The 61,851-nt window shown below is 42.5% G+C and overlaps 2 protein-coding genes and 4 non-coding genes across 12 annotated transcripts; 2 read left to right on the top strand and 4 right to left on the bottom strand.

Moving 5' to 3' along the window:
* Positions 1–31,069: 31,069 nt before the first annotated feature.
* On the bottom strand, positions 31,070–36,193 carry kncn (kinocilin). Its single transcript, XM_008294495.1, has 5 exons — positions 36,046–36,193; positions 34,018–34,086; positions 33,857–33,928; positions 32,835–32,928; positions 31,070–31,325 (listed from the first exon to the last, which is right to left on the bottom strand). The coding sequence occupies exons 1-5, from the start codon at positions 36,191–36,193 to the stop codon at positions 31,250–31,252; spliced, it is 459 nt and encodes a 152-aa protein (XP_008292717.1). The 3' UTR covers positions 31,070–31,249.
* A 1,756-nt stretch (positions 36,194–37,949) lies between these two features.
* trnag-ucc (transfer RNA glycine (anticodon UCC)) lies at positions 37,950–38,021 on the bottom strand. The gene has a single exon. It is a non-coding gene; the product is annotated as a tRNA-Gly (tRNA).
* A 431-nt stretch (positions 38,022–38,452) lies between these two features.
* trnai-aau (transfer RNA isoleucine (anticodon AAU)) lies at positions 38,453–38,526 on the bottom strand. The gene has a single exon. It is a non-coding gene; the product is annotated as a tRNA-Ile (tRNA).
* A 374-nt stretch (positions 38,527–38,900) lies between these two features.
* trnaw-cca (transfer RNA tryptophan (anticodon CCA)) lies at positions 38,901–38,972 on the top strand. The gene has a single exon. It is a non-coding gene; the product is annotated as a tRNA-Trp (tRNA).
* A 1,116-nt stretch (positions 38,973–40,088) lies between these two features.
* Positions 40,089–40,160, bottom strand: trnap-ugg (transfer RNA proline (anticodon UGG)). The gene has a single exon. It is a non-coding gene; the product is annotated as a tRNA-Pro (tRNA).
* A 2,043-nt stretch (positions 40,161–42,203) lies between these two features.
* On the top strand, positions 42,204–57,370 carry gigyf2 (GRB10 interacting GYF protein 2). Of its 7 annotated transcripts, none has more exons than XM_008294497.1 (29): positions 42,204–42,285; positions 44,336–44,387; positions 44,577–44,733; positions 44,917–45,012; positions 45,265–45,373; positions 47,020–47,125; positions 47,253–47,293; positions 47,389–47,424; positions 47,587–47,763; positions 48,304–48,515; positions 48,675–48,822; positions 49,738–49,989; positions 50,096–50,268; positions 50,581–50,737; positions 50,846–51,012; positions 51,655–51,749; positions 52,196–52,324; positions 52,480–52,610; positions 52,708–52,814; positions 53,020–53,160; positions 53,253–53,411; positions 53,491–53,739; positions 53,825–53,947; positions 54,103–54,417; positions 54,819–55,024; positions 55,162–55,313; positions 55,420–55,613; positions 56,807–56,948; positions 57,043–57,370. In XM_008294497.1, exons 2-29 carry the CDS (start codon positions 44,350–44,352, stop codon positions 57,108–57,110), a joined length of 4,080 nt encoding a protein of 1,359 aa, XP_008292719.1. In that variant the 5' UTR covers positions 42,204–42,285; positions 44,336–44,349; the 3' UTR covers positions 57,111–57,370. The 7 variants fall into 7 exon arrangements, with proteins under 7 accessions (XP_008292719.1, XP_008292720.1, XP_008292721.1 ...); XM_008294498.1 differs by having other exon boundaries at positions 54,822–55,024; XM_008294499.1 differs by having other exon boundaries at positions 52,711–52,814.
* Positions 57,371–61,851: the final 4,481 nt, after the last annotated feature.

Raw genomic sequence — 61,851 nt, forward strand, 5'->3', positions numbered from 1 at the left:
CAATTTAAGTCTTAAATTGGATAGAAGTTGGACTAAAGCACAGCTGCATTAAACATATCTTTATTGTAATCGTCAAATCCCTTGTTTGTACAAACTTGGCAAATAAAGTTGATTCTAAATATAATTTTTTAGAACAGCATTATTGCACGAGTCCTCCCGTCTGTGTATTTGCATATTCACATGTAAGTGTGGGTGACATGAATTTATGTGGAAACAGGCAAAGAAATAAGAGAAAAGCTTTTCTTGTTTGCGCTCACACTTTCGTCACTGATGTTTGATTGTTTATATCCCTTATTCATATTCTGACGGCGACAGAACTCGTGTTGGCATGAAAACAAACCGGGTTCAGTCTTCTAATCTTTGTTCCCATCAAATGCTGATTCAGATCACAGAAGCAGACCGGTTGCTGTTGCTGCACCATTACGAACAGCGTGTCAGGTGAAGTGAGCCGTCACAGACATAAAGTACTCACACACAGTCGTCGTTCCATCACTTCAGAGGGCGTTACATTGACGTACATTCCCAGCAGACTTACCTTAACTTTACCTGCCTAAACCTAACGCTCTAACCCTGAACTTAAACCAAGTCTTCACCCTAAAATTGAAGGATTGTCTCCAGAAGGGAGGTAACGCTCGACTGTGTGTCATGCAGATAATTTTACATCTGCAGTCCAACTTTACTTCAGCGCAAGAAATCAGTTGTCTGAAAATGTAAAGATGACGACACAAGCAGCAGATAAATTGCTCACTGAGCACTTGAGGCCTTACCCTATAACCCAGAGATTTAAAAATGATTACACGAAAGTCCTCCAGCCCCCCACACCCCCTTGAGCTCCTGTAAGATTAAAGGCTGATCATGTATCTGATGGTGCCACAGCAAGTTTCTTACAGCCATTAGTCTGTTGCAAGGGCCTAATCCCAGCAAATCCTTTATTTTCCTCAGTACATCCAACACACACACACACACACTGCTGCCGGCCTTAACACAACAACAAGCAGGGTGAATGATTGAAGTAGACGCAAAGAATAAAAACTGTTGTGTCGCTGCTTGAAGGATTGTCATCACGGCAAATCAGTTTTCTTCTAATCCACCACCAGTAATCAAATGCGGTGATGCACAGCAGACGGCAATGACGCATTTTCCCATAAGGCCCTGCTCTGCCCGTCTGAGACCTGTTCAGAGTAACAGGATCGCTGCGGTGCAGGACAGAGGTTTTTGGGAGGTCATGAAGCAGGAGGGAGGGTGCAGAGGGACACTGAGAGTTCAGTGATTAGACAGATGCATGTCTGTCTTCTTTTGAAGTCAAAAAACACACGTCAAGGAATGCGTGAAGAGAACGAGCGCTGCTGTGGGAAAGATCATTTGATGGACTAAGTTTAGACAACATAATCAATTAACAGAAGAAGTGATGGATAAAAATACTAATTTACCTTCACAATTTTAAGATGCTTTCACAATAAAATATTTTATCAACAACATCCATCTATACACTGTTTAATCCTCACTAGAGTCGCAGGGGGGCTGGAGCTTATCTCAACCGACTCAGGGCGAAGGCAAACAGACAACCAAGCACACTCACAGTCACACCTACAAACAATAACCAGTTAACCTCAACATGTTTTTGGACTGTGGGAGGAAACCAAAGAACCCAAAGAGAACCCACGCTGCACGGGGAGAACATGGAGACTCCATGCAGAAATCCCAACCGGGACGAGGTTGATGAGGTTTTAAAACCAGCTTTTATTGTCCCACAGAAACTTTGTTTTTATTGTAATTTGGTTTCTCTGTTACATTTCTGCAAAGTGGCGCAGTTGGTAGCACTGTTGCCTCACAGCAAGAAGGTCGCCGGTTCGCGTCTCGGTGGGGGCACCGGAATCTTTCTGCGTGGAGTTTGCATGTTCTCCCCGTCCAGCGTGGGTTCTCTCCGGGTTCTCCAGCTTCCTCCCACACAGTCCAAAAACATTTTGAGGTTAATTGGTGATTCTAAATTGTCGTAGGTGTGAATGTGAGTGTGCTTGGTTGTCTGTCTCTAAGTGTAGCCCTGTGATAGACTGGTGACCTGTCCAGGGTGTCTCCTGCCTTCACCCTAAGTCAGCTGGGATAGACTCCAGCCCCCCACGACCCTAGTGAGGATTAAGTGGTGTATAGATGATGGATGGATGGATGATGGTTGGATGGATGGATGCTACATTTCAGTTTTCAAATTGATCAGTGATTTACTTTGCACATTTTCAATGCATGCTCGTTTTGGGAAATTTGCTTTCTTGCTGAGCGTTGGAGGAGATTACTGATACTCCTCTCATGTCTGTGATGGGAGGTGTGTAGCTTAGCCGAGCTTAACATAAAAACTAGAAGCAGGTGGAAGCAGCTAACCTGGTTTAGCAACATTATACAGCACAGAGTTTTACAGGGAGTAAAACTGGCAAACAACTGGGTAAAACTGGGTTGCACTTTTACTTGACCTTCATAGAAAACGTTATGACATCAAGAAAAGATGCAAAGGAGAGCTCACAGGACACAAGAAAAGACAATCTGATGTCATTTACGCTAGGCTGCATAATCATGTGACATCAGATTTGGCTGATGTGGACGCCTCTGAATGCAGCGGCCGCAAGGAACTGTGGGACGACATTATCTTCTTTCTTTTCATAAAGCATGAACCAGTGTATCATGTGACAAAGGGAATAAAAAAGGAAGCACTAAAGCACCTTTCCTTACCATACAGCCATATACCATACTTACATCATTTTGGAACCGTCCCAAGCAAAAAAAAAAAGACCATCTGACCTCAACCCTGGAGTCTCTACTGGTTGTTTGAAGACGGATGTGTCACAGGTGCTGGTGTGGTATTTTTGAATTCCAATGAACAGAGTTTATGACTGATAGAGCTCTGATTATGTTCTTGCAGTGACTTGGCCAAGGCACATGAAAGATTACTAATTTATCACCAACCAGTCATAGGTTGTCATCTTTTATGACTGTGTGATAGCACTGGGAAAGGATCATCTATTGGAGACAAGAATATAAACAAACAATGGCTACTTTGTGGTCAGAAAAGCGCTTTAAAAAAAACAAAAAAAAAAACATCTTTGGACCTATCTGTGGTTTGCACCAAGAAGACGGTACTGGTTGCCTGTACTTTAGCCAGATGCTATATTCAGAAGAGCACTTCAGGTTCCCATTATTCAGAGTCTGGGACACATTGTCAGAGTGTCACACAATGGGTAACAAGGCTAAAAAAAAAATCTCACATATTTTTGGTTTTCCACATGCAGCATTAGCGGTTGTCAAATGATGCCCACGACTCGGGTTAAACCGATCACTTATTGTGCCCAACGGTAATGTGTGGTTTTACACACTTTGTCTTTCATCTCAGGTTATTTTCATGCCACTTTGTGGGCTCTGAACCTGATCAGACAGCTTCTGCTCTGTGCTGAAATCACAGGTCCTGATCCTGTCATGTAACTGTTAACGAGCACATTACCATACACATGTCCGCACTGAGCTGTCACTTTAAGTTGCAGTGCGCTGAATGCTTGCAGCCACACGAGTCGGGGAACAGTCTAGTGAACTATTGTTATAATTCTCTTCCTCATCAGCCATCATCATCATCATCATCATCACATGGGTTCAGTCCTTTAAAGGCACGGCCTGTCTTCACGCCACTCTCTCTGCCTGCAAGCAAAGCACTAACCTTCAGGGTTCCTGTGGGCGTGCTGGACATGTTCAGGGCTGGTCTTTGCAAAGTAAATAAAGAAAGTACATATCACAATGATAATCACTCTTGTGAAAAGCCAGGCAGAGCAGCTGTCTCTGCGAGACAACCTACGTCAGCAGCAAGGTGAAACAACTGAGATTACAGGGTGGGTAGATGGACCATAATCTCTCTCACAGATGTTTGACTTTTACCGGCTCAAACAGCGCGCTGAGGAGATGGAGACGCACAACGCTACCTTTTAGATAAAGAAATCTTATCAGTTGATCTGTTTCATAATGCACTCATTGGAATGTGTTCGTGGTTGATGCTATTTGTAGTTGTTACTAGTCGGCGGTTTCTTCACACATGGGAGCACAGCAGTCCGATGACGCCATCGCTCCCTCCTCGACCATATATGTTCATGTTCATTTCAATGCACCAAAAATGCTCTCACTGTGAGCTGTTGAGAGAAGGAGGTTGAAGGTTGAGTCCTTTATTTACACCCTGGAGGGGTTTTATGTTTTTGCACCTGTTAGTTTGTTGAGCTCTCATCAGGACATTTCAGAAAACTTTCTGCAGCATTTCCTGAGATCCCTTGTGCTGAGAAACAAAGCCTCATATTTTGGAAACTTCCACATTTGGCATGAAATAAGTTGCACATTCTGCAGCTGTGTGTGCCGTCTAAATAAATTAATATAACTTTAAATTTATTTGGTAGAAATTTTCAGATTTTTGTGTGTAGAAGACGTGCAAAAACAGGTAACTTCATTTTTGTTGATTTTCAGAAAGCTTGTTTTTTTTGTTTGCTTGAGATAATATCAATCAAACTGAAGTTGAGTGGATTTGACAAAAACAGAGATAAGTTAAGGTTGATTGATATTGTGTCAGGTAGACGATGGAAAAGTGGGTTTTCTGAAGGTTTGTGAAGACGGAGTTATCTGTTTTTGTAAATGAACTCTTCACATATAGAGAATTGTTCAGTGCTGCTAAAGAATTCTGCTTCCACAGGTGTTTATACTCTCAGCTCTAAATGAAGCTCATGTTTAAAGCTATGGCCTTACAAAAATCAATAATTTCTTGATGTTCCTCTTGATAGAACATTTGGACTGTAATGTTCTCTCATTCAACAAAAATCCTGCATAAAACACAACCCAGGAGGCCCCATTTGACTTTCAAGGCTTCTCAGATGCCAAAATAATCCACTGACACAGGATTTCCTAACTGTACAAAGTTAGCAAATACCTTACTCAGAAATCCACAGTTCTAAACTAAACAGCAGAAATATGCTGCTCACATTACAAAGCGATCCACCAGGAACACTTATTTGACTGGCCAGCGCAGCGTGCCGCCGGATGGCTTCACATGGCGTTGTGGCAAAAGATTAATCTGGTTCAACCTTTTTGTGTAATGGTCCAGAGTGTTTTCTTTTTCTTTCCCCAGAAACCCTCTGCATTGGCAACCGGCTGCACCGCCAGAATGGCCTCATTCAAATGAATGAGAGAGCTGCGCTTTTTCACGCAGAGCCAAAGCTGGTGTGAACGCTGCTTTAGTTACCAGCTCAGTATGGCTGCACATGATAACTGAAGGAGTGTATTTAGCCATGCAACATGTGTGGCTTACAATGCACCGAGCACGCAAAGGAAATGTGGAGATGTATGTTGGACTGCATAAGTTATTTAAAAAGTTTGTTTAGGGCAGGGGTGTTGAACTAGAGGGCCGCAATCCTGCAAGTTTTAGATGTTTCCCTCTTCCAACACACCTGATTCAAATGATCAGGATCGTTATCAGGCTTCTGCAGAGCTTGATGATGAGCTGATCATTTGAATCAGGTGTGTTGGAAGAAGGGAAACATCTAAAACATGCAGGATTGCGGCCCTCGAGGACCGGAGTTTGACACCCCTGGTTTAGGGGTATTGATGCTTTCTTACAAGTAATCATTTGTTACCATTGAGCCTCCATTCAGCCTCTGATGAGAATTAAAAAGTGTTTTTTTTTGTGACACACCACTGAGATTTTTATCTTTTAAGTAGATAAGCATGCACCAGTTGGTTTGAGTGCCTCATGACCTCCACCTGCAAAAGTCTCAAAGGTTTTTGGTGAGTGTGTGCATTGCAAGTGTGTGGCACATCTGTAAAAGTCTATATCTGTTTATCAGTGGAGAGAAGAATTAAACAGGTTCATTTTTATTTTAAATCAACAAACAAACAAAAATCCGATCAATTTCTCCAGAACGTTTGTGCTGAAAACTGGGTCGATTAATTATTACCGAAGGAACACGGTGCCAACAAAATCCATTGTGAGTGTTTAGGCTGATTACGATCATTTAAATGGAAAGAAAACATTTATTGATGAGACTCGTTAACCTTTGGTGACATTTATGTAACGGAACTAAATTCAAACTGCATCCAACTGCAAGTCTAAAGCACAGCAGAGCTTTTCCAAAATGTTCCAAGAAGTTGTTTAATAAAGAATGTCTGTTCTCACAGTTAAACCGCCTGTACTCTGAACTGCACGATTTGACGTGTCAAGAGTCGCAACCCAGTAAAACCAGTGTGAACTCTGAAGCTAGGGATTGCCCTCCAGTGGCCAGAGGAGAAGGGATAATGCAGAAAGAAGGGAAAGGAATATCCTGCATGCAGCACTGCATAATGACCCACAAAGTATGACAAACTGCATGGAAAACTATCTCATTAAATTAGAATCCCATTACAAAGATCTTTATTTGATCTTTTGTTTTAGTTTGTTTCATTAACCATTTTTCTTGTTCCTCAACTGTAAGATAAAACTTGAAAACTTGGTAAATATGTGTTTTGTAACTGAAAACAAAAGCTGCACGGTGAAAGTTTCTGCACACATCTGGATCTTTTTTGAGGAAATTTTGAACAAAACAAATAAATCCCCTAAACTTTCATGTAACTTAGATTTGACCTGAACATTTAATCAGATTTCAACCTAATCGATTCCCTCGTTTTTTGTTGTTTTTTCTTATCTGTACAAACAGGAATTTATTGGAGCTTGGTCAAAAATAAATGAAGCAGACTAAAATGAGAGATTGCCTGAGTCAGCACGAAAGGGTTTTCAAATCCTCCCAAGATAAAGTTGCCTAAAGGGAAATTCTTCATATTCAAAATCCACAGCTTGGCAGCACATGTCTGGAAAAACACACACCTTGACCTGGATCTCTCTTTTTTCCTTGTCTGGGCCAACTTCCTCTGCAGCATTTTCACATCTTCTTTGTCATTCTGGTTCCCCAAAGACAGTTTTCACAACAGCACGCCAACAGGAGACGTTCATTTCTACGTGTCAAAGCTTCACGACTCCTTTGACCTCAAACTGTGCCACATTTTAAAAAGACGTCATTGTCTGCTTTTTTTTTCTTTTTATATTAAAGTGTCCTCATCTCTGTTCTCTGAGCGTCACTTAATCAGTCGCTTCGCATGCCAGACACTCAGGTAAGCGCACACTGGTGCTCTCTTACACAGCGAAACCACACAGTGTGTCCCAGGTTGCCCACCGTACCGTGGGAACTGTATCCGCGGAGAGCCGAGCATTGTGGCACAGGAGCCCTCAAGGGGGGACGGTGGGATAAAACAGGAATTGTCCTTCGGCATGGACCCAATTCATTTAGCTGGCACACAGCGGCCTGTTCGTGTAACATCACCCGCCCCGACCCGAACCGAGTCAGTCGCTAGAGGCATCCGATTGTTCCTCTCTGGGGTGCAACACAGATTACACACTGAAGGCACTATTATCCAACCTTCCCTGCCACACCGACATTTAGCTGAGCCATCTCAATTAAACCTGGGACACAAAGACAACAAATGGTCTCTTTATGTTTCCAGAGCTGTGAATGAAAATGTCTTTAATGGTTTACGGTGACACCTGTCTTCTATAAAGGAGCCGGGACTTCCGAGAGGATTTTCACAGTTTTCTGGAGGAGAGATTCTACCCGGTGAAACATTGCTATTATACAACAATGCCGAAATTACAAGTCTAAGCCCAGCATGGTGTTCAGTTTCCCTTTTGCTGACAGTTTATGACACTCCCCAGGTAATGATCCTAGTTAACTTTACGGGAAACAACTTTAACCTTTTTAACTGGGTCGAGGTGTTTCCTTTATGTTACAGTGACGTACGATGATGACAGCTGCTGTTACGTAACCAATCAAGTTTTTAGCCTCGTTAGCATGTCCATGTGGTGTTTATAGGACACTAGAGGACACGTCATGAATGAAATAAGCACATTCCTCCTTGAAACATGGATTCCAGGGTTTTGTACGTAACAAACCCGGGTAGCGTTTTCTGTCATTATTCTTCCTCAAAATCATTTTGACATGTTTGGCTTAATTGCTCCAATATTGCAACCTGCTATCCTGCAGCGTAGAATAGTTTGAAAAGTGTTTCTGCAGAGTTGTAGGTGAGCTGGTGTACTCGAGCTGCAGCAAGCTCTAAATATAAAACTTTTTCACACAAGTTTTTAGGAGTTTAGCTAATGGTTGGAGAGCCTGAGAACTACAACTGAAACTGTTCAAATCAACAGTTTTGTTTTATTAATTTATGTAACTGAAGAGTTTATTTGCAAAAACAGATGAATCCATTTTTGTAGATTTTCAGAAAACTTTGTTTTTTTGTTGTTTGCTTGAGATAATATCCATTAAACTGAAGTTGAGTGGATCTGACTTAATAGAAAAGACATGAAAAAAATAGAGACAACTTAAGTTTGATTGATATTGTCTCAGGTAGACGATGGAAAAGTGGGTTTTCTGGAAAATTTGTGAAGACGGAGTTACCTGTTTTTGCAAATGAACTCTTTAATTTGAACCCTGTTTGGGTTTAGATTGTTGGTCAAACTAAAGAAAACATAAGACGACTTGTTGCTTTTTTCATGGACTAAAACTGTAACTTGATGGAAAAAATAGTCAACATATTGATCAACATTGAAAATACTTGCAGCACCACTCAGTATACAAATCATCTGACAACTGCTACGTCAGTCACAACGTGCAATAGATGTGTTTAAAAATTTTCTTGCTAATGAGTTGTTTGGTCAATAAAATGTCAGGAAATGTTAAGAAAGACCCGTGACAATTTACTAAAACCTCAAGATGATTTCTTTAAAATGCAGATTTCATCCGCAAAAGAAAACCCAAAATATTCAATTTGCAACATTTGAGATGCCAAAACCAGAGAACATTTTTGTTTTGTGGGTTTAATTCAGTTATTGCTAACTGATCAACTCCAACTGCATATACAAGATTAAAATATCATGATAACTTTGTTTTTTGCGTACAACAGGATAACTGTTTTCCATGATGTGACTCTCAGGTTACTTTTGGCATCAACTGTTTGAGTGCACCCTGGTTGACGTGTCACAGGGTCAAGGAAAGGGTGACCAAACCAGCATGACAAAGTGCCGATAACCACATAGGAAACCTAATCAATGACTTTGCTCTTGGACTGTTGGACTCAGCATGAGAAATGAGGAGCAGGATTAGTAGCAGTGAGCCGGTGGTACGGCGGTGCAGGGAGGTACACGTATGCGCCTTTAAATCCCCTCAAGTCGGAAATGCTTTGAAATCACATCAATACCTTATAATCCTATTATTGCTTTTTAACAATAGATAAAAAAGGCACACTACCTACCTCACACACTCGCATCCTTGATTTCACGATTGTGTCAAACTGCAGCGAATGGCCGGACGTTGTCAATAAATGCCTAAAGCCATCATAAAGCAAAAACCAAACCAATTCTGACACCATGAAATTCAACTCGGAAGCCCATTGTTCGTGGCTGTATGATAATTGGAGTTGGCCTTGCTTGCTGTTTATGTAAGAGGGGCTTGTTTATTCATAGCGAGGTTCAGTTTGTCCGAAAGCTCCATCGGATCTCAATGGCTCCATTATTTAGGCGAGTGGTTAAAGCCTCTTTTCAAACTTCAAACATAAGAAGCCTCCTTACTCGGGCAAACTGGTCCGGTGAGCTGCGAAAATCTGAAATGTAATCATTCTGCATAGGCAGCAATGTGCAGAGAAGTGAGGAACACATGAGGCCTGCCGTGGAAACGTTACGCAAGTTCTGCCGTCCTTTACCTTTGATGAGCAGTCTGGGAAGCACATGAGCACCGTGTGTTGCTGATGCAGTGGGCGCAAGAGGCTAATAAACATGCAACCGTGTTTCATCTGCGGCTGAAGCAGTAAATGTACACGAAGCAGCTGCGGGCTCGCTTCACTTGCAGTGACCTGTTAGCAGAGCTTTGCGACACCAGAGAGAAAAGGGCCGCACACAGCTGGGTCATTGTTCCTGACGGGGGGCCCAGAGCGAGCAAAGCCTCATTAGCAGCGGACGGCCGTAAGCCTCTTTGACTGTACTCTCTGCTCTGGTAGACACTAAACCAGGTAGAGCGCAGGCAGCACGCTAACACCATGAACTGCATGCTTAAATCCCGTAGTAAGAGTTCACTACACATTCCAACACGCAATCAATGAATCCTGGAAGCTTTATTGTTGCGCAGGGACGTCAATACTCGCCCCCTCATTCATCGTAGTGAAAGCTGCCTGAGAACTTGTTCACTAAGGAAGTTGGACAAGTGCTCCTCTCCTGCTCCAGATCCCTGTTCACACAAGGCTGTTCTGCAGAGCCAGAAAAGAACATAATCCTCATACGCTGCTCTACAAAGCTGCTTGTTCAAAGTGTTTCTTTGCACAGAAGAAGGTGATGAAGGTCCAGTACTGGTTCTAACAAATCGAACCTTATCATTTGTCTCCATGGGTATTAGTTATGAGAGGAGCCACAGATCTGAGGATGAAATGACAGGCGCCATTCATCCGGCTGCTTGTATGAAAGCCGTCTCTTTATGGCTTCTTGATTACGCTGATCTCACTGTCATGCTGGCAGCGTCACATGGCCTGCCATATGCCAATCACCGGGTAAGAGACACTGACACCGGGCACAGTTATCCTGGCAGCACACAAAGCGAACAAAATCAGCTGAGAGAAGAAGTGCTCGACCCAATTGCAGTAATTATACAGAAGATACGTACAAAAGTGGCACCAACTGAGGTGTGTTTATGTAATTGTTCTGTATCAGCTGGTCAATAAAAAAAATCTAACTTATTTGCAGTGTTGGACATCAGATGGACAAGTGTTAGAGTATATAACACATGTTTTCTGTCTAAATTAATAGATTTCAAAGCAGTTTCATAGTAGGATCCATTTCCACACAGCATAAAACAACTCATTACCCTCAAATCTCTCAATTTTCTTTAAAGTTTGTAGTTTTCATTTCATCCATGCTTTGACTTTTTACATTGTATTTGACTTTAATGACTTAAAAGGGGGTTGTGCTTTTATTTGTTTCGCCTTAAACCCCCAGAGAGGCCAGGATATGATTTTGGCGTAGTGGTAAAACGGTGTTACTACAACGTTCTTCATATGATGAACAACACTCCAAAAAGCATTTTTCCTCCCACAGAAACATTTAAAAAGCAGCAGCTGTAAAACACTTTTTTTTCCCTGAGCAATGCAAACCCTGCAAAATGATTCTTTACATCATTTCTGTTTGATTCAAGACTGTATCGTTGATTAATTTTATCCCACTGATGTGCAGGTCAGTCAGCAACACAGCAGGAGTCCCACATTGTCTTTACCAGCTCTACTGAGGGGGGCCTACTGAGCACGCTCTATGAGCCCAAAGCATGTGGAACATCCAGACAGAGTAATGCTTGGAAAATGCATACACCACTGAGCAGCTTTCAGTCAAATAAATGACATTACATCTTGTAACCTGTTACACAGTTCTTCTTAACCCCTGGGCTATATTTTTACAAAACAATCTGAAAAAAACAATCTCTCTATATTCAGTTGGCAACAGCTGCAAAACTGTAAAGCCAAAATGAACAGGTTTTCTTTGAAGGTTTAAGTGAATAGTAGCTACATGAAAGAGAGACATCTCTGCAAATGAAAAGAAAGTTAATTCAAGCCAAGCAGAAACCTCACAGGCTGACACTAAAGTGCCAAAAACTGCAGTTCCTTGAATGTCCACTCGAGGCTGCCTCCAAAAGTGAGTCAATCCTCATAGACCTCCATGTTAAAGGGTCCAGCTTTACAGTAGAAATAAACATGTGTAGATCCTGTAAATAAAAATGGTTTTGGTCTCTATAGCTAATTTCCCTGTTTATGGCAACCATAAGGGGGATAACAGTTTATGTAGCTCATTAATTTAATTTGTATTAAGGTTTAAAGTTATGCATAATTAAGGGTGTGGCTGCTTCTAGTTACAGGTGAGTGACATCACAGGACAGTTCATGTTTGTCAATGGCCTCAGCTCCACTCAGTCTCCACCTCTTTGCTAATTTTTTGGGTTAGTCAGGACTTAAGGCCATTCATGGTCCATGTGCAGACTGATGCAGTCTTAGAAAGCATACAGCGGATGTTCACACTACGGTTCTGGTTGGTCTGTTGCGCTGACAGTCGCCAAGGACAACAGACATACATAGTGTTCTGCGGGATTTCTGGAAAATCTGGAACGTCCAACTATGTTTGGGCATGGTTCTTTCCTGATACATTTGCAGTCAGTGCACGTAGTCACAGATTGTGGGCTGCAGACATGTGTGCAAAGGAAACCATGCAATCCCCAATGGTCTTGAGCAGATAACGAAATTTACATCATGTATGTCCTTGCGAACCGTTGTGGATAAAGTAGATCCTGAAAGCATGAACTGACCCTTGGATGGAGTCAGGCACTGCCAAGATGCCCCCACGCTAAGCTTCGAAACTGTATTTTACCAAGTGTTCATCCATCTTTGCATGCATAAATGATTAAAACCCACATTTACGGAATTATTATTCAGCATATTTAATGACATAAAAAGTGGGTTTTTAAAATTGTGTTATTTCATTATTTAATACTAACTTGATTAATCCTTGTAGTCACACTCCAATTCCTTATGTGATGTTTCAGACATTAGATGTTTAAGCACTCGCAAAGTCTATAGAACTTGTACTAATCTCACCCCATCTCATGTTTACTGGACCATGAGATCGATGTAGTTTTAAATTAAACACATTGTGATAATTCAATATTTCAAAAGTTGCACCTTTCATCCCGTTTACTTCAATAAAATGAATAATGTGAATTTGTCAGAGGAAAAATTCCCATGTCAAGTGTCAAACCTCTAAGTAAGCACTATGTGGACACGATGACAGTGAAGTGACTTCGCTCTTCATGAGTCAGCGGTGACGATTCCATGAGTCAGGGAAAGTGGAGGAAACAGCTGCTTCCTTGCGTCGCCGGAGTTTTTTTTTCATGTCTGCTCTGAACTAGTTATCCTGACAACCGTTTACTGGGGTTGTGAAGCTGTAAGGTCTGCCATGTAATCGTTTACATACTGAAGACTACAAATCAGGTTAGTTACAGGCAGTAACAGCTCAGTTTGAACTCTGACTGACCAGGTGTTATAACAATAGTCTATTTAGGCTGTCTATATAGACTTTGACTCTTTTTCTATCAGCTTCTCAGTTACACATCCTAATGCCCGGTTTCCAGTTTCATGCGATTCTTTCTGTCCTTCTTTCTCTCACTTTGTACAGCAACAAATGAACACAGGTAATCAGATCAGGAGGAGAGGCGGAGGTTTTGTTCAGCTTCAGGTGGGTAACTGCCCACCACTGTCATGTAATCAAAACTCATTTAAACGGGGGCACAGCAATAATTGGTCAGGCCACGGCCTCGATTTTACAGCCTGCTGCTCGGGTTTGAACTTATCAGCTCTCGAGGTCATTTTTTCCTTTCGCTCACCATGGCTAGTCTTCCGAGCTACTGAGAGCAAGTTAAGTGTGACTGTCATAGGAATCCATCCAAGAATTACTGAAATGCAAATGTGTGTGTGCTCTTGAGATGCGTTTCTTGGCACTAAAAACAAAACTGTCTCCATTATTTTAATGCTTCTGTGTGTCCCCCTCATTTGTCAGTTGTGAGAGCGAACAGCCATCCCAGGTCTGAACTATGACCTAAATGTTAACATGCTAAAATGCTCACAACAACAATACTAACGTGCTGATGTTGAACTTGTATATTAGTTTTTGCTTTGACTTGACAACAACAAGCATCTTTACCAGATTTCACAGCATCCAAGCTTTAAAGGTTCCACACGGTGAAAATCCATTTTTATTGTGTTTCGTGGTTGTTCTAAACTTGGAGGTAAAATAAAAGCTCTTAAGATATTAAGACGTTTACTTCTGCCATTCCCAAAGCCCCCCTACAACTAGTTAAACCTTACAGCTTTACAAGAATTCAGCTCAGGTGCCATGTAACACCTAACATCCTGCTAGTCATCCAGCTTAAACTGCAAACCACAGATGCAGACAGCGTGTTCTTCCTGAAAAAGGCTGGGAACAGCAGCAGTCAAACAGCCCATTTAGACCGGCCTTAAAACCAGGTGTAACACCATTTTGTGGTGAAATGGGACATCTTTGCAGTGTTTAGAGCTGAAAACCTGAAACACACACTGTGGGGACATGATAGACTTGGATTAGTTTGCTAAAAAAAAAAAAAAAAAGAGGCATATTTTGCTGCAGATACTTTGATTTGTTCAAGCAGGAAGTTATCTAATGTAATAATTAACTGTATTCTATTTGGTGTGGCAGCTACGGGTTGTGCATTGTGGCTCACTGACATACCTAAACCAGATGGGGTCATTGTTATTGTGCTTGTCCTGATAAAACACGTCAAAATGTTTGAATAAGCTTCATTCCACTCATTGTTATTCACCACCTGTCCACCAGGTACCCACTGACTTTCCCACCAATCCTGGTCATCTGACCCCTACAGTCACCTCATCATGGTTTTCGTATCATCCCCACCCCCCTCTCATTACCTTGTCAGTGCTTCAGCTTTTCTATACTCGCTCATATCTGCTCACATCCCCGTGTCTTCTGCCAGCCGACGTCAGTGTTTGAACTTGAACCTGGTTTCCAACCCTGGTCACCTGCCCCGGTAGTGGAGTTATTGTTATACCCAGGGCACCTTTATCTACCATTTCATTGTCTTTTTCCAGCTTTAAAATCACTAAACTCTTCCTGCCTTCCTGGTCTGTCTGCATTTGGATCCTCCATCCTGCACTTTGTACACGACAAGCTCAATCTGGGCCGACCAGCACTGGCATCAAAAATTGCAAATGTTCTTTCCCACAATGGAAAGAATGCAAGGCTAAGCATATAAAAGAAAATGAAGTTAAGGAGACAAAAATGGTGAAATCACACGTGCCACTGAGTCTTATTCCTATCTGTTCTTATTCGAGGTCAGCGCAGGACCTTTTCCCAGCGCGACTCGGACAGATAACAGGAGAACACTGTGGACGGGTCAGCCGTCAATCACAGGTTTTTAGATAACACATTCAAAAGTACGTTACAAATGACCCAGTTAGTGCGGCAGCTGACATTAGGCAACACTTTATTTATAAGTCATCGGTATTGTACGGTGCCCTGCATATTGCACGGCCACATTGTGGTAAAGGACAGGATTACACAGATCACATCATGATTGAACATAATATACACAGACGCACGCAGCAGGCTCACTGAGGATTTACACTTCAGCTGGATTAGGTTTTATTACACATGCCTTTACTGACTGTAATCCATTTTAAAAGGACCTTGTTTGCCGACATGCTGCAGACAGGACAAATAAGTGAAAGAGAGAATTATACACCTAAAGTCACGGCTAAAATTAGCTTTGTTAACTTGTGAAACCTTGAGAAATAACTGCGTCGATTTGGATTCTAGATCATCATTAGTGCAACAAGGTGAACAAATATATCTCAAACCAGAACTTAACTTAAAAGCCTCTATTCCCCCACTGATCTCTCAACCTCAATTTTGAAGAAGTTCCTCGTCTCCGTTTACTGTAAATGTGTTGCCTTGTAGCTCTGCAGAATTAACTGATCTCACTAAAAAACATGGAAGTGTTTCTGGGTCTTAGGCGGGTTTTGCATAATTTAGACGAAGTGTAGAACATTTTAATAAAGATCAGCAGGAGTACTGTCAACAGACTCATGTTTTAATGGTTTAAAAATACCTATTTATGGCAGCAAAATGATCATCTATTTTCATAAAGTCCCTGGAGAAAAGAACCAAGACTGCAAGTGGTTGCGTAATTGGCTTTGAAATCTACATTTATCTTGTGGAGCTGACATGTGGATAGTGTGTAGGTTTGAAACAGCTTCTGTTGACATTACTTTCCTGTTTGCATGTGGAATAAACGTGGATATTAGTCTGTTTGCACGACTACACTAGCGGTGTCACACTTACAGTGATCGCATTTGTTGTTCTTCTGTCAATAGCCAAGTCCAAAAGGGCAGAACTGATCAAAGATTTTTTTGGGAGAAAAACAGTGACCATGTGATTGTAGTACAGCACATGAGTGATAGATAGCTCTAAGTATTTACTTTTATAAATGTACTGACGGGATATCTAAACAAAAACAAGTACCTGGAAAAAGGCTGTAGTGAAAGTACATTTGAGAGAACACATTGCCTCATGTGTTTGTTTTAGCTCCGCTGGCCAGTTGGTCGGAGTCTGTCGGGGTAAGTAGATGCACAAACCCTAGTTTGGGTTGTGGGGGTGTCTCAACGTGACCATGTGTTGGATCCAGAGGAACAATCAAACCGGGATAAGGGGGAGGGCTGCGGGGACAATACTGAGGCTGTCCCCTGCAGGCCCCATGCCACATAAAGATCTGATTATTCCCCCCCTTGTTGGCTGGCCTTGCAGAGTGGACAGACAGTGGACTCAGTATTTCCCTTCCTCTGTTGAGCAGTGGGGACTCTCCTCCAGTCTCAGCCAGTGCACAGCAATTTAAGGGGAGCTGTTGTTTTGGAGAGCCACTGTGGGAAAGTCATTAAAGTGTAAAGCATCTCTCTTTTATTTCTTTCTAAAGGAGTCCTGGAAGAGGCTTCAGCTAAGGCGGTGGATGGTAATGAGTGCTGACACAGACCGGCCACCCCCACAGTGCCGTGTGCGCCGATAGCCGCTGCCATGGCAAGCCGATTCTCCGCTCGAGAAACCAGCCTGTCGAACACACAGTGAGAAGGGCTTCCTGTCTTCCACAGGTGGCCAATGTCTACAAATACCAGCAAACTACTAAATCAGGCCTTTTCTTCCTGCAGGAAAAGGACTTTCTCTCACTTTGGTGGCAGATGGTAGTGTGTCATGTGGTGGGTATTCTACCATTTGCTCCCAAGATCAGCCTGTCATTATTTATTTAAAGAAGAATACCTGATACCACACACATGGCACATAGGGAGATGAGGCCTCTAATTTACACAAGGGTCACTGGCCAACTGTCTCCTCCTACTGATCATATCATTATCATTTCATGCAATATATATTTAAGTGGTGAACTAGGCGGCGCTCAGGTAAGCAGAAAACGGCCTCTCATCCTTGCTCTAGTGGAATAACCCACATGACAGACTATGATCATAGCATTACAAAACCACAAAAGCAGACGCAACGTTGCACTGAGATAAAGGTATAAGTAGCTATTTGCACTGCCATAAGATTGCTTTTACTGCGTGCCACTGGTGTTCTCTTTATGCAAGTTCAACTGCTGCACATAAAACAATTAGAGGCCATTCACTTTTCCACCTCATAAAGGATCAGCAGGTGAACTGTGCCGCTGATTGAAGTGCAGTCAGAGAAGTGTCAGGCGCAGAAAGAGCTGACATCGGTCTCATGTTGATTTGCAGAGTATGACAGCTTCCCCTTAAATGTGGAGCACAGAAACCGGTCTGAGGCAGTCTGCTGTGGAGAAATGTTTGTCATTCATTGTTCCTGGATTTCTTTGAAAAACAGGGGCCTCTGCTGGAATCAAGTGGAACCACATGTTGTTTACCAACCCACTGGCACCCCAGGACATCCCAGTACAGTATTCACTTGGCTTATTTGGTTCTATAACCAGAGCACGCAGCTGTCTCATCAAATGTGATGCATAAACAATCACTAGACTCAGTGTCAGTGTCCTGACAAGACACCACTGGTGTAGCATTCACTATGCTCTGCATATCGTGTGCATGTTGTAGGTCTACTGCACAGCCCACTCATTCACCAGAAAATATTTTGGCTGACTGGACTCACGAGTTGAATATTTAACAAGCAGTCACACTTAAATATTGGCACACCGCTGTTCTATTTTCAGTTTATTGATCAGTTTGGTTAAACAGTCTAAATTAGAACATTCAGAGAACAGGTCAAAGACCCTGAGCTGAGGTAAAGAAAACCGTACACGCTGCGTGCACGAGTTCGACTGAAGCAGCTGAAAGCAGCATTGATTGACTCTGTTAATGGCTTGAATATAGCAAAAGAGTGATTGATTTCACTGCATGTGCATTGATGCTTTTCACATGAAGCTGAAGCCCGGTGGTCCCCCCTCCAGCATTTGTTTTTTGTCCCTTTTTATTTTCCCGGAACTGCACTGGAGTCCTCTTGCTGTGCACGGCTACGTATGTTCCCTTCTCACAGGGCCCACATATAGATCAGTGTAAAGCCAGGTTATGCAACAGGCCGACCACTTCAATATGCTGCCATTTACTGAGTGTGAATGGAGGAGTTAAGAACGGCAAAGGGAACTATTGTTGGCAGTCATTGGTATGCAGAGCACTGCATCATTACTATTAGGACCCTCGCTGGGTTTGATCAAAATCCACTGTATCTTTACCCCCTGATCTGTGAGGGGCTTTTTTTTTTTTCTTTTCTCCGTGTCGCCCTCAGACTGTTCCCGTCATTGAGACCAACCGAAACAGCCCGGCAGTCACGAGGCCCCTACATAACACACGGAGGACCAAAACAGCCCTATCAGCACTCGTGTGATATGTTTTCTGATCAAATCATGTGTTCAAAGGTACTCAGAGCCCAATCTTAAATAAACACTTGGCTTGCAGGCTTGTGGAATGCAATGATGGAACAACCAAAGGTGAACACACAGTCAATAACAGCCAAATCATCAGCGCTGTTCTCCTGCAGTAAACGCGTCAATGCTGCATTCTCTGACACAGAGCTCCCTGCTGACCTGGACAAAGAATGTTTGAATAAGAATCTGATACCTATTGTCACTTGAATTGACAGTGCATCCAGATAACCAATGGCCTGGTTCATTTTAGCCTAAACATAAGGAATCACCCCAATTCTGTAAATCCTCCTCCCTCCCTGCCTGTCTTTGGAAGCGGAGTGAACTGGGTTAGAGTTATATAACCAGTGTCTGTTCTCATAGATCCTCAGCAGCTCGTCTTCCCCTAATCTTTTCAGCTTGATTACACCCTCCATCCCCCTCCTCTGCCGACTCATTCAACTGAGAGCGTTCTCACACACAAGCGCGTCCACACAGGACCACATGAACAGAGCGTCGGGATCCGCCACGCTCCGGTTCAGAGCGGATGGGATGCTTGTGATTGCAGGTGTGAGTGTGTGTGTGTGTGTGCGAGGCTGCTGTTTTGTCAGCATGCAGCATCATGTCATGACAAAGAAGAAGTCATCCTGGTGGCTGCATCTGAGGTCAGCTGTGTTTGCTCGCCTCCTCCAGTTTCCAGACCTTTCAACATGTTAGTACGTTTTCTTACTGCAGCTCGATTTCTGTGTGAACAAGAGTGATGTTACAATCTGTCAACTGTATACATATCTGACCATCCAGCAGGGTTGTCGGGGGAATTGTAACACACAATGGTGCTGAAAGAAGGCTGCTGACATTGGAAGTGTTGTTGCAATTCATCAATATGGATGCAACATGCAAATGAAGTGAAAAAGACAAAGTGGTCGTGTCATAAAACTGTGTTTGCAGCAGCATGACCGTGCACCTTTGAATGTCAATTTTCTGACAGATATTAAACATATTGCTCTTTTCTTATTGCTTGTTTGGTTTTTGTCGTGTATACACATGCACAGATATTTGATGAATAAAAATACATCTTGAATCTTGCTGTCTGAACAATAAAAAGTCAACTTTTTTGCAGTCACAGGTTGCACTGGATAGCTGCTGTGATATAAAAGAGATCCAGGTCAAAAGCCTAGACAGTGCGTCTACTCAAAGAGCTTATCATTACCCGTCATTTGGCTCGAAGCAGTCATGCCAAGTGAGTTATCCAAGAATCTGAACTTAATTCTAGCAATAAGGAAGTCTGTAGTCCTGTGCTGTGAAACTGTAAAACAGCCGTCACTGACATGAACGGAAAGGTCAAGAAAAAGTGCACAAAGGAGGCGTTGTGAGTTGAGCACACCACAGCTTTTTCCATTTAAGTGCTTATAAAATGGATTTTAAAAGCAATGTGAGCACAGAGGGAGACATTGAGGTTCAAGGGGCAAAGGGTGATCTCCATTTGTTCCTCTTTTTTTTTTTTTGCGACAAGTAAGCGAAACTGCAGCGGTTAACCGTGACCCCTCTCCTTGAACTTTGCTCACCAAGACCATAAACATGTAAATATTCTGCTCAGACCGCAGCTTAGGCACAAACCTGTTCGCATCCAAAAGGTAGTAAATCGTCCAGCCCCGAGGCAGCTAAACATTTAATATGTTTTACAAGCCTCCTCATTCAAGGCCAAGAGGCAGAAGATGCAGGAAGTGGCAGCGTGTTCGACAGCGGCCTCACGGGAAACGTTTTCTGTAAAGCAACATAAACCTGGCAGCAGATGTGAGGAGGAAGAGCTTTGGAGACGGGTCGATGGCAACGGTGGCCCTGCGGTTCTCATGTTTTTCCAAAATATGAACTGTTCTGGTGCAGGTTTAATCGCAGAAAATCCCATTATATGCAGTGGATACATGACAGCATCAGTGTCTTGGCTGAGTTCCCCCGCCTGGCTCATCCAGCACCAGTGACCAGCCTCAACCCGCCATCTGCTGCTTCAAACTCCTACAAACCCGTCTCTACCTCGTTGCTACTGTAAACGTATGCGAAAATGCATTTTGAGCGCTGCAGAAAACTAGGCCAGATCCAATCTTGTTGTTTTTTTATGTATTAGAAAAACCAAAGCAAACTGGATTTTTTTTTTTTTTTTTTTTTTTAAATCTGTGCCTCTAAATCCCTGCAGGCTTTCATCAACAGCACTGCCAACCAAGACGAGATGTAAAAGTCACTTCAAATGTAATCCTCAATCAAAAATTCAGTAGTTTTTAACAGCCTGAGAAAAAGATCCCCCAGTCCATTTTGTCATCTGTGGGCTGCCTCAATAAGTAGGGCACCCCAGATCTGTGCCTTTATCATTGCACACAAGGGAGCTTCAGCATGGTGGATATCCCAAATGACATTACTGTAATTAGTCCGATCAGACAACAGGCGCTTTAATCTTTGCACATTTATACAAGCGTAGCTGTTTTGTGAGAACAGCAATTTTGCACGCCAGTAATCTAAACGCAGTTTGCAAAGTCACCAAATTCCCCTCAAATATAATCTGCCGGTTCTCCGACAGCCTCGACAATGGCCAACGTTCTCGTTTGGTTCTACCGACATCTCTTGGCTTGTTGTGAAACGACAGCCGCGCTTTATGTAACTTTGCCGAAACTCTACGATGCAACTCTGGCTCCCTCCAGTGGCAACAACGCCGCCATCGACACTTGGTGGAGGAGCCAGATGGAGCTCATATTGAGTTCTTTACTCAAGGCCATCTTGATGTAATGTGTTAAGGGGTGAGGTTACATTTCTTGTCCTTCACGGCAGATTTTTTAGCCGGCCAGCCTTGGATTTTTTACAGTCGAGGTGAGCAGAGATAAAGCACTCAGCTGATTAATGCATTAGTCGATTGACGGAGGAATAATTCATATTTAAGTCAAGAAAATGTGCTAAGACAAAAATTCCAGCTTCTGTTTTATATCACAGTAAACCTGTTATCTTCAGGTTGCTGGAACAAGCAAACTCAAGACATCCTTTTTGGCCTTTGAGAAACTCTGATTCTTCTGTTTTCTCATTTTTAATAATCCACCTTTCAGGGATATGATCAGCAACTCTTTGAGCGTTTAGGAAACCATTCATACTTCATGTCTCGTTGTTTTCCTACTAACTGCTCTTTATAGACTCCCTCTTGGAATAAATGAGGGTTATAAAGATCACCATGACTCAGTAATGTTTTTCCTACAAGATTCCTTACTAGAATTTTTTTTTTTTTACTAGAAATGTTTTTATTCATTTTTTTCTCCACGATGACACTAAATGCAGAGTACATGCAAAGTATACATAATCAGCAACCTCACGTTCTTCTGAAAGAGCCTTTTTATTTATATCTTTTGCAGGGTTCACATTTGGAATCGGTTGGTTTTAATTAGAATCGTCACAAAAATATTCTATCCGTTACACGTCTCTTTTTTCTTTTTTTTTTCTTCTTCTCAGATTTTGTGGAAGTGCTACAACAAATGAAAACACACAGACGACACCAACAGTTCACGACAGGGTTTTTTGCATTTCCATACTTAGTTTTCTGAACATGCAAAATAAAGCTCTCGAATTTGGCATGAGAGAGAGCTTAGACAGAGAGGAATTGTCTTTTCAGAGGAACTGTGTCACAAATAATTTGAATTAATAGTGTACAAGGGAATGCTCTGGTAGGTGGTTGTTTGGATGTTTGCAGGTTTGAACTCTCCTGCCACTACATGCTGTATATGTTACTGAGGTGGAACATTTAAGCCATTAGCATGCACAAAAATCTTTTTGAGGCTTTCCCAACAATATGGAATAGAAATCCAGAGCCAAATAAAAGGCTTTCTAAGGAAAAACTGCAATTGTGCACTTTTATATAGCCCTCATTAGTTAGATCCTGATATCTCAGTCTAAGGCAACTTTCCATCAAAGGAAATCAGTGTTTGAATGTCTCTTTAACCAGTCAGGTTTATAACTGAAAAGCAGACATCACAGTGATGGGGAACTTCTTCTTTTTTTTGTAATATTAACACTTAAACTATGGTAAACTTCTTGGCTTTCCAATGTTTTAAATATTGGGTCCGTTGGAGGTAAACGTTTGCTGTGAAATTGTTCACATTAGTATCGGGTCCTGCTGTAAATTCAAATTCAGAAAAAGAATCACTAAAACTGCATTATATTGTATCACTGAATAGAACAGAAATGAATATGGCCTTAAGGTTTAAGTTGCAAGTACCTTCAATAAAAATGTACACATGAAACCAGAAATCGTCAAGACTGTGAAGAGAAACGTAATATTCACAGTGTTGGTGTGATGACAAAAGCTACATCGATCTAGAAGGAAAAAAATGCTCCACGATCCAACACTGTGTACTCTTAAATGTAAATGTGCCGCAAATGTATTGGCTGTAGTGTTTGTGATCACTTGCTTGTGCCAAGATTTTAATCTCAGGTGAGAGATTATTGCTTTGGGACGACCGCAACCTCTAATATGTTATGTCCACAAAACAAGTTCGGCACTGAGCACGGCACACAAAATGCCAGATGTCCTGTACAGCTCACCTCTGTGTTTCACTACTGACCTCTCACATGTAATCTTTAAAGTTTTCAGAACAAATAAATGATCAAAGTTTTCTGTTGAGCCCTCTGAAATCACTGTTGACGGCTGAGGTTTCCACTAAACCAGAGTAACAGTGAAAGATAAATGTTTATGGTCTCAGACACTTTGATTTCTACATGAAAACTGTTCATAATGCCCCACGGTAAAAACAGAGACCTGTAAGAAAACAGCACAAGAGAGGTAGGAATTTGAATTCCAAAACCTATGATCCACAAATACTTGGATGTCTCATTAACTTGGCATGCTAATTACCAGTTGGCACAGCAAGAGAAATCAAAAGCATACTCTTGACAACTTGTCACAACCAGAGATATGGCACAACGTAAACTAGAGGACACAATCACACCCAGCGTGGCCTCGACCCAGGAGGATATTTACACTGCCAGCGCTCCGGCCTTGGAGGAGTTTCTGCCCTGCTAGGTGACCACTTCTTCACGTGGCAGGTTGAGCCTCACCTCCCCTCCTGCTGCTGCAGAGGCTGAATAGACTGCGGTGGCGGAAACACAAGAAGGGCCGTTGGTCTCCATGGTGAAGAGCTTGCAAGGTCCTGGCAGGGCCGCATCGGGAGCATCCTTTTCTGGGCTGGAGGCTCGAGACGATCCAGGGGAGGACGTGGGGCTTAGCTGCACAGCTGTAGTGTCCTGCAACGTGTGCTCGCTGGTCTCTATTTCAAACGCTGCCCCGCCAGCCAGCCCGCCGTGTCCCATCAGTCCAGTGCCCCGGCCGCCCACCTTGGACCTTCGTGAGCTGTGGGGAGGGGGCAGGCGGCTGCACACGCAACAGGCCCCGAAGAAGGAGAAGGCCACCAGCAGCAGGATGGGTCCGATGATGATCGGGGGGTTGGCAGAAGGCAACACTGTGCTGAAGGCGAACGCTCCCACCAGGGTGATGTTGAGTCCAGCCAGCATGATGCACAGGCCGCAGGCACAGCAGAGCGCCGGAGAGGGCAGGCCATGGGGGCGAGACTTCCTCTTCTTCTTCTTCTGGGGCTCCTTTATGGGCACAGGGGTGCCGTTGTTTCTGTCACTGATGACCATGTCCTCGCCTCCAGACTCTCTCTTCTATCTAGCTTTTAATGGACACACAAAACAAAAGAAAATTAACCTGTGCACTCATTACACTGCTCGTGCTCTGTGCACTGGGACTGCTGTCCAATAATCTCTGTGGGAGTAGTGAGGTGTCCTCCCTGAGAGAGTATGTAGTGATCAATGAGCTGATCATCCATCATGCTGCCCTGCTCCTCCTCTAAATCACACATGGAAGGCTGCAAACTGACATATACCAGCAAATATCTGGCTACTGTGTACTGTAGTGGCACTAACAGTATGGTGGTCGTCTATCGGTGGCTCCTGCAGCTTAAACCACATGATCTGGAGTGACTGCCGGGAACACTGTTCAATACTGTGCACCAAAATCTTTAAAAATAACTAAACTCCAGCATGTTTTTAATAATCATTTCACTATTTCTCATTAAAGAAACAAACTCTTCTTTACAAGACAACCCATAAGAGAAGAGAAGTGCTGAGCACGTCATTTAATTCGCCCACACATACAAAGACAACAAATTGAATTAAACGCTGATTTAAACAACAGTAGAACAACAGCTGAGAGATACTGGAAGGAGCGTTCAGGAGGTATTTGATTAATTAAATGATAAGTATAAATGAGATGCATACACCCTGGGAATCTTGCCTCACCATAAAAAAAATAAAAAATCCTCCGTGCCGCTTAATAATTTAACATTTGTGATCAGTATCACTGTTTTCTTTCTCTTGATCTGTGAAGTTGAATGTGTTCAGTGCTAGTGCAGCTGCTTCATTCGTGCCAGCTAGGCCAAGAATTTCAAGGATTACTTGCAATCAAATGATTTAAGCATTCACACATTCAAGAGCATATAAATGATGAGGGGGCAAGTGAGAAGATGATATGTCTTTTGCAAATATGTGTGTCAATAAAGCTCAGATCCTGGACATACATTACAGCCAGTCAGTATGAGCTGGGCTTTGCTGGGAACGCATTGAAATGCACGTTTGCTGCACTGATATGTTGAAATTAACACGTTAAAAAAAATAATCATCTTACCCTTTATGTCGATACACTGATGGTCTTTCCATTGTTTGATCAGGAGATTTTCCAGCGCGATCCCCGCTCTAATTACGGGCTGCAATTAGTGAGAGGTTGTGAGGACGCATAAACAAACGAAGGCTTCTCATCCTGTTGTACAGTCCTGAGGGCACAAGTCATTAAAGCCATTCAGTCAAACACAAGGCGAGGCGACCCGACCTGCTGATGAGTGTAAAAATCCGACAGGAGACGGAGGATCACTTATGTGAGATCGCATTTCTTCGGAGTTGACACGCAGACGCAACACGGCGCGCCGCTCCTGATGTTGCACCGAGACGCAAGGCGCACCTGAGAGGTCACCGTGCGATGGAGACGGAGGCAGACGGAGGGAGGCAGCCGACGTGTGCCAGCCATCTGTCCGGCAGTCGGTCCGAAGTCGGCATATTTCATCAGTTCATGTCTGATGGGGCGCGCAGAGCATCTTGCCTCCTCTGTGGACCGCTGGATGCGACTGTCTGTCATCCTCCTCCTCCTCCTCCTCCTCCTCCCACCGTGTGTCTGTGAAGGAGGTGATGAAGGTGAAAGCTGTTGCTCTCTGCCTGCAGCCTCTGTTTACTTGTTGCAGATTTTTTCCAGAGAAACACGAAAAATGATTCAGGGTTCATTTAGAAATGTAATATAATATAGATATAGTATGATTGTATGGTATTGTAGGGTCTTAGCTTTAATATTTATGTATTTATTTAAATAAATATTTCATATAATATCATAGGCTCTTAACCGTCAGGACAGCTTAAATTTTATACAATATTGCATGGTATTAACTTCTAAGATGAAATTTGTCAGCTAAATTAGAATTTTAGATATCGTGGGGTCTTAAACTTGATATTTAATTTATTTGCTTAAATTTGAATTTTAACATTGCAGCGTCTAAACTATAATATTCAATGCATTCAGCTTAATTAAAATTTTATATATTATTGTAGGGTCTTACCCATAATATTTAATTTATTCTGGTTAATTGAAATTGTAAATGTTATTTTAGAGTCTGAACTCTAATATCATATTTAGCCAGGTAAGCTTGAAAATATTGCATGGTATTAACGTCAATAATTAAACTAGTCAAGTAAATCTGAATTTAGATGATTTGTAGGGTCTTAACATTAATATTTAATTTTAATTTTATATAAAATTGTAGGGTCTTAACTGTCAGATTTAATTTATTTAGATAAATACAAAATGTATATATCACATCATATTTAGCCAGGTAAGCTTAAACTTTATACAATATTGTTTGGCATTAACCTCAAATGGAGCTAAACTCTTTGGCTGAGGTTCAGAAGCAGGAACACACCTCAGTCCCTCCACTTCCTGTCCTACGTCCATTCACATCGCTCTGCCCTCCCCACGTGTTCATTCTGGCTTCTCGTGCAAAGAAATAACACATGCCATCACTCAGCCACAAGTTTAGAAAACTCTGACTCACCATGGACCGTGATCCTGATCATCCATCAGCCCTCCATCCTGGCCCCAGACCTCCTCCACGCCGGTCAACCGAATCCATACCGAGACCCCGGAAACGAGGAGACCAGGCCGAGGGGGCGGGGGGCGTGGCGTCATCATGCTACTCGTAGCTCCGCCCACACACACACACACAAAAAAAAACTGACGCAGAAGAGCCTCCGGAGAAGCCCACTTATTCCCTCAAAGCACCCAGAAACACTCATCCTACGCCCACATTCCCGACAGTTCTCTTGATCATGCTCCTCTACATGAAATCTCCAACCAGTTCGCTGTTGGTCTTTAGAGACCTTAAGAGAAAGTCTTCACCTGACACTTTTCAAATGACAAAGTTAAACTATTTCATCATCTGACAAACTCTTTTAACATGTGATAAACCAAAACAGTTCTCTCCCGATTAGATGCCATGCTTTGCACCCGACCATGACATCACCATCTCCATAACTCCTCCCAGGTAGCCAGATGTAGTTCATCACACCCCCCCAGCAACCTACCCTAATGCAACCTGTTCCCAGCTCCACCACCTGCAGTCATTTCTTACCAACTCACCTATCCTCCCTTGAAACTCCCCAACAACCTTTTCCCTTCATATTGACAGATCCTCCCTCACTTAAGTGCAGACACCTGCAGGTTTGCTCCTTCTGCAGTGGGGCTTCCTCTCGAGCTGTTTACCCCGACAGCCTCGCAAAACACGACCAAGTCACTGATCCTACATCCACATTTTAGCACCAAAACACACACTCAGAACTCATCCAGCCCCAGACTTGTTCATCTCCAGATCAAGTGCCTTCGGACAGTTTCCACCCACGAGTCACCAAGATGCTGGTTTCACTGGCCTCCTTATACCTCGTCAACAGTCTACTTACACTGCTGGCACTGGTACCCCAGACTGACCCATCTCTATCCTCTCATTCAACAAATTCAGCTCCTATTCTGGCACCAAGATGCCAGTTTCACCAGCCTCATTATACCTCGTCAACAGCTAAAGATGCCAGTGGCACATACCTCCATTGTCCACACCAAGCCGCCCAGGAGGCATCTGAATTGGGAATCCAGACCACCTCAACTGGCTCCCTTTGATGCAAAGGAGCAACAGCTCTCTCAGAATGGCAAGCTCCTCAACCTATCTGAAATGCTATGCCCAGCCAACCTACGGAGAAGGCTCATTTTGGCCACTCGTACCCGCAATCACTCTTTCGCTTCAAGCAAGTCCCAACAACATCCAGAATTCTAGCACATTCCCATGCCACACTTTTCGTGTTGACACAGCTTCCAGCCGACAGGTTCTGGACCACATAATCAAAGCCATTGGCCTCGAGTGTATCTGCTTCTCATTTGACCAACCCTCAAGACCTGTGGTACGTTCACTTTGCTCGTTCAAGTCTTCACCAACACAACGCTCATCCAACAAACAATCAAGCTTCAGTTTATTGGTGTGGTCTCAGCTAGTGAATAATAAAATTAGTCCGGTGCAACATTATAGGGTTTTAGCCGTTATGCTAAATTTAGTCAGTTAAGCGATCATTTTATATATAATTGTAGGGCCTTAATCATAATATTTAAACTATTCAGGTAAATTTTAATAATAACTAGTGCTGTACTTTCTTGACCATCCACCCATTTTATTCTGTGGTTTGATCACTGACAACAGGCTAAGCAGGTCATTCCAGACGTCACGCACCCTAGCAGTACTTTCCAGTTTATCTTGGGCAATCCTAAGGCGTTTCCAGGCCAGATAAGATATTTAATTCCTCCTCAAGTTCTAGGTCTACCCGAGGGTCTCCGCTCAGTTAGAAGTGCCGGAAAAACTCCAAGGGAAGATACCTAGGAGAAAACCTAATCAGATGTCAAAATCAACACAGAGGAGCAGTGACTCTACTCGGAGTTGCCTCGGACGTCCAAGTTTCTCGCAGTATCTCTAAAGCTGAACTCAGTCACCTTGCAGAGGAAACTAATTTTGGACGCTTGTATATGGTATGTCATCCTTCCAGTCATTACTCAGAGCTCATAACCATAGGTTAGGGTTGGAATGTAGACCGACCGGTAAATCAAGATTGGGACTTCCTTTTCACCATGACAGTCTATTACAGTGCCGACTTTCTAACACAAAGACCTCAATGAACTGGAATCAAGGAGCAGGATAAACTCACTGGGGCCTCTATTCTAATATTTATGTTTGTTAGGTTAATTTGTAATGCCAATTCTTTCTCTACCAGAAAGCACTTTGGCTCTATGGCTGTTGTTTTAAATGTGCTATCTAGATAATGTTGACCATGAACACATGGTAAACAACGGTTGATGCCTCAGAGAGTGAATGGGGAAGAAGATGTAAGTGAACAAACTAGTTACCCACTGAGTTGTTTTCTCATTCTCTTGTTTGTAAAACTCACTCATGATGGATCCCAATAATTTCAGTATGATTATTCTGACCACAGATAACAGCTTTGGGCAACCCCACAACTGAAGTCTCCACAACATCATCTTCTCAAGTATTCTCTAATATTCTACTCTCTCGATTAGCTGTGATGGTAGCACTCTACTCATCTAAAGGTAAATCAGCAGTTTACATCACGTTAACTAACAATGCGGCTTTTTTATTGTTTTGATTGAGAGACCCCTAGTGGCAGAAATTACATTCTGCGCCTTTAATAATTAATTTAGGTAGTATAGGAACAATCACTGATAACTGTCTCCTAGATACTTTGATGATAGTTTGGAACAAGATGCTTCTAGTCAATACCTGTATTGTCCTGTTTTCAGTCACAGTCTTACGTAAGGATTAAACAACGAGGAACTGTTCAATATGAAAGTGGAACTAATGGTTTAATTAATGGGCATTAAAGTCAAGAACAGGTCTAAAATTGTCTTTGCCTGTTTAGTTAATAGTTTTCAGGTCATTAATGGGGCTGTCATGATCATGAAATTTTAGTTGATGGCAAGTTGTCATACAAATAATTGCACTTAACTATTTAATTGTCTTTTTCTGTTCATGTTATGCTTCTTAGTTTTAGATTAGTGGTATTAGCACCTTTGACTGCCTTTTTGCTGCAAATCCCACAAATTGCCTCTTCTAAGTTATAGGGCTGTCATTGTTTCATTTGGTTTAAACCCAAAATGTGCCCACAGCACACTGGTGTTTGGTTTTGCAACTAAATTCACGATGTTAACATCAACAGATGCTCATCAAAATGCAATTGGTCGAATATTAGAAATTAAGCGCCTTGAGACAACCAGCTGGTGCCATTAAACCACAGCACGAGAAAGAGATGCAAACAGTAGGAAACAAAGAGGAAGTAGTGACTAAACTGTGACGTGTCTGTTGGCTTCATCCAGCTGTTTCGTACAGGTGAATGGAAAGGATTGTCACGATTTTGCAAAATGATTACGGCAGCTGAAATAAAAGGGGATTTAATAATAACTGTGACAAGCCTTGTCATTATTTAGTCGGTAATAAAAGAGTCACGACTTCACAGCAGCAAGTTTGCACAGAAAATGGTACAAAAAATGACTCACTTTGGAAATATTTTAACCAAGAAATCTTAACTCAAGGGTCTTAACTTCAAGTGGTTTATGCCTTCTGGCTTTCTTTCAGGCTATTTTTTTTTTGTAAATATATACATTTACGTATTTTGGTTTTCAGCTACCTTAACACATGGTGGATGTACAGTAAGTGGTTATTGTGCGTCTGTCCATTGTTTAACCTCATACAGACACGTAGGGATTGTGGCGAGCCATTGTGATTTGTGGCCTGACAATCAAGCCGCTGGTTGTCATCAAGGCACCGCAGACTCCTCGGACTCCCGTTGCTGAGACTCATCAACACAGCCTGGCATTATTCAACCTCACAGCACGTGATGCTTTTTGCCAGGCCACAGCGTTCTTCCCCATGCCGCTTTCCCATGCAGCAGCCATTCTCCCTGTGCTGTCCTGAATTTCAATGTATTATGTTTCGCGGTGGGGGTGCAGGTTCCTGTGTGCATGCAATAGATGGAGGCATTGATGTAGATGTGGCCCCTGTGTGTACGTGTGTGTGTGTGTGTGTGTGTGTGTGTGTGCGTACACATGCATGTGCTTCCCATTTGTTTCACTCATGACAAACAGAAGCAGAGGAACCTGTGCTGAATAATATACGAGTCCCATCATCACATAATGGCCATAATAACTTCTTAATTGGCGTGTAGAACATTGTGTTATGATGAGATGAGCTGCACACAAGTTGGACTACTGGGTTTAATTTGCTTCACTCAGTGTCAGGAAGAGAGGAACTACTCCACTAATAATCACAATTTAATGTTCAGATGTTTATTGGAACACATAAGTTCAATATGATGAGACAGTCTCAACGAACAGGACACGTTCAGATGATATAACAACTGTGCAGGAAAAAAAAAAGTGATCAGAAACATTTAAATCAGCATCATACGTGTTTACAACACGGAAGGTCATGTCGTGTGATGACATCATGGCAGGTCTGGTTCAGTAGGCGACTGCTTTAGTTTCCGCCTCGATAAGACATCTGGCATGTCTGAAGAAGTCCTGCAAAAGATCAGCGCGTGAGTCATGCTGTATACAACGTATGCTGTATTGTGTGTCTGTGAAGCCATCTTTAGAAAAACAGAAAAAGTTCAGAGCATGATTTGTTTAAGGGCCTCTATTCATAATGTCTTCCTTCTATTTGCATCAACCAACATCACTTTATTTCCCCAACCATCCAAAAGATGATGTAAAGTTCATTAAACTCCAGAGAGCACTAAAATGACTGAACGGCAAAAACAGTGTTTTGCTGTATTGTCTGGCTTGTTTCACAAGTTTTTTATTTTAAGATATTTTTTGGGCTTTTCTGCCTTTAATGGATAGAACAGTAGAAGAGAGACATGGGGAAAGGACATGCAGCAAATGAGCCACTGGCTGGAATCGAACCACAGCTGCTGCATCGGGGACTATAGCTCCCGTACATGGGTCACCCGCTCAACCTGTTGAGCTGTCTGGGCACCCTAGTTTCACTAGTTTAAATCATGTTTGACTGTCTACATATATATATATATATTAACACTGGTTTGCAAAATATGAAGCACTAAATATTTCACTAAAGGTATGGAAACCCTGAGTGGCAAAAAGGTCGACGTACACTATGTTTAGTCTGAAACAGGTCAACACATGGAATGTAGGTTGATGAATGATTTAATCTGACAAGATTGAAATCCATCCAGTATCTGGGTTACTATAGCAACCACATCCAAAGTGACTGTTTGACTATGAAAAGGAGGTGATACCTTGTAATGTTCACTTTCAAAAGTCCCCTTTTCTCCTCTAAATTACTTGGAGACCGTCAAAAAAAAAAAAAAACGTTCTTATGTAAGGTGTTTTGTTGGCTCTTTAAAAGGACAGTTTGACTGATTTAAAAAAAAAAAAAAGTCTTTAACTTGAAGATGACTTCAAAAAAAGTGCATGTCTTGTTATAGTGAGAGCATTTTGTCCATGAATCGGTGCAACAGATTAATTTTGTCAAAGCATATACAGTTTTTGGCATTTTTTCACCTTCACTTATAGATTACAGCATGAAATACGATGACTGGATATACCACAAAAACTCTTAAAATCTTAAAAAGAGCAGCACAGGATGAGATTCATATTAGCTCAATGCGCATTAAGTGAATCTCTGTCACTGTAGCAAGCAAGTATGTCTTCATTATCTGTGTTGACAGATTACATAACAGGCAGAAAGCAGGGTGTGAAAATAGAGCAATATCTAAATATTGTTCCTTTGAGAATCACATGCAATATTTGTATGAGCTTGACATTTTTGGAGGAATTAAGATTACACTTTTATCAACCTACTGACATGTTGTTTTTCCAACAATGTCCGTCAGGCAAAAGCTGATTTACACAGTAAGTTTTAGGAAATTAAAAGCACTTTAATTTTGGGGAAATATTATAATCATGGAAACTGTACTGCAGAAAAAGGTGTCTTTAAGGTTAGGAAATGAGTGCGGTTCCAAACATCTGGTATTTAAGTCAAACAGATGGACAGTGTTGGGTTCATACCCCTCTTCTGGGTTGATCTCAGTCACTGGTCCGCCCTCCACAAAGGTTCCCATACGGCTCTTAGAACGTTCCAGATTCATTTGACTCTGAGTTCCTGACAAGAACACAAAACAACACATGAAACACCGAATATAACTTTAAATGTTTCAGTGGCTCATGTAAATCAGAGAGCTGCATCGTACGATGAAGGTCGAGAGGAAGCAAAGTCACAAAAGTGCACACAAATACTCGGACTGTCTATTACGTAGTCGCCTGTCTTAACCAGTTAAAACAGCTGCTTACAGCAACATATATGAGTGTCAACAAAGGAAACTGATTTATTGTAGCCATGATGGGAATTCTCTGAATGCAAAGGAAACAAAAGGAGATAATACCATTTAGCTTTACATGTAAATGTGGCACTCTTTAAATTTGCAATACTTTTGATGCATAACGCCAGGGTGTTAAAATCACACGTCTCTGCTTAAATGATCACTGTTAGTGGGATTTACAGACAAATGACGGCGGCGTTACATAAGCAAACAAAGCTTCACTGACTTTAATGGTTTGATCTGAATAGTTTATGCATGTTTTCTTATCTTAGTCTACTTTGTTGTTTATAGTGGAGCACAATAATACAGATTTATTTCAAATTTTATTAATATTTAATACCAAAACAATATTAATTGCATTGCATTGCTACATGATGTGACTGTATGATATATTTAGTTAAAGGATTTTATGCATCAACTGATTGTTATCACCTTGAAGTGTGAATAAGGTGGCTATTATCTCCTCCACATCATTCCTTGATCTCATAATGGGGTCAAAAATGGTTATAAAAGGAGAAAAAAAATGCAGTTCCTTTTGCTGCACCCAGTAAAGAGAAGGCTGGTGTTCTCTAGTTACTGCCTATTAGCTCTCCATTGTACCTACAGAGGCTTTTTTATCAACACAAGAAGGACACAGGGATGGATCAGTATCAAGTGAATGTTATCTTTATTAATTAGCTGCCTCTCTGTGAGGACACTGATTTCACTCACCTTCTCGTCTGAGCGTCTCAGCTGGTTGATCCGGAGCGGGATTGGCAGACGTTGGGTGCACTCTAAAGTTTCCTGAGAAATTTTGAGAGCCAAAATGTTTCTTGGATAGAAAAACAAAAAATCTTTTACTAATGCAGTGAGCAAACGATCAGATGACTTACCAAAGGACGGAAGAATGTGGTTGATGTTCAGCCAGGCTTTTATAAAGGGGTAGATTGATATGAGCAGGCCTGGGAAAGCATAAAATGCAATTAATTTGATGGATGATACTGTAGAAAAACACTGGTTTCACTATGTTTGCCTTATGGTTGACGAAAAATAAGTAATAGCACAAATAATTGTGGTCTTAATGTGAATATTTGTCACAATCTTGGTTTAAGAAGAAATGATTCATATTGTATGCTCTGCTTGGAATTATAGTGGCATAAAAAGAAACCAGGAGTGGAGGCAAATGTTTTGTGCAGCAGAGTGAAATCTCATTACAAAGGGATATTACATTTCACTACATAAATCTAATCACCTGCAAATTCCAAATCTGCTAATTTAATTTGTCCAACTGTTTCAGGTCTGCGTTTGATAACTGTGAGTCACACCGGGAGGCTAGAAAATAAAGAAGTTCCCACACTCGGAGGCATCGCGACCAACAAATGAGACTGTTTGATGAAATATCTATTCTCCAACTGAAATCCTCTTGACGTAACCTGCGGATTATTTTCAGCGTGCCAGATACAGCGTGCGTTGTTTCCTCCTGTTCAACTCAAAGTATAAAGTAATATCTGAACTGCAGGGCTTGTGTGCCTCTCAGTGGCACTGCGCTCCAATTCAACACAGTTATTGATTTCCCTTATAAGCCAGAAGAGCTGGCATTAAATCCTGGCAGGTCCTGAGGGTGGCTGTGATGCATGTCTGTGCTTAAAATGTCATGAAACTGCAGAAGGAGTGAAAACAATCTGCCGAGAACACTCTGTTCATACTCATTAGTCAGCCTATGTGTTGGAGGAGGCATAACGGCACACAAGCCCCAAAACGCATAATTAGACGCCACTCAGCTGCACAGACGCTGCCGGAGTGAACGTCTCTTGTCGAGGTGCACGCTTCTGATTTCCCCCCAAAAATTCCTCGTGCCCATCAGAATGATCAAATTAATTATTGAAAGCCGATCAAGTCATCAGCGTGAATGTGTTTCACATTAACTATGCATGCATGCCGATGTTGTCGTCGGCAGATCAAAAGCCCTGCCCTTTGCTCTTTCTCTCCAGGAAACCGGTTAAGACACTCCTTTATCTTGGCAGCGCAGGTCCTCCGGCTATCAGCTGGTTCCAGTTACACTCTTGTATCAGATGAACGCTGGATGGAAAATGTCACAGGCCGCAGATCTTTCGCCTGAGTTTTTGACATTTCTTTTAAACAAACGTTGTGTGTCCTGCTCCGACCAGACAGCACTTTCCTTCACTTTTTAACTGTACATTAGAATTGCTTCCTGATTCTACTGTAAATGTAAAAATGACAACGCTAACAATATTTGCAAATACAGCCATTCTTCTTGTTCTACAATTCTATTATTTCATTTATCCAAAGCGACGTATTTCTGAGAGCGAATACAACACAAGCAAGGATCTAGTCAGGAGAAAACAAGGAGAAAACCTTTTCACATTTGCTTCTATCACAAATAAATCCTTAATGTATTAATACAATACATTAACAAATATGAATTCCTTTGTTTTTCAATAACTCATTCACACAGAAATGTACTATATGATTTGCTATGTAGTGATGTAACTAACTGTGTAGGCTAAGTTACTTGCTAAAGATGTCTCACTCCCAGTTTGACCTCAAAATGTTCTAAAACTGTTGTAAAGACTCATTTAGGAGGGGTAGCGCTGCTTAAAAAGTTCTGTCATCACCAACCACAGATTAGCAGATTCAGTGTGTCATGATTTAGAGCTGTGGTCTCTGACAACACAAATGTAAACTATCTGTAGTGGCCTGATGACTTGTCATTACCTAAAAATGACCCTGTTTTGAGTAGTCCAGGATCCCAAAGTGACATGTTTTCAATCACACTAACAAATCTTTCAACTGTGAGAGAGAAAAAATAACTGCTCAGACAAGAAAAGCAATCAGGATTATCAATAACAACTTCATAGTTTTCCCATAAGTTGTTCCTAAAAAGCTCCACACACACTCACCGAGGCCTCCCGCTCCCAGGAAGATGCCCCCTACAGCATCAGCGTCACACTCTCTGGACACACCGATGATGATGCAGCCCGCCACAATGCTGAGCAGGGCCGAGCCCACCCGCAGCCCATGGTACTCCCCGACGCTGACAGGGTTCATTCAGCAGGTGGAGGCCCCCCACCTGCCCCACACACACATGCACACACACACACAGAGTGAACTGTCCCGACACTTTGCTCCGCTTAAACTTGGGCCCTCACTGCTCGGGGCAACTTTACTGTCATCTGCATGAGCCTCGCCCCTCCCCGTCTTTCACTCTCCCTGACACAGAAACACTTTCGCTGGCAGAGCCTCCATCTCCACGCCGTGTTTCTCAAGACGTCTCATGCATCTTTAAAGATGGAGCTCTGGTTTCCATTGCCAGTGAAAATGAGAAAGCTTGGGGCGCCGACTCTTATGACAGCGATACGCAGGCTACAAATCTGATCACAGGCCTTTTCGTACCAGCGCTGGCATCCAGTGTCATGTACGTCGAGTGTAATTTACACAAAATTACCAGTTAAATGACAAACAGCCAGCGTGTTAAGGACTTAAAGGTAAGAGATAGCAGTGTGACTACAAGGGCAGAGCAGCACAGAGACACAAAGAGAGAGAAGGGGCGACAGTCAGAGTTCGACTATGTGCTACTTGTGTGATTTGTCTGCGAGCTTGAAGGGAATGTGTAATGAAAGGTTCAGAGAGTCCTCTACGGTGGGGGCCCGAGGCCATCCACAAAGGCATGCAGTTGCCATAGGAATAGCATATCCATGGCAACAGAGGCAAAAAGAGGGTAAGCAGGATTAGCACCGGTGAATAGGATAACAAATGAACTTACTGGGTGGAGGAGAAACAGTGACACGTTTCCTGTTCAACAAGTGAACTCCGTCTTTCCCCACCGCCACATGTCGGCATTCATGTCTGCATCTAATTATTATGTTGGTAATGTAGTGTGTGTTAGATACACGACCAATATGGACTGAGTCGTGAGAGTCTTGTAACTCGCAATCCCTTGTCAAACTATATATATTTCTAGTTGCATTATGTTTTATAGACCTGAACAGCTAAAACTTTTGCCAGAGTAACCGTCATATATTCTTTCAATAAATTCAAAAGCTGCATTGTCTATAAAATTGCCAGGTTCCCATCAACACATTAGAGAAAGTTGTAATATAGAGAACAGAACATGTGAAGTATTTGTAAAGCTCAGCCCACCCGCCCTATACAGACCTGATCATTGACTGTGGACGGCAGGAACAACTGTCCTGTTTTCACAAAGTCACATCAACATCAGGTGATGCACCTGTTTAAAGCAACAGCGCGTCTTTTACGCAGCTGCTGAAGAAACTAAATCTGGACTGCATATCTAAAGTGGTCCTGTTTTCTGATTACACTACACTTAAATGATTTGGGAAGTGTTATCACTTGGATGCAAAAATGGTGTTGGGAAGAGGTGCTGGGAAGCTCAATATAAAGTTGTGACTTCGTCCTCTGAAAGGGAATACTGCGATTTGTTGTGTTTTGGATCACAGAAAAGTCCCTCACTTTTCTAGATCTACAAGGTAACTTGGGATGACAGATTAAAAAACAGATCTGGCAATATTGTAGCTGGTGCAGGAATTCTGTACACTTTAATTAGCAAGTATAGCTTGTCTCACCATCAGGAAAGTAATCTGACCTGGGCACAAGAGTGGGCACTATTTACTTTTTTGTGTTTGCCATTACTTATAAACACTGATCATAATGTCTGCACTAAGATCTGGTTATAAACACACACAGCCGTGTTTCTCGTAGGTTAAACATGACATCTTCACTGTTGCACATGCAGCAGTACCATGGGCCAATGCTGGATGGAAAAAGAGGAAGCAAACAAAACGTATGCGTTGGCCGGGAATCGAACCCGGGTCAACTGCTTGGAAGGCAGCTATGCTAACCACTATACCACCAACGCCTTGGAAGTTCCCGCTAGGAGACCCCTAATTCAGTGGACTTCGAATAGAGATGCGTACAAGAACCTTTTTTCTTTTTCTTTTTTTTTTTTATTTCGTCGTGCATCCATTTTTCTCCTTATTCCGGCAGCGATGCAAAAGGAAGCAGCAGAGGAGAGCTGCAGAAGGAGGGAAATGAGGAGCAAGTATACACAGATAATTACATGGAAGTGTGAAAATCATAACGCTGCGTTGGTGCTGAAAGTGCAAAAAAAAAAAACATGTCAGCCTTTCATGCAGCTGTCAGTCGCATTTGTGGGCGAGTTTAAGCATTGAGCCCTAAAACTTCAGTCACGTGTAAAGCTAGCAATAATGGTTAAGGAAAGTCACTCCTTATGCACTTCCAAAGATTCATCTGCAGAAACTATTTAGTCAGCAACGTCAAAAGGAGTGATGGCCCGTACGGGGATCGAACCCGCGACCTTGGCGTTATTAGCACCACGCTCTAACCAACTGAGCTAACCGGCCACAGACGTCATAGGCAGAGTCGTGTTCCATATTGGCTGGATACGTTATCCGCATACAACATGTCCTTATTTTTGTGTGACAACAAAATATCAACAAAGAAGCACCTCTTCTTGCCATCAAATGTAAATTATTGATTTAAAAAAAAAAAAAACATTTCGGTGGCACACTTTTTTTTGTTTTACTTATTCCCAGATTCATAGGGATATATCCAGTTCACCAAATACGATAATCGTGCAGTTTTCTTTTTTTCTGAGATGAACTGATTCTTTTTCTTTTACATCAAATAGGGAATACGCAGACGGACCGATGCAAAAGCGGTTACAGCGTGCACATATTTCTGTTTATTTTCTCTGTCCAGTCTGTACACTGTATCAGACCTCGTGGCGCAACGGTAGCGCGTCTGACTCCAGATCAGAAGGTTGCGTGTTCAAATCACGTCGGGGTCATTTCTTTATGCTGACAACTGGTCTATGATGTCAACAAGACGTTTTTCCACATTGTACCACCTTTTACACTATTTCTACAATAACTGAGAAAATCACAACAGCTGTGCCAAGTAAATTCTCCAAGATGTGCCTTAAAACTTCTTACTGAATCACTCTGTTTGTGTTCCTCTACTGAGAATAACAACACCTGTTGACTATAGGGATACCTGGAAGTGTTGTGCTGTTCTGTCAACATCAACCACAGACTAAGTACATAAGAAGAGTCACCGTATTACATCATGATTTACAGCTGTGGTCTCTGCAACCACAAATGCAACATGCACATCTGTAGCGGCCTGATGACACATGGCTTTATTTAGAATTTACACTTGTATGCAAACATCTCTGCAGAAACAAAAAGATAAAGCCAAAAACAAAAAGCAATTAGGATAATTAAAAACCAAACAACAGCTTCCCCGTCACAGCTCTTAAGACCGTTTCACACACACTTACCGAGGTCATCAGCTCCCAGTTATTTACCTCCAACAGGATCACTCTCAGGAGACTCCAGTGATGTGTAAATCTATAGAGAACAGCAGCTGCCGACAGTTGGGATAGCCTAAATCCTGTTTCTTTTGATCCATGTTGTTATTTCTGCAAGTGCAGTCGCTATTCTTATGTCTGGAAATGACAGAAAACAAACAAAAATAACATGAAAGTCAGCTTCTGATTCTAAAATTTTAGCGTCTGAATTTCAGTTGAAATACACTTTGGACTGTCAGAAAAAAAATAATCCAACATCAAAACATGTTATATTATATTATATTATATTATATTATATACATTGTGAATACGTATTATGTATTCAGCACAGGCACAAGCAAGCGTATTACCTGTCCTGCTTTAATTATTTTTTTCCAGGATGATGCATTTCTTCAGAGTGCCTCATCATGTACCATAGTTTGCTGCTTTACCTTTTCTCTAAACAGATCCTGTCTCCTGCTTGTTGTACTGCAGGACAAACTGGTGTGAATAACCTTTGTGCCAAACCACTCTATAAAAGAAAATGGAGCTACTTTGTCGATGACAAATAAAATACTGTCAATAATTCAGACCAAAGAAAGAAGAAAAAAAACAGGGCTCGTCCGGGATTTGAACCCGGGACCTCTCGCACCCAAAGCGAGAATCATACCCCTAGACCAACGAGCCAGCCTGACAGTACCGCGTACTGGATGGGTTGAGAAAATTCCCAACTGTTACAGAGTCAGTTGTCTTTAGGTCTGTTCAGGTCCAAGTACGCGGATGCGGAACCGGACAGAGGCAGAAATGTATTTAAATTGTCGATAAACTTTTTGACATTGCAATATTAATTGAACAGGGATGACGTAATAACTAGCAAAATGTCTAAATGTAGCAATTCCACGTGCTAGCGTTGTCTCTTTGTTTAACTGAATTTTAATTTTAAATTTAAAACGCTTGCTAAATACCGATATCAGTTAGGGGCAGTCTATGCTCAGCGGTTGGGTAAAGATAAGACGTTGTATTGTTTATCTATATTCCAGCCAGATTAACTGATGGAGATAAAGTTTAAAGCCAGTCCCACAGCAACATTAATCTCAAAAACACTTTGCAACATGACACAACAAATCACTTAATAGCTAACAGTTAGCATGTTACATTAGCTTGCTAATAGCTAACTTTTTTTTTCAGCTAACCTCTTTAATCTCTGTTAGTAAAATCACATACCTAAATCCATGAAGTTAGTGTGGAATATGGACACTTGCTGTGACCGCAGCACCAAATGGGCGGATCACTGGCCTCACCTGTTGGCATGTTGACATCTGTTAACCTGCTGGTTGGGTTGGGTCGGATGGCCTGCACCTACAGCTACACCCAGTCTGTTGAGCGTTATGCAAGAGTGCAGCAGTCCTCAATGTAGGCAAATCATTGTGTGTAAAGACACTGAAGGGACTACACTGTATTCAACATCAGCTTTAAAAGGTGAAGCGACCAACTTTAGACTGAGCCTCATTCTTCCTCAAAGACTTGGACTGACTTTATTCATCTCAGAGGGAAATTCAGTTGTTAAAGCAGCATGAATAGACAACAAAGGGGGTAAACAAAGCAAGAAGACAACACAGAATAGAAGAAAATAGAAATAAAAAAAATAACTGTGGTGAGAAAAAAAACACTGTAAAAGTGAAAATACTACTCTAGAAGTTTTTTTTTTTTTTTTTTTTCAGAAACAGTCTCAGTGCACAGTTCTCATGGCCTTGTCATTGTTATTTAAGGACTTAAATAATATTATAAATACTTTTGTCACTGTCATTTGGTACACTTGCTTTTGTTTTCTTCACCTGCTAGCACCCGCCTGGATATCTGTCTTGTAACACTTGCTGTTTATTTGAGTTGTGACACTTAGACTTATAAACTCTATCGATCCACAGGAGGGAAATTGTTTGATCACAGCACCGACACAAAATAAATATGTATATAAGAATATAGAAGAGATAAAAAATAAAATTAACAAAAGAGTGGGGAAAAAAAAAAATACAGACAAATAATAAAAAGAACAATAACAACAGAAGTTGTCTGATCCTATAAACAAATCTTTGATCATTCTTTAACTTGCCAGTGTTTCACATGTCATATGTGAAAACCTGCTTGGCAGTAAAAGTGATTGTGGTTCTGACAAATACTTATGTTGAATGTTGCTTAATGTTGAAATGATTCTGATTTTATTTTCAAGCCACTTGTGGTAAACATCATACTGTCTGTAGGCTGCCTCCTGTATATTTTGTTATTTATTTTTTTAAGCATCCTTATAATTAACGTACTAATAATGACTATTGTTTGCTTGGGTTTTACCCAGAAATGCCAAAGGGTGTTTTTGTTTTTAATAGCAGGTTTATCTGTGACAGTAATCCACACTGTTATTAACATTTAAATAGTTTAATTATGTTATATTGCATGTGAATACATTCAGAGGGTGTGTGTGAGAGGCTTACATTATGATGGCACATAAGGCCCCTTTGTCAACACTTCAGATGTGTAAAGACAACGTAATACGCGCTTTATTTAAAGGTCATCTCATGTTACTCGGCTGAGATGAGTGAGCGCACTTTGTACTACACGAGGATAATAAATACAGTGCGGTAATATTCACCATTGTTTGCCAATACGTACCAGTCAGCAAATCTTTCTACGGCATACGGGTTTATATGTGCTGTCATGTGACCCACACTCAGCCATCTTGTGGAAAACGAAGAGAGAGAGAGAGAGAGCCCAGAGAGAGCCACACAACTCAAACCTTGTGCTGTCAGAACAAGCAGAGGTAAGACAGCCAAAGTTTAATACACTAGCGAGGAAAAATCGGACATTCAGGTTAAGTGCCATGTCAGAGGGGCAAATTCTGGCGAGCTGGGGTGCTCGGGACTGTTGTTAAACCACCATGTTTACTTGGCCTTGCAGCACCGGGCTCCAGTGGCTCCATGTGCGGGCCCAGGCCGTGTGAAGTGCGGGGTGGTTTGACAAGGAAACGTTGTTGTGGGTCCAGGCTGCTCGGGAGGCCGCGTGTAGCTAGTTAGCTAACCTGTTAGCATGCTAGCTACAAGTATTGAGTATAGGGATTAATTTAATGCCGAAACAGTGTTACAGTCGCTATGTAGTATATATCACACACCTTCCTTTGTGTTGGTCAACGAAATTAGCGTCAACACACACGTATTAGTTCATGTGAGACAGCCGCTACGAAGGGATAAAACGGTGCTTGCTAGCAAGCTAGCTGGTTGGCCAGTTGCGGCTAGCTAACGCGCTACATGAACCATCATTGGCTGTCGTCTTGCTGGCTAGCGAAAATACTCTGGTGTGGCACCAACATGCAGCAAAGTGGCATTTTAGCCACAACCACCCTCAACCTTTCAGTAGAACCACAACTCTACTGTCAGCTTTTAACCGACCGGACATGTGTTGGCTAATGTCACTAAGTAATGTCCAATAAATGGTTAAGATAACCATGGTAGTTGTTTATTTGACTGGTTAGCTTGCTACGCTGGCTAACGCAATGTTGGCAGCCGAGGGTGATTTCTACTTAACCTTCCTGTGTGACTATTACGTCTCGTAATGATTATTGGCAGCCAACTTTTAATATTATCCGCTAAAGTTAGCGTCTGTGTGATCTGGAGTTGTAGGTTGGGCCGGTTTGGCTAACGTTAGGCAACGTTAACCGTGTGTTTCCTCTCGTTGGGCTTGGCGTTTTTAAAAGTGGAGTTTTAGAGAAGCTAACAATCCCCAAAAAACTTTGCAACTGCGTAATGATCTGTCGGGTTTTTTTTCCTGCTCACTCAAGCCGCATTGCCTCATATCACAAATGTAATCTGACTTTATCAAACTGATAAAAGTTGTTGTGAACGGATTGGGCGTTTGGTTAGCTCGGGAGCGATAATGATTTCAAACATTTCATAACGTTGTGTAAACTTAGCCAGTCAGAGGGTTCGCTTTATGTTAGCGATGGTAAATGTGAGAAACGTGTCGGGGAATTGCCATAAATGTCGCTAGCTCCGCTCGAGTCGCTCTATTTATTGCTTTAACTAGTAACTTACACGTGGCTTATCCAGGCTTCCATATGGTCAGTGGTATTGTGAGTCCACTGTCGCCTTTTGTGTCCGATATATGAGGAGGGCTACGCAGCAAATCCCCACATTGAAGCCTTAATGTAACAGGAAGTCTTTGGAGTGAAGACATCCACGTAAACCAACACGTTATCTTGTTGGCATAACGTGATTATTTTGTGGAGTTTATTTGCTGGGAGTTGTCAATTACAGGTGTCTGACATACCCTCCTTCAGGCTCGGAGCCTTCCTAAAATAGCTTGAGCAGATTTGAAATCGTACACGGCTGGTGTGCGAGTGGGATGGTCTATATCCTGAGGAGCAGGAATACATTAAAGCCAGCGACAACACTTTGGATATTTTTACCAATACTATTGGATTATGCGATTATTTCAGGCGTGTTTGAGAAGATTGTTGTTAGTTTTTCTTCATTTAAGTTTGTAGTAATAACATCGAATCAATAAAAACACGAGCTGAAATGGGACAGCCCTGCAGTTCCACTGTTTTTATAAAAACATATAGTAGCTGCACTAGTACACATCTCATTTTTCTAGTCAACGCATGCACAAAAGCATTTTCTAGGAAGTACAGTTAATACAGCTATTGGTTGCATCATAAGTATATGAACTACATTAAAATCACAGAGCAGTAAATTGTTAGTGAATTTGTTTTAGACAAAATAAAACACAGCTACATATGCAGGATGTTGCTGTTTCTATGCAGTGTGGATCAACTGTGTGTCACTAATCCTTTCTCTTCCTCTGCATACTTCTAGAACTTCAAGGAAGAATGGCCGAAACCCAGACACTTAACTTTGGACCAGAATGGTAATTACACTGGCATGAAATAGTGATTATTGAGTGAAGTGATTTTTAGGTTGTGAAACGGGTTTTATTTTCAGACTGACGGCAGCTTTTCCATACATGTTAAGACATGCCATTTGCCACCTCAGCTTTAGGGCAGTCTCCCGTTCCTCTTTCTGTGATGCTGTTAATACGATTTCTCTCTCTTTGCAGGCTCCGTGCCCTGTCTGGAGGTGGTGGCAGCGGTGGTGGTGGAAGCAGCAACGCTGTTGCCTCTCCACCCCTCTCACCTGCATTGCCAAAGTATAAACTTGCAGACTATCGCTACGGGAGAGAAGAAATGTTAGCACTTTATGTAAAGGATAACAAGGTGGGTAGTCTATAATGTCTGCGTCTTAGCTGTCGATACAGGCTCGCAGTCATTGAGACTTGCATACAAATTATGTTACTGCCAAGATTAGATTTTTGCCTTCCTTATTTGTTGTGTCATAACACAGTCTTTCACAGCTTTGTGTTTCCTAGCAGTGAAGCCTGTGATTATTCTCTCATCCAGATCCCTATAGACCTACACGATAAGGAGTTCCTGCCCATATTGCAAGAGGAGCCCTTGCCACCTCTGGCACTTGTGTCTTTTACAGAGGAAGAACAGGTAGGAGTGCTTGTCCTAACATCAGGCCACTGGCTTGGTGAGAAATGGTAAGATCAGAAACTGTTTCTGATTTACCAACCGCATTAAATCAATGAGATTAATGCCTGAGGCAGGTGGCTTCTTGTTGTCATGTCTTGGAATCTACACGACTTTTGTTATCAAGACTGTCAAATACAGAGCAGGTGCAAAGACGAGAGCTGAGAGCTGGCTTTTTGTCCCCCTTGCTCCCCTCCCCTCTGTTTGTGTTTGCAGAGAAATTTTTCCATGTCTGTAAACAGTGCAGCTGTACTTCGGCTGACAGGGCGAGGAGGTGGACCGATAGCAGGGGCACCAAGAGGCCGAAGTACCTCAAGGGGTAGAGGTAAGAATTCAACTCAGATCATGCATGAGTGTGGCATGCTTCCTTTAATCATTTTCAGGATGAGTTGCTGCAGGTAAGTCTACGCCATGGAATCAACACAATACGTTTGATTTATAAAATGAACCTTTATTTTAGCTATTTAGTTGCTCTGTGTTGCAGTTTCAGAAGAGCAACAACAACTGCAGATAGTTCAGATGCCTGTGATGAGCTCACCAGTTTTCTCCCAGTTTGACACAAGGGGTGTAACGTTACCCCACTATAGGTGTTGTGCTTACTCAGCATGCTTCAACCTCAGCTGCTTGAACTCATCAGTAATGTGCGTTAAATGTGGAAAAAAACGTTCTGAAAACATCGTTCCTATTTGCACAGACAGATTGAAGATCAATAAAAACATTTTGTCATGCCATGGTACAATATGTTTTCCTGTTGGTCAACCTCAGGCGCTTAGACCTTAGTACACAGTTGTACAGTTATTATATTGTGAGTCCATGTGTTGTATTTACTTTCTCAGAACAGAATCTAGGTTTACTGTAGAACAGCTTCTCTCTGTTTGTCACTGCAGAGACAGTCCAGGCTTTTCAGGGATGTTACCAACTAGTAACCATGCTAAATTATCCTGAAATCAATTTTTAGTTGCAGTTCTGGGAATGTCCTTCACCGCTTAAGATCCTGTTGGCTGTACAGTTGTCCTCTTCACATGTCCAGCTTGAGGCAAAGACTGTGGGTGGAGTTCAGATGTAATCCAAAGCATGTCTTAAGATTCATACACTGACCTGAATGTGTGTATCGGTCAGTCATTTTTATTCATACTTTTCCTGACCTACTAAAGGCAGAAAGTTTATACAGAATGTTTGTCTATAAATCAATGTATTCATCAGTACAAGGAGTCAGACATTAGTAGTTGGTCATAATATTGTTACTTTACACAAAAGTCTATTAAAATAAAGCAGCACACTGCAGCCAAACTGTCTATGTTGAAGGATGTTGTCTATGAATCATGTAGAGGACAGATTCAATTAAAAACCACAAGAGCTGATTTATTGTACATCTTCTGAGTGAAAAGGCAAAAGGAGAGTTCACCATGATTCAGCAAATGTGGGTAATGGAAAATGGTAGATCAGTTGTGCGTGTGTGTGTTTGGTTAGGACCATTTAATATTCACTCAGTGTATTTCAGTAGAGTAAGTACAGCCTCAGAAGGTGGCTACAGACTTTTTGATCACCTGCTGAGAAAAATCTCCCCACTCCCAGGGGTTGGACCACGTTTGTTGCTTCGATCACAACGTCGACCTCAAAGCCAAGTGTTTTGCGAGAAGTTACACACAATAATGATTAGTCTAATAACACGTCCAAATGTGGAGACAAAAAATTGCAAAATAGCAGAAAATAGTCGTGGCGATGATAGCACAAGTGGCAGCATATGATCATAGGTGACCAGAGGTGGTGTTGCAGATCTCTGTTGGGGGAGAATTCTCCAATATGGGGGCACTGAAGGCTCTGTCCCCAAAGGTCAGCAGGTTAGCGTCAGCGATGGTGAGCACACCCAGGTCTGAGGACAACAGGTTCTAACAGAGTACAGGGATGGCCATCAGCAGCTCAATCTCATTATTATTGTATAAGGTCATGTGGATTTGTGATTGTTTTCAGGGCGGGGAAGAGGAGATGGAGGGTTTTACCAAAGAAGTTTTGATGATGTGGAAGGTTTTGGTCGTGGAGGGAGGGAGATGCATCGCTCCCAAAGCTGGGAAGAAAGGTACTAAAATATCCATCTATCCTGTGAAGTATCGCAGTAAATCTGGCCTCTTTTTGACCATGTATAGGTGTGTAGTATGATGTTTTGCCAGACTTTACATAATGGCTGTTCTATTTTTTCTCACCAGGGGAGATAGAAGATTTGAAAAGCCAGGTCGAAAAGACCCAGGTTAGTTAGTACATTTTGTTGCTCAAATAATCAATACATGATGTTTTTTTGGCAAATGCACTGACTTACCTTCTTGTTGCTCTCTACAAATGTAGTAGATGCTGCTCCAGGACATTTTCAGATCAATCACAGTGAGTACAAGTTTAATAATTGACCTATAGAATGTTAAGTAGGTGTAAATGATGCAAATTCTTTTCATATTTGTTCATTGTTTTTTAATTTCTGTCAGATTTCTTTTTCAATGCTTAAAATGAGTCTTAATGGCTTCTCCTTCCTTCTCCTACTTTTTGTAGTCCGAGGCAACTATGAGGACGGTGGAACAGGGATACCAAGGAAGCACGACTTCACTCGTTCAGAGAGTGAGAACTGGCGTACTTCTCGTGATGATCAGAACGGTGAGGATGATGAGGGGGGCTGGCGCCTGGCAGGTTCTCGACGGGACAGTGACCGGTGGTGCCCCCCGAGCCCAGGTGGGCACTGCACTGACCATGATCACAATACATTTATCTCTGATAAATTATCTTTGATAAATGTATTTGTGGTATAGCGGCATGTTTGTTATATGACCCATTTAGGGAAACAAATTTGTGTTTCACTAGCTGTGAACGACTGAGTGCTCTGCTGTTTTTACTGTAGTGCACAAAAAAATATATAAATATGTAGGATACGACCAAACTGAATTATTGGCTAATCTCCAGCTCCACTTCTTTCTTTATAGTGGCTGATTTGTCAGCTTGGCTATCATTATATTATTGCATATAACAGGTAACAATCAAGGACACTGGTTTTAGGTAAGCTTGACTGTCTCACTGGTGACTGCTTTCTTTATTTCTTCTTTTTACCTGCACATCCTCATAAATTTGGAAACATAATGTTGTTTTCGCAAATGGTGTTATCTGTATGTGTAGACGGGCAAAAAATCTTCTGTGCATGTTGATAAAGTTAATGTATGTCATGTTATTTACGGTTTTTAAAATTCTAGCAATTCTGCCTTTTTCTTTTTTCCCCAGATGGGCCTCGGTCAGCAGGGTGGCGGGAACACCCAGACCAACGTCGCCGTTTCCCATTTGATGCAAGAGAAGACGAGCGTGGCTACAGAAGGCCACGATCGGGCAGCGGCAGTCTGGAGGATGAGAGGGACAGCCTGCCAGAGTGGTGTCTGGAGGATGCAGACGAGGAGGCAGGCACCTTCGACTCATCAGGGGCCTTTCTCTCACTCAAGGCAATTGATTTTACTTGAAAACCAATATATATAAATGACATATTCTCACCAGATATTATGAAACAAATCGCTTATTCAGTCAGTTACTAAAGACTGGATGCTTTACAGAGTGATCCCAGAGCAAAACTTTATGTATTTGTGTCTTTTCTTTGTTATTAGAAAGCCTCAAAGGAGCCTATCCTGGAAGAGGCAGAGCTTGACTTTAAACCCCTGGAAGAGTGTGAAGAGGGCCTGGAGGAGGAGGACAGCCCGCCCAAGGAGACCAAAGAGACAGAAACAGAGGCCAAAAGAGACGCTGACCGAAAAGGTCAGGCATTCTGATAGTTATTTCTTTTATAACGCATTTTTATGTTGTTGTTTGCCAGCCCTGGATCTTAGGGCAGATGAACATAGTGCAAGTTCACATAAAGAAATGCAGTATCAAAACATTTTCCTCTCTATACTTGCTACTTTAATTTATCTGCAGTTAGCAAATGACAGTCACTTTGTTAACAGGGTGTTCGCACGATTTGCTGTGTGTTCTGCAATGGCATTCTCTTTAGCCAAGCTCAGGCAACAAGGTGGTAGCTGTGATTTTCCTGCCCCCAGCAAACTTCTTAGCTCTGAGATGAGATCCCCATATTGTGACCCATCACCAACACTCATTGGGTTAGAGCAGCTAGAAACACGTTCTTCTACTTTGAGCAGCTCTAGTAGTACTCGTCCTCCGTACTGAAGCGTTTTTGAATTTCTCTTATTTGCTTAGGGAAATTTGAATTGGTGCGTCTTGCCTGCATTCAGTTTTGTAGTGTGAACACCACAGTGTCAACAAGACATAGTGTAGTCAGAGTATTTCAGTGATTGCTGAAGTCTTGTTTCTGAGCTCGTCATTAGCGAATTATTACATGAAGTTATTTTAACACCAGTCTTTGATGTGCTGATATGAGTATTTAATGTGCATAATAGCATCCCAGTTATCGCTGTAGTGGATTTTTAAAAGCTGCACTACATGAAGGTATACTAGACTTTTAGGCCAAATGCTGTTTGGAAGGTAAAAGTCTTCTGTGCCTTTTTGTGTCATTGTCATCAAGCACACAGAAAGTCACTGCAGATCTTTCTGGCTGATTTGCCCACCAGCTGTACCCCAGTATTGTGCATCATAAAACAGTTTTGTTTTTCTTTTTTTCTGAAAACCTAATCATTTTATTTTGACCTAATGTCATGACTTTATTGTTTATTTTAGAGTTGGCCAGAGTGTCAGAGGAGGCTCCATCTGTTGCTCCACCTGTTGCTCCACCAGTCTCGGAGCTTCAGGCTTCTACCCAGTCTTTGTCCCAGAACCACCCCAGCAGAACAGAAGAGCCCGAGAGGCCAGCTGAACGGCAGCCACCCCTGGAGCTCCCTCCAGAGCCCTGCAAAGTCCCCCTGCATGTCCCCATGTCTAATAGCATGCTGGAGTCCCTTCCCATGACCCACATTTCCACGACCCGTGCAGGTGGGAATTGTCTTCAGTTTCACTGTACATACGACTTATTTTGTTAGATGGTTCCATGTAACTGGAAAAACTAATATCTACTTTTTCTTCACACTGTTCAATGCAGAAGTATCTGCTCCGTCACCCACCGTCCAGCTACCACAGCAAAAGCCCATAGAAGTGTCGGTGGCGCTGAACAATCCTTTACCCTTCACTTCCAGTATAATGGCTCCTATTTGCAGGCCCACCACTGTGCCACACGACACTGACGAAGACGAGGGACTAAAACACTTTGAGCAAGTAAGTTTGTAGGTTTTCTTTAACATGAAGATGTGTCAGTCGGGCTGCTGTCCTCAGTTCAAGTTCCAGTCAGAAGGTCTCTTAAAATCCTGTGGTCATTGAAGAGGAAAACATATTGTGAATATTATGATGAGAACACTCTTTTAGTTTCCTATAAATGAAGATAAAACAAGCTGTCAAAAACAATCCTTTCCACTAAAACTCCAACAATCAGTTGACTAATTGGCTGCGAAGAGGCAGCCCTGTTATGTCAGGTTGTATTCATTTAAACAGGATGAGTGATGTAATGCCTTTTTTAAAATTCTTATTAAGGAGGCAGAAAAGATGGTAGCATACCTACAGGACAGCGGGGTGGATGATGACAGACTTGCAGCAAAGACTTCAGAGAAGCCCAAGCCTGCAGGCCTGCCGCTCACCCATGAAGCTGCTCTCAAGTGGTTTTACAAAGACCCCCAGGGGGAGATACAGGGTGAGACTGGAGGAGATTTTATGTACTCAAAATATGATTTGAACGGTGTACTTTCATCTTCAACGCTGCAGATACCTGAATCTCTGCTGTCTCTTTGTGCTCCTTCAGGTCCATTCAGTAACCAGGAGATGACGGAGTGGTTTCAGGCCGGTTACTTCACAGTGTCTTTGTTAGTCAAAAGAGGGTGCGATGAAATATTCCAGCCTCTGGGAGAGATCATGAAGATTTGGGGGAGGGTGCCGTTCACCCCAGGTCCTGCACCTCCACCTCTACAGGTATGGACTCTCCAAAGCGTGGTTTTGATTCTTTGTCATGTGGTTTCTTTTTTAAATGAGCACGAGTACCAATGCAAGCCAATGACCTGTAGGTGGAGTTATAGTCCATCATTTTTTTTACCAGTTGTCCATGTAAGAGGAGTCCTTCTGTTTTGAGGAATATTTTTTTGTAATCTCACATGGTTTTTCTTCTCAAAAATACAATTATTGATTACAAATCTGTATCACATCCTTATTGATAATGTCAGTCGCGTTGAATGCGAGATCACTCCTACATCACTGAGAGTCCTCACTCAGTGTGTGTGTTGTGTAATGCAGGCACAAATCCACTTCACTTAGCTTCCAATTGGACAAGGACGAGCTTCCAAATTAGTGGTGAAGTCATAAATCCAGCTTACAGGTACACACTTGAAACGGAGATTTTTGGAGAACTCAGGGAAGCTTTCAGCAGATGATTTCAACACAGCCTTCCCAGTTACATTATTGAAAACACAGTTTGGCAGGAGGGGGGGCTTTTAAAGATCTCCTTTCTCTCTGACTTTCTCTCTGCCAATTTTGTGAGTGTTTTTTTTTTGTGTGTGTTGCACTTGCAGTGTGTGTGGCTGTTGTGATTTATCTGGACTGTGGTCTTGTGTATTGCAGGCAGATGGTGATCAAGAGAGGTTGAAGAGGCAGCAGGAGCTCACTGCTCTCAACCTTTATCAGTTACAGCAGCTCCAGTATCAATACCTCCTCAGGTATGCCACTTTCATGAAGTGACATTACACTGCAGACTTCACACAGCTCCCTCTGGAGCCACTAATTTATACAACTTGGTTCGCATATACAGCGTTACTACCCAAGTTTCATAAGTAGAGTTTGTTGTGTAGAACTGATGTGTTTCCCTTTAATTTGCAGTTACAACACAATTGCCTTTATGTCATGATATCAACATCCTAACAGACATTTGTACGCTGCCTTGCATGCTGGAATTGTTCCTTGCACACTAATGACCGAGGTCATCTTTGACTTCACAACCGAGATTATCCTCTGAACTCCGTTTAAACTTAAAAATGAAATGAGATTTAAAAGTCATGCGTTGACTTTAAAAAAACTGATTTATTGATATCCATTAAAACTTTACATAAAAACATAGAAAGGCTTTTGTCTAACTTTACATGTCCACCTGTCTTCCTCTCTTCAGGCAGCAGTATGCCCAGGCCTTGGCCCAGCAGAAAGCTGCTGCTCTTAGCTCAGCTCCTGTTCATCAGCAGCAGCAGCACCAACAGCAGATTAACCTGCTTCTACAGCAATACCAGGCTCTTAAGATAAGGTGGATAACACACACATCATTGCACAAACATGTTTGAATCCCCCGACCTATGAATGTCCTTTTACCCATGTTGACTTACGTGCTTTGAGAGTCTTACATGGCAGTGACATCAAGGGAGTATTGCTTTTATTAACATTTGATTTAACATTTTGTAGAGCATCTGAGAGTCTCCTACCTCCTGTTACACGATCCCTGTCTGTACCAGACTCTGGTTCTGTTTGGGAAATGCAGAACCCATCCTCTCAGGCTTCCTGCACACCAAACCTCCAACAAGCTGCTCCAAGCTGTAAGTTTCTAACTTTAAGGTTCCCACATGTCTGCTAAAGAAAAAAGTCTGTATCTCATTATGGCGAGTGTACTGAAACCTATTCTGTAACTCACAGCAGCGTGGGATGGTGGCAGCAGCGTATGGGATTTACCTATAGACTCCATGGCACAGGCTCCGACTATCGAGCAGATGCAACAGTTAGAGAAGTCAAAGTCTGCAAAGGTAAACAGTTATTGTTTATCTTCTCCCTGAAGGTTGAAGGCTCTTTCTGGTTGTCACTCCACATAGAATGTCATGTGATTCCTGCACAGTTTTGTGACATGACATTGATTACAATAAACTTAGCTAATAAATTGTCTAGTTATGTACATCTCCGATATTTTTTGGGATAATATTGTAAGCTCATTTGTATTTTGTTGTCCCACAGCTGGAGCTGGAAAGGCGTGAGGCGGAGATGAGGGCAAAACGGGAGGAAGAAGAGAGGAAACGGTTGGAGGAGGCCCTGAGGGCTCGACAGGAGGAGGAACGGAAACGCTTAGAAGAGGAGGAGCTGGCACGGCAAAAACAGGTCAACCATTTTAACAGTATCAGTTTGAAGCACTTAAAGCCTTCGGGTTACATTGATGGCACTGAGACTGACCCAGTGTTGTACAATTTTAGGAGGAGGCACTGAGACGGCAAAGGGAGCAAGAGGAGGCACAGCGCAGGCAAAAAGAGGAAGAGGAGCGATTAGCACAGGAAGAAGCTCTCCGAAGACTAGAGGAGAGGCGGAGGGAAGAGGAGGAGAGAAAGAAAAGGGAAGAATTCCTTCGCAAACAGGTGAGCTCCCAAAAACATGTCATGTACTCAGCACTTTTTAAAAATGTGTCACTAAATACAGCGTTACCTGCTTCACCAGGAGGAGGAGCGCAGAAAGCAGGAGGAACTTGAGGCATTGAGGAGGCGTGAGGAGGAAAAGCGAGCAGAGGAAGAGGCAGCAGCTGCTGCAGCGGCAGCTGCTCTGGCCCAACAACAGGAGGAGCAGAAAAGGAGAGAGCAGGAGGCCCAAAGACAGCAGGAGCTGCAGAGACAGAGGCAACAGCAACAAGAAGCACTCAGGAGACTGCAGCAACAGCAGCAGCAGCAACAGCAGCTTGCACAAATGAAGGTAATGCCACAAGAGGATTAGTCATCAAAAATAGATGGTACAAAATGGACCTAAAGTTGACAAAACATCTCGTCATGCTCTGCAGCTTCCATCCTCTTCAAAGTGGGGCCAGCAGTCAGCCAACGCTTTAAACCAGACCCAGAACGCCCTGTCACTGGCCGAGATCCAGAAACTAGAAGAGGAGAGAGAACGGCAGGCAAGGGAGGAGGTAAGGACAGTGAGCTGTGTACATTACTTCTTCAAGTCTGCTTTGTGTTGTTTGGTGACTCTGTTGCCAGCAGTGTGCCTATCTTTAGGTATGCTTTCTTGTGATTGAAACAAATGGGATTTTAATGCACATTATTACCCATCCCATTCTCACAGCAACGACGTCAGCAACAGGAGCTCCTGAAACTACAGCAGCAGCAGGCATTGCAACAGGCTCAACAGCCCCATGCCAAGCTGTCTGGGTGGGGCAATGTAGCCAAACAGCCAGTTGTTACCAAGTCTTTGCTGGAGATTCAGAGGGAGGAAGCCCAGCAGATGAAACAGCGGAAGGATCAGCAGCACCATCAGCAGCAGCAGCAACAACAGCAGCAGCAGCAGCAACAACAGCAACAGCAACAACAACAGCAACAACAACAACAACAACACCACCCCCCCATCGTCGCCCAACAGACCCGCACTCAGACCAGAACTGTATGTGATATATGTGATAATCTTCTTTTTTGCTCAAACGAGATAAAAGTACGACAGAGTTGTGTGTGTGAAACCATCACTAATCCAATTAATCAGTTGATCAACAGTGAGTCAGAAACTGTTCTAATCTGTTGACTATTTTGATTTACACGTTGATAATCAGTCATTTCCTTTCAAACCCTGAGTGCACACGGCTCCTGTGTTCCAGCTTTTGGGTTTCAACTGACAAAATAAGCAGTTTCAGGTTGGACTTAATGAACATCGTCATGGAAATCTTTTCTGAAATTTTGTAAACCAGACCGCCAACTGGTCATAAATGTAATAGGCAGATTAGTCCGTAATGAAATTAACTGTCACTCTTATCTGAAGTTGTTTTTAATCACCGTGTCTTACTCTCTCAGCAGACGTCTCTGAGTAACTCCGTGTGGGGGTCCGTTAACACCAGCGCCTGCACTAACTGGGGCTCAGACTCCAGCAGTATCTGGGGTGACACCCACAACTCAAACATGGGCTTCTGGGATGAGGCCGTGAAGGAGGCGGTCCAGCAGCCTCCCCCGACCAGAAAAGGAAACACTCAGAAGAACAACAAGGGCAACGCCAACCTCAGGTGGTTACCTAGAATGCCAGAATAGAAAAACGTCTTAGTCACAGCCTCTGGTGAAAAGCACGACTTATGATATGAGTAATACACAGACCTTAATGACCTTCTTTGTCTTCCTCCTTCATTTGTTTGTGCACATAAAGTAACTCTTTGAGTGGGCGAGCCAACAAGAAGGTAGAAGAGGAGGAGAAGCTGCTGAAGTTGTTCCAAGGGGTCAATAAGAGCCAGCAGGACACTTTCATGCAATGGTGTGAACAAACCCTGCACACCCTCAACACAGCCAACAATCTGGATGGTAAGTCTCTAAAAGCACATCTTACAAAGTTGCAGCGCCCACAGCTATTGATGGATCCTCTCCGGGAGTCAAACTCACAAATGTTCTCCTCCTGTCTCTCTGTCAGTTCCTACGTTTGCATCCTTCTTAAAAGAAGTGGACTCTCCGTACGAGGTACATGACTACGTCAGGGCCTACCTGGGGGACACTCCCGAGGCCAAGGACTTTGCCAAGCAGTTCCTGGAACGTCGTGCCAAACAGAACGCGAACCAACAGAAACAGGCACCGCAGAACCAACAGCAATCCCTCAAGCAGCAGCAGGTGAGCGAGACTGAAGTGGTTGCGGCTATTTTGAAGCTCACCAAATGTTTCGCTCTCATCTTTGCTTTGCTGATCCCCGCAAGTCTTGTAATGCGATCAAAATGAGAGACATCTGTCCATTGCTTTCCGCCAAAATCTTCTTTTCTCTGGGGTTTTTCTGCCCGGCATGTTGAGACCAGTCGTAACAAGTCAATTGACATAAGCAGTATCGTCATTCTCCATGGCTGCTGCTGCTGCTATTTACTTTTCTGTCGTGAATGTGTCGTGCGTCACCCCTTTGGACCAGCCCCAACAGATGCCGTTGTACCACTTGTTCCTTGTTTCTTAGATAATCATCTTGTGTGTAGATGCACTAACATGGGTTCTTTTTAATATCTGGATCAACGTGAATATACTTTGTCTGCTGTTTCCTCGATCAGCCAAAACACGCTGCAGTCTGAGTGTTTGATCCATCAGCTGTTTCTCAATAGAGACATGGAGGGTGGGAGCTTATCTGTTTGGTACATGCCTGGGAAATTTAGCTTTTTTCGTAGCTGTTCAAATGTTTTAATCATAATCTCTGGCCTTACTGCACAATACAAATCTTAAAAACTTCCCGTTATTGGGTAGCTTGTAGCTCAGAGATTGTTGTTTCCTGTAGCGAAGGGGATTTTGAAAACGGTAGTAGCGTATGGGACGGAGCATAATATATGCGGCGGATGACAAGCTTATATCTACAACCTACATTCAGTGAGTCAGACTGGCACCGAAACAGTTCAAGGCGGCACAGCCTCCATCAAAGATACTCTTTTATGTCGTGTTGCATCAACTGCGGATATTTGATCTTCTTTGCAAGAGGCGCTTTTATTCATGCAACGAGAAGAACCAAGTTTTCTGGATCTAAACACTGTTTGGTGGAAGAATAATGTGGCAGCAGTGGTTTCTCAGAAATACAGAGACCACTGGTGTTTGTCACATTACTTCATTACGTCATACATGTTTTGAGAATCTAAAAGTTTAATTTTCTGGCTCTATTTAATGTTTACTAGAAATGTACTCTTTGAGAACCTTGAGATCTATTTAATTGTTTGGGTGTTTTGTGATCAAAGTTAGTTGGGACTGCCAAATCAAGTTGTATTATTTTGAGTTTGCTCATGAGATTTTCCTCCTGTACTCGAGTCGCTCTTTTAAATCCACGTTTGTCTCTTTCCAAGGATTCTGTATGGGGCGGAACAGGATCGTCGTCGCTCTACCAGTCCAACCATACGAGCGGCCAGCAGCAGCGCTTTGAGACCGTCACCTCAGGGAAGAAGAAAAAGAAGCAGAAGATGGTCCGGGCAGACCCCAGCCTTCTAGGTGAGAGCAAGCGTCCCATCTGCTAAATTAGAAAAACCTGCTTTTTATTTCCCACATGCTAACGAGGTCTTTCATGTGTTTATTCAATTTTCAGGTTTTTCTGTGAATGCGTCATCTGAGAGATTGAATATGGGAGAGATTGAGACTTTGGAGGACTTTTAAGGGACTGCAGCCAAGCAAACCCCACTGACTCTATCCAGTTTGAACAGCAGCTGTTTTACCCAAACCCCTGCCCATCCCCCCCTCATCCCCCCAACTGCTTCCAGGACTTTCACCTTTATTTTCAGTTTCCCATCCATGAAGCATACTCTGCTAATTCCTCATGAATTCCAAAATTGTGAGCAAAACTGTGACCTCTGAAGGCGCAGGGTGTGTTTTCCTGTTGCAAACGGACCTGTGATCTGATTAAAATCCTCCAGAGAGACGGTCTTGAGCAAAACTGGTGAGCGAAACATCCGACCAGCCAAAGCGAGCGATGAACTCAAGTTTCCGGAGAAAGTCTGCCCGAGGCGTCGACGTCTCCTCGGCCGCTCGATCCCAAATCCGACCATGTTGTACAAAACTCACGGTAACAGATTTCAAATTCGGCCTCCATCGTATGTGGGTTTTCCTTTCACAAATTGTGGATATATGGGTGGGGTAGTACGGGAAAGGTTCGAGAGATTATATCCATTGTTTTTGCTTTATTTATTGAAAGTTTTTCCCCCTAAACTTTAATCCCCTCTTTTCTGTCCGCCTCCCTCTTTTCGGCTGGGTGTTCATGGATAATGATGGCAAAGTAGAGCCCAAGGATTCGTGCCCACTTATGTCCTGTTTTAAGGACATGTTCAAAAGTTCCAAGTAGTTATCTATTTCTTGTAAAATACTAGGCTGTTTAAAGAATAAACTTTCAATTCTGCATCTGTATTATAATATATGAAAAATGATCTGCTGGAGTCATACTTTTTTATTGCAGTATGAAATAAAACAGTCTGATGTGTGGGCTGCTCACACACCTGTGTCTGAACCGTTCAGGAAAACCACACGAGTGCAAAATTCATTGGATCCACATTCATCCGAGCGGTCACACCACGCTAAATCACATTTTACACAGATCCTATTAACAACTGCAAATGTATAAATGCATATTAATCACTGCCAGGTGCTGAAGAGAGGACACGAGTGCAGCCAGATATCAGGATTTATAGGGTAATTAAATTTAAGAGCATCCTAAATCCCTCTAATTCTGAGAATTTAGCGGCAAAATTGAGAATGATTTGTTGCATCTCACCATTATTCCTGATAATCTGCTGACGGTTATGTATTGACAGTTTGTGCCGACGTTTGGTTTCGGTTTCCAGCTGCTTGATGCGTCAAGACTTGCCCGAAATGATTGGGAAAGGGCAAATATGAGCTTCCTGGAAATGCTCCTCAGTAACACATTGACCCCTGTAATCTCCATACTATTGCAGCTGTTTTCTCTTTTCTCAAGTACACTTAAGATATTTATGCATTTAATTATTTTTTCTTCCTGATAATCTGCTGACAGTCCTTTTTCTTTCTTACCCTCCTGTGACAGTTTGTGCCAACGTATCATTTATTTATTTTTTTTCTCTCACAAAAGAGGACCATGTTAATTTTGGAAACTAACTGCACCTCACCACAGCTCATGACGTTCCAGGAAGTAAAAGCTCATCACTCAGTTGTGGTGCATGCATAAGGTTAAAAGTTAGTCACTGCTTTTAAAACGAAAAAGAGGAAATGAAACCCACCAATTCCTCGCAATGAAAAGCAACATTTCTGATCACGTGTACTGAAAACTGACTCAACTGCTTGATGCGTCAAGACTTGCCCGAAATCATTGGGAAAGGGCAAATATGAGTTTTTCCTAAAACGCTTCTCGGTAACGCGTCAACCTCTTTAATCTCCAGACTAGTTACTCATTTGTCGATCAAGATCAGCAAAATGTCACATTGCAACCACTGATGCACGATATTAAGATTTCCGGCCGATACTGATATTAAGATTTCTGATATCGCAGATAACAGATATTACCGATATTCAGTTTTTGTTTACACTGAAAAATGAAGTACGTACTGTTAGGACGTTAAATATATTCAAAAGAAGCCCAAATTAGACCACAGTCTTCTTTACTACGTAACATCCAGGACCATTTAAGTAAAAACATCTGTGAAATAGCAGCAAATGTAGAGACGAAGGTGCTGATGTAAGAGGATCATCGGCTAAATTTGTTCATCAGACCGATGGTAATTTATCGGAAAAAAACACCGATGCCGATGTGGTCGCCGATATATCGTGCATCCCTAAACTGTTCTCTCTCTTTTCTGCTTCCTAAGTGGCCTTAAGACGGTGCATTTAATTATTTGTATCCTGGACAGTTTTTTGTGTTCTCGGAGACGATGTAAGCCTGGTACCATACCTGAGAAAGATTCTTGACCCAGTTGTGTTCTGACAGCAAAGAATGACGAAGAAGACTGACGGTGTAGATCAAGCAACAACAAAAAACAAGGCATATCTCGTTTTTATTATTTACTTCTGTCCAACACAGTCCCATGAGCCTCCTGACGTCATCACGGTTCGTGGTTTTGTGAAACCAACGTGTGGTTTTCAGCCTCTTTGTGGAAACTGTTCAAATTTCGATTTGTTATCCAGAAGAGAGCAAATTCTGTCGATGCAAAAGCTCCCAAACGTGTTCAGCGGCCTGGTGTTGGGTTTAGTCACACAAACAATCCACCACTTAGATCTTTAATTAATGTAATGGAGACAACCTGAAGCTACGTTGCTATTTCTACCCAACTACACCCCAAAAACATCAACCCCTAATCGGATTATTACATTCAAATGCAAACGAAGCAGCTGAAGTGATGTTGGTGTTGGGTTTCTTGTTTCCAGCTGCTTAAGACAAAACCAAACTGTCCTCATAACAAATCACAGGAGCTCGAGGTCGACCCGATCGATTTAAGTGAATCATAGCAGCCCTTCAGTGTTAAATGCAGGAGCTGCTTTTTGTGGCCCATTTAAGAGACTAGAAGTCGGCATATTTCAAACCTGCTGCTTTGATTTTGATCATCAATGTGTTTCCTACAACTCTTTCCAAGTGCAGCACCAAAACGTGTTCACCTCTGTTTCTGACCTCTGACTCCTTACATGTTGCTGCCATGGCTCCTGTTGTCACCGCTGACATCTTCTTGTTTGAGGTCAGATGTTTCCCTCTGCTGTACAGGAAAGACCTCTGTGATGTGACACGGTCAGCAGCCGCCCAACCTTTCCCGCCCCTCACACCGGACTATGTGGTTCTGGAGTGGGTGGACCCTGTGATGATGTGCTCACAAAGTCTGCACTGTCCAGACAGTCCTGTGCACACCTAGTCCCACCCCTTCCCCTCACCCTGCAGCCGGCCACCTTTCCCTCCCCGTACTCTTCCTACTCCCTCCGCAGGGTCAAGTCGCTCGGTCGAAGTCGGACTCTCGAGGACTTTTTGGAGACGCTCATCCTTCGCAGCAGCCACGATGGTTCGCAGTTTGTGCACGGTGGTCCCGCTGGTGCTCTTCAGCCTCTTGGTGGCCTTCGTGCACACAGGTAAACCTCCTAATGAGTTATTTTACTTCTGTGGCTGGGTGACCAACTTTGTCTGCTGCAGCTAACTTGAGGTGGAAATGTTCCAAGAAGACAAAGCGTGCAAGACTGCGGTCGGATGTTTAGAAAAAAAATCATGACTTCTGAAGTGTGAGGTGTGACATGGGGGAATTCAATTTGCAAATGAAAAAAAAAAGAAGTCCCTCACTGTAGAAGCTGATCTTTTCCCCCTCATTCTACTGCTACACACTCAGGCCTTGTGTGTGTGTCGGCTGATGCAGTTGTTGAACCTCTGAGAGACGTGAAAGCTGCTCTTTGACAAACAGGATGACTCAGTCGTGATGCCTAATGTTCGTACGAAATCCTCAGCCCTCACTCGAGCTGAGCTGAAATGATTCAGTCGAGCGCTGGTGTGGATTTCAGACGCTGTGAAGGTTGTTTCGTGAGAGATTTTTTTTGTAGAAGCAGATGAAGTGATTTTTTTTTTGTTTTGTGTGTGATTTAGGAAGTGGTTACAGTCAGATAAACAGCTTTTTTTCCCCCCCTCTCGCTTTCACTCATTCCTGTCTCTTCGCTGCTCGTCGTGTTATCTCACGGATCGACTTGAGAAAATCTCTGGCGGCGCAGCTCTCAGGCCCGAAGGTCAGAGCAGAGGTCAAGAGGGCAGCGGGACGACAAGGGTGGACCACAATGTCCTCCCTGTCCGGAATAGAAAGGAGGAAAAAAAAAAAGCTGGCACCTCTAACACAAAATCTAAATTGGGGTAACGGTGGTTTTGAGGATGTTTTCTGTGCCTCGCAACTCTGAGGGTTAAACTTTTGTCGGATAGAAGTTCACGTTTATAAGAAAAGTTAGAAAAGTTGAGCGTATTGTTGTCGTCGTGTACAGTATGTGATGTTGTCGAGCGGAGCCACAAGTCTTGACCACAGCACCAAAGCAGTGACTGCAGCAGCGTGACGCGCCGCCTCACGGGTTGACTCAGCGTGGGAAACAAAACGAGACGAGTCAGATAACAAGTCAGAGCAACGCAGCGTGATCATTACTCAGACCAGCTCGATGATCGACTTCCAAGCGGCCGATGAGCTCAAAGTGCGAGAGGCTCATTGTGCCGGCCTACAAATAAAGAAACGAATCAATCAGCGCTTGAATGCAACTGATTTCAGAGTAAAAATCCAAATCCAATAGTTGAAATATAAAAGTAGGTAATGAATAAAGAGCTGAACTAGCTAAAAAAAAAGAATAATAGATAAATGATTGAAAATGTTTAAAAAATTATGGACAAACGGTTAAAATAATCAACTAAAAGTGATAAACGTGAAACGGATAA

This window comes from Stegastes partitus, unplaced genomic scaffold (genome assembly GCF_000690725.1).
Source record: "Stegastes partitus isolate 25-593 unplaced genomic scaffold, Stegastes_partitus-1.0.2 Scaffold968, whole genome shotgun sequence".
Taxonomy (NCBI): domain Eukaryota; kingdom Metazoa; phylum Chordata; class Actinopteri; family Pomacentridae; genus Stegastes; species Stegastes partitus.

Excerpts from the sequence above, each read along its gene's own strand:
- kncn (XM_008294495.1), bottom strand. The coding sequence starts at position 36,193 with ATGAACCCTGTCAGCGTCGGGGAGTACCATGGGCTGCGGGTGGGCTCG. Across the intron at positions 34,087-36,045 it reads CCTGGGAGCGGGAGGCCTCG|GCCTGCTCATATCAATCTAC; the intron begins GTGAGTGTGTGT and ends ATGCTTTCCCAG. Across the intron at positions 31,326-32,834 it reads GAGATCAACCCAGAAGAGGG|GACTTCTTCAGACATGCCAG; the intron begins GTATGAACCCAA and ends GATCTTTTGCAG.
- gigyf2 (XM_008294497.1), top strand. The coding sequence starts at position 44,350 with ATGGCCGAAACCCAGACACTTAACTTTGGACCAGAATG. Across the intron at positions 45,013-45,264 it reads CTTTTACAGAGGAAGAACAG|AGAAATTTTTCCATGTCTGT; the intron begins GTAGGAGTGCTT and ends TTGTGTTTGCAG. Across the intron at positions 52,325-52,479 it reads TACCAGGCTCTTAAGATAAG|AGCATCTGAGAGTCTCCTAC; the intron begins GTGGATAACACA and ends AACATTTTGTAG.